General features: G+C 36.7%; 1 protein-coding gene across 4 annotated transcripts; it reads right to left on the reverse strand.

Annotated features, from left to right (window-relative positions):
- Nucleotides 1-2,885: 2,885 nt before the first annotated feature.
- Nucleotides 2,886-51,794, reverse strand: SCEL (sciellin). Of its 4 annotated transcripts, XM_065675810.1 has the most exons (18): nt 51,664-51,794; nt 46,087-46,133; nt 44,993-45,066; nt 40,839-40,956; nt 40,135-40,197; nt 39,752-39,823; nt 34,351-34,419; nt 32,880-32,945; nt 31,574-31,639; nt 30,493-30,525; nt 28,729-28,800; nt 18,511-18,570; nt 16,940-16,996; nt 13,551-13,640; nt 10,017-10,091; nt 8,611-8,719; nt 5,599-5,701; nt 2,886-4,573 (listed from the first exon to the last, which is right to left on the reverse strand). In XM_065675810.1, exons 3-18 carry the CDS (start codon nt 45,033-45,035, stop codon nt 4,557-4,559), a joined length of 1,113 nt encoding a protein of 370 aa, XP_065531882.1. In that variant the 5' UTR covers nt 45,036-45,066; nt 46,087-46,133; nt 51,664-51,794; the 3' UTR covers nt 2,886-4,556. The 4 variants fall into 4 exon arrangements, with proteins under 4 accessions (XP_065531882.1, XP_065531884.1, XP_065531881.1 ...); XM_065675812.1 differs by lacking the exon at nt 46,087-46,133 and having other exon boundaries at nt 39,752-39,820; XM_065675809.1 differs by lacking the exon at nt 46,087-46,133.
- Nucleotides 51,795-72,089: the final 20,295 nt, after the last annotated feature.

Consider the following 72,089-nt stretch of genomic DNA (forward strand, 5'->3'; position numbering starts at 1 on the left):
CTTTTTCTGCTTCTTTTGGGTATTTTGACATGTGAACTGTATTTCCTCACCCACTCCCCTTCCCGCATTGGGAAAAATGGCTTAAATGCCAGAAAAAGCTTTGCCTTTTCTTTCCAGAAGTGATTGTTTCTTTTTTCCTTTTTTTTTTTTTTTAACATTGTTTTCCTGAGTAGGTAGTTTTAAAATGTTGGCTGCACATTGTTCTCACCACAATAGCTGTCTGAGCTTCCTAAACAGATGTCTGATGACTGCACAGCAATGCCAAGTCTCAGACAAGTGCTTTTGGCATGATCATGCTCATATATTGACTCTAACAGGACAAAACCAACCAATTTTAAGTCTTGGCAAAGGCTATGAGATTATAGCTGTCAATTTATAACTGACACAGTTATAAAAACTCAATGAAGAATAATATGTTTACAAGTAGCTTGCTTGGAAAGGGAGTGAAATCTGATTTTTTCTTGAGCCATTTACGCAGGTGCAGCAGTACCACCCAGAGGCCACTGCTGTGCTGGGTGCTGCACAAACAAGGAGTTTGTTCCTGTCCAAAAGAGCTCAGATACTGGAAAGGCAAATAAGATATTAAAGCTTAGAAGAGACCATATGAAGACATTTCTAGTAATCTTGGATGAAAACCCCAAAACTTCCACTCTCTCAGCATCCTACACCATCCAAATCTGAATGCAGACAACTCCTCTAATGTTGCTAGAAAGGAACACAACATTAACAGAGGTAAACAGAGGATCATTCAGACTGCTTTTAATTATGAATTAGGCCACCTAGATGAGATGGAGAAATTCCAAGATCTGGTCTCTGCTCCCAGGACTGTCTCTACGTTTTCTATTCAGCAGTCATTCCTGAGGGGTCACTAGGCACCTAGTGATTGTGTAGGCAATGCAGCTATCCTGCAGGCCATGGGCCATAGGGGTCCACCTTCCACCCATAGCAGGGAACATGGCAACAATGCCTGGTTTATTCCATACACTAGCCTGTTCCACTGTGTTACATGACTTGGTTAAAGTAGAGGTAAGATGGGAGATAAATCAAACTTGACCCTTCCACTTTCTGGGCCAGTGATCTGTTCAAAGAGGAGAACAGCACCTCCCTGACTTTAAAAAGCAGTAATTATCAGGAGATTTTTGTGGAGGTTGGATCTCGGCACTGTGTGCCAAACACGTTTTGAGAATATCTGCAGGCTGTTCTCCCTGAAATGCAAGGAATGTTTCTAAGTCCCGGTTTTACTGATGCAGGAGATTAGGGCTGCATTGCTTAGATCAGGCAAAACAGAAAACAGGACAGTAGGCCTTTGAAGTAAAAGAAGGAAAAATGCGTTTAAGACCTCAGTGTTTCTGCGTCTGTTAAACAGCCAAACAGAGCTATTTCGGTCAACAGTTTCAGACTTGGGCACTACCTAAGGATCAAAACTACCTGAGTATTAAGTGTCTTTATCCTTTGTCTTTATGGAATGAAGGATGTCTCTACTGTTATGCTGCTTGAAGAAAAATGAGGTGTTTTGGTGCAGCAGGTGGTAAAAAAGGAAGCTACATTTCTCCGTCGTAGTCTGACACCAACCTGACTGGAAGCTAAAATCACCTCGCAGTGTAACAGAGTAGCTACAGTGAGGAGCATGCAAGTATGATCAGAAAGCAAAACCAACCAGGAAAGTGGATACTTTTCATCCTAAACAACAGGATTATGTTAAAGTATCAAGGAAAGCAACTGGAGTAGCAGAGTTCTGAGTAAATAAACTGAACATACCAAACAATCCCAATGCAACACACATCTGCATAGCAAGGAGTGGGGAACAGAGCTGATCTCTGAATAAAAGCAAGTCCTCTTTGATGTTGACCAGCTCTTTACAAGCATAGCTAAGGGGGCTGTACAAAGTAACAGAGAGCGTGTCTTGTCAAACTCAGAGAGATGCTTGCTTTAAGAGGAGAAGGATGTATCAATAGCTTTGAAGTAATCTACATATTTAAATACATCAATATATATGACATGCATTATTTCACTCCTTTCCTCTTATTGCTTGATTCTGCCCCCTGTAGAGCTATGCCCCAGCTTTGTAAGATAAAGTATCCATTACACACTGAAAAAATGGGCCTGATGAATAAAAAAAACCCACATAATTTAGTACATCATCTCTCAATAGAGCTTTTCAGTCTAATTTAATGCATTATTGAAGATAACACGTTCATTAAAACAGCTGCCAGCAAACTGTTCATTTGGATTGTTTCATGGAAGCACTAGTCAAAGAGAAATAAAACACCACATGCTAATGATATGCAAAAAGGACAAAAAACAATTCAGTTTTGATACATTGGTATTGAGATGTTAATATGATTTTTTTTTTAATGACTACTGCCATGCTGGCTTTTATATGGTAAATATGAAGCATCACAAACCCGGTGTTTCTTTTCAGCAAACTTACAACATATAATAAAAAATAACAAAAAAACACATGGCAAAATTACCAGGGTTGTTCAGCAAGTATGAATTAACAAGCATGGAATTATTATTTATTGTTTCTTATTGCAGCTTCTCTCTCTGTGAGCATTTAAGTAGCAGATTTTTGGATACAGACTTTGCTCCTGGTCTCTAGTGGAATGAACTGAAATCTCTAATCCTCTCAAATGCTAGGAAGTCCTGGATTCTAATGAGCTGGCTCAAATGAACATCTAACATCTTCCACTGTAACAGCCTTAGCAATAAATGTTGGCCTCTGAACAGGACCGAATCTCTGACCCCAACATTAAAATTTCACCACTACTTTCCTCCACCTGTTTTGCAAGTCTCATTGTTTCCTGGTGAAGCACAGGGTAATAACAAGTATAGTTTAACTAGAATATGCCATCAGCAAGAGACACACACCAGAAAAAAAAAAATAAAATCTATAATAACAGGTTTATTAAAGCTACTGCCATCAATTAATAAGAAATTTTAATAAAATTAAGAAAACAAACTATCTACTGTTTCCTGGGTCCTTTACATATCAGTCTGAACATCCTTCAAGCCAGGCAAGACAGATTACATCATTATTCAGCTGCAGACCCAATTGTGTAAATTACACAGACATCCATACCTCCTGTCTCCACTACTGAATGTGCAGATGAGGAGAGAAATTTTGTCCGGGGCAGCCATTCAGCTGTCTAATATTAAACCATGGCTTTGGCACTTTTTGCCCTTCTAAGCTTTTGCTAAGGTCCAGCAGCCTCTGAGTGCTCCAGGTCTGTCATGGTCATATCCAGTAAGTCCTTTTAAGTTGAGATGTAGGTGGTGAAAGTCAGTTCTGAATAACCATGACCTGAAGCATCTCATGGCAGAGACTAGCAGTCAATACCTTTGTCTAGCAAATGGCTGAATTATTTATTATTTTAAACAAATAGGCAGGTAATTATTGAGTGCTGTGGAAACATTATAACAAAGTATGAGCTCTTCTTCCAGCTTCTATACCTTAATGAACATATGCTCTTCAAAAGGAAAAAACACAATGCTTTCACTGTAGTCTCAAAGGAAGGAGTTTATCTGGCCTAATGTAAATGTCTAGAAATTTGAGCTATTGACTCCAGGTTCTGTTGCAAACCATGGAAAGTAAAACATACATTCAGAGCATGGTTAACATCATGGTAAAGTAGATGTCTGCAATCTGACCAATTGAATCACTTCCTAAAAATGTCTAGTTCTCTATATGAGTATAAAGACAGAATAGAACAAGTAACTTCAATGTCTGCAGTATAGATGTTAAATTTAAGTAAGATGAATCCATCCAAGGTGTTTAGATATTCCACTTAATAAAGTAGGAAAGATAAATACAACATAGTGGCATGCAAAGTATGTATTTCGTGATTTCATGGCAGCTACTAAGTGTGTACTTCTTAAAAAAAATAAAAATAAAAGGGTATACAATAGTTACCAGAATTACAGACATGGGGTGGGATACTTCTAATTGAAACCCTCTAGCATTTTTTTTGTCTAGAATTCCTCTGCAGTAACAGAGATGCATTTTCCAAAGATGATTTGTTCCATCTTAAAGTTATCATTTAAGTTAGTTGGGAATAATCTTCCTCTGCAGACTGATGTCTCTCCTCAAACGCACAGAGTGAACCCACCTCACTCTGTATCAAAACAGTAGTTTAAACTGAATAGCTGACTTCTAAATGATTAATCTTTGATGAGATTAATCCTATTCATGCTATATAAAGGTAGCAGGTCTTTGAGGAGATATGTTTTCAGTTAAAAGAATACAGCCCCTTCAAAACATATGTGTAGGTATATCCTGCTGTTCAGAAAATTTCAATCAATTATCATTAGTTTTCATGTAGTTTCACAAATCTGATAAATACACTGAACAATATCTTGTTTTGCTTCCTGGAATGTATGTTAAAAGGCACCTAAATTCTTGAGCACTTAATTCCTTTGGGAACCATGCAGCGGGACTGCATTTAAAGTATTTGTTCGTAGCAGTAAAAAATAATCATCATTTTCCATAGTGGCTTGAATTAACAGAGCAATACACTTAACACTAGTGGAACTTCTTTATCACGCTGTATGTCAAATTAGTAAATCCACTTTTCTGCAAAAGAGAAAAGAAAGATTGATCAGAAATGCCAGCAAATCAGTATTCTCTAAGTGTCATACAAGGAAACTTTACATCAATTTATTTATTTTTTATTTACAAAATCTACTGATGTCCCATCTTGTTTGCCACAATAGGAGATGTCACTTTATAATGCTTAACATACAGACACTTGGTCTGTCTACAGTTTAATAACTGTCAAAATGCCTTATTAATTTTATAATTGGATTAATTGCAAAATTCACTCTTCCCATCAAATTTTGCAATGGCATAGTAACACAAAGTATTTTAACAAAACGAATTGCTTAATATAATTTTAGTTAGCATGATCATATCTCAGAAGTACATTGATGAACACCACCTTATCAGAACATTTCATCTACATTTCCATTTGTCCTTATTTGGTACAGAGGTACTGATTTTTAGTGTTATGAATTAATAAATACCATGAACAGAGAAGACTTAAAATCTAGCGATTTCTAGCATAATTCATAAAACAAAAGCTTCATTCTTCAGTGCTTTGCACATTTGTTTACTCACGATGCTCCTCACAAAAGTAAGAATGGTACTCCCAGTAGATTATTTTCATTATGATTTAATAGATTTTATATCTTCTCTTTGTTGTTCACAATGACTACATTAGGTGAAAATGCCTCTGAACCCTGGTTTATTTGTTTCACTAGAACAATCTGGTTCTCAGGTGGCCTTGCAATTTATTCTTGTCACTTCCTGGGTAAGATGCCATTGACTCACTGTAGGTGTCTCAATTGGCAGCAGAGTCAGGACTCTACAGATTTCAATGAAACCTTAAGAGATCTTCCTCACAAGTACCAAATAACTATTATGTCTAGAACCTGGAGTCGGATATCATCCTAACTCAGTCTTACTGAATGAAATACTTTGAAAAGGTTTAAGTGAACAGAAATGAGCAAAAGCAACAGCTGTGTGGTAATATTTGGTTATTTGAATGAATTTCTTTACACTCTTGTTCTATGTTCCGTATAATACATCTTGCATCTTACCTTTAACTTTGGAATAGCAAGGCTCACAATGCACAGTTTGTCTGTAAATCCAAATGCTGTCTCCTGCTCTCAGATCTTCCAGCGGTCTTTTACATACTTCACACTTTGACACACAAGTAAAAGTAACAAGAAAAATTAAAATTAATCCTTCTCTAATATTCGTTCCCTGCATGCTATCATTTAGGAAGTAAGCAACCACAGACCAGAATAAGGATTGTGAGTAATGCATTATCAGCTAATCTGAACTCTGAAGGAGCAGTTTTAATGAACAGTCAATTATACATCTGAATATCTCACCTTTAGACATCTAAAAATCAGAAACCTAAGTCTCAATTGGTTCCTTAGGTCCTCATTAAACTCACCAAACCATTCCTTCCTCCAGACATTTCCAAGTGTACTCTTTCTGTCTTAGTTTAGAGATTTATTCTAAAATAAGATGAATCACCCTTTTGAGATCCTTTTGTTTGTTCACTGAGTAAAGGAAGCATGATCAGACTTAATCCAACTCACAGTAGATCTTAGAGAACCTAAACCTTTGAAAATATTTTGTACTGTATCTATCTTAATCATTAACTATGTCCCCCATTATTGCAGAACCTGGACACTGCTTTCACAAATGTCTCACAAAGATAATTTTTGAGATAGAGAAGTATTGCCTATGTTTCACATATGAAAATAAACAGATATGCACAGAGGTTGACTTCCCAAGATCACAAGGAAAGCCACAGTGGACCAAGGAGCAAAGTAATTTGATCTATTAACAAGGATCTTAACACCATCAATTTTTTTGCGATCTAATAAAAGAATAACAAATTCAGGTTTCTTTGGATATTTTGTCCTCTGATAAGTGAAAACCAGAGTCTTCCCATAATTATCATGATGGCTGTCTATTCAGATAAATTTGGACTAAAAATCTTTATTAAAATTAAAAATTAAAAGCCTTGCCCAGAACATCCTTTAGCAGCTAAACACGTAAAGAAACTGCATGATGTCAACACCATGGACTTAAAGACAGTGGGATTAGATCAAGGATCCAGACAATATGCAATTGCCTTAGATTACACGTGCTCACTAGGGCTAGTATGAAATTTCAACTGAGCACTCTGCATTGATTAGCATAACATGTGAGAGTACTAAGCAACTTGGGGTTTTATATTTTACCATATTGCTTTTTTTTCTATATCTTTTCTACACAAGCTGTTGGTATTAAGGTACTATTAAAATAGTTTGCTACCTTCACTAGTTTTATGTTTCCTTGTATAAATCAGCAAAAGCATGGTAGTGTTTTCAAAGCTTTGATGACTAAGATTAGCTAGCATTTTTATACAGAAAACCCCCTACAATCTGCACTATTTACTCATTGAACTTCAAGGCCAGGTTGGACAGAGTCTTGAGCAACCTCTTCTAGTGGGAGATGTCTCTGGCCAAGGCAGGGGCTTGGAACTAGATAATCTTAAGGTCCTTCCCTACCCTAACCATTCTATGATTCTATAATTACCTTTACAAGGAAACAAAGACCTCATGCTGCTGCCAGCTACATGGAAATCTCCAATGGATACAAGGTATTTGTAAAGAGCTAAATGAATATTAATGATAGGAAATTGCACTACTTAGTTAAATACATAACTACAAGCATGAACCACAGACTTACATTAGCTGTTTAATTTTTTTGCCAATGCTTTCATAAATATGTAGTTACACAAAACTTAAGCTGAATTTTGCTGACCAGAAATGTCCCCACTTGAGAATAGGTAGCAAAAAGGATATAATTTAAAAGTTAACATTAAATATTTAACAGATAATTTGGCCAATACCAGTGCAGGAGTGTTAGCACTCCTAACTGTGTGAAAAGCCTATTCCTCTTTATGTGCGTTGATCTAGCCAAGAAGAATAGAAGCAAACCAGAGCTTGTATTTATGTGCAGCAGGAGTATGGAGAAGGTATTACTTAGTGATTTACATGGAAGAAATTGCATTTCTGCTGCTCACAGAGCTTAGAAAGTCCATATGAGACAAAAAGCATAGGTAACTTCATACATGTTAAGTGTAGCCTTAGTGCTGTATTCTGCTTTGGGTTACTTTTCATGCAATAACTAGGTAGAAAAACTGCTGTCAGAAGCAGAAGTACATGCAAGCTGGACAGAAAAATGAGCTATGCTAATGTGTGATTTTGAGAGTATTGTTTGTTAGAACAATAAACTCTGTGGTGAGATGCAAGCAGAATTAAGACAAATGAAGCAGAAGGAAAATGGACTAGAGGGCTGGGCGCTGATAAGCATACCCTGAGAAAAGTTTAAGAGTGACTTTTAGGCTGAGACTTAAGCTTTGGAATGACAAGCAAAATTTTTTCTGTGCTTTCATTCTTACTGGAAACAGGAAAAAAATAAGAAACCAAACATAATTTGTTTGAAGAAGAAAGACGTATCCATTCTCACCAGTATTTTATCCTACAGCAGAAACTATCTGTAAGACCCAAATTTTAACCAAATCTTTGATCCCAGTGGGTAAAATGATTTTACCTCTGGTGTCAATACCTTTTACTGGTGCCTTTGAGTGTGGCTTCTGTACAAGCCATAGCTGTCCTTAATCAAGGACATCTACAAAGTTTCACAAAAAGAGAAATAGAATAAAATTTTACAATATGAAAAAAGTGTAAGTAGGATATAATTAATCGAATAGAAGCTTGTGCAGCTGAAGCCTTATAAATTTGTAGGACATTCAGAGTATATTACACTGCACCCTTTATCCTCCTTGTGATTGCAAGAAAGAAGGATAGACAGGGGGAGGGAAAGTAGAGGAAGAGGGGGAGAGAGATGAAAAGAAAGAGGAAGGGATTGTGTAGGGTAAGAGAGACTAGTATTTCCTACATTAATCTTCATCTCCAGGGTGCAAGACTTCCTCTTCTCCCAGGTGGAGGAGGCCTAAGGCCTAAATATTCTCCTATTATTTTTGTACTATAATGCAGGTATCACATTCGAATTATATTTCTTAGTAGCAGGTGAAATCCTCTTACCTTGAAGCAAGTTGAATGACAGCAAATTTGCAAGGCATCTAAGATCATTTTGGCATCTATGCCCAAGGGCTTCCTGCAGTATGTACATATATCTTTTCCAATTATACTCCTGTGTATATAATACAACATCAGCTGTCAGAAAAAAAACTATCATTGAAATCTCAAGGAGAAAATTGATAAACTTAGGGCACTAGGTGGGAAAGACATTTTCATACTGTACAATGGCCATAAATGGAAAAACATCATGTGTATGTTCCTTCCATTCTAGTTGACAGCTGTAATATACATGCTCCTGTGATGAGCAAATTGCTGAGCATAATAGTCAACTAGCAAAAATACCTTGCTAGAAAGAATGGTCTTTAGTGAACTGAACGATTTCAAACAATAAGGAGACTGTATTAAGCTGCTGAATGTCTGGGAGCATGTATACTAAATGGGGATGAAGTGGAGGCTAATGATTTTAACATTTTAATCACAAAAGAAAATAGGTAGTTGAATTTAAACTGCTGTCATTTGATCAGTCTGATAAAGAACTGTCTTCTATGTTGTGGAAGAGCCTGAAAACATAGGCAGAAATCCTGCCTTTGTTGCAGTTATAGTGAATGCATGCACAGAACAGCCTACTTGGTATTCATAACAATCATATTTTAAAACATTTTCTCACCTCTTTTTGCATTCTTATGTGGCATCATTATGTACTTTCCCTAGATACGACTTTTGGTGTTTCTAGTATCAACTGGTCTTGCTCCTTTTCACTCAATAGTAAACCACTGTACTAACATTTAATCATGCCCAGAGTCTTTTATACTTACTTTGGAAAAGAAGAAAGAAAAAGTCTTTATTTCCAAGTAGTGGGACTGTGCAGATTATCTGAACTGAAAATAGTGACCACATTTATTTTATTCTTTTTTTTTTTTTTTTTTTTTTGTTTCCATGAGCTAAGATATTACTGATGAGCAAATATCCCTCTTATATTTTGGAATATTTTAGCTGGTGTGAAAACAGTTTTTAACAGCATTGTCATGTGAAGCTGTTCCTCCACATCTGTACGTAAAGTTGGTCATTACAGACACTATCCCCAAAAAGGAAGGAAATTTTGCAGGATAAGAAGCTGCCCAGGGTAGAAACCTACAGAATCACAAAGCCAACTCTGTCACTTAATGCCATGGCTATTGTTTCTATAGATATTTTAAAATGTCAGCTGTGACAAGGCTAACATAACATTAGGCTGATGAACCCTGGTAATGATTTGATGGCACTACTCCACTGAAAGGAAGCTCCATATGAAAAGCTGTCTGACAAGCCTAATGGGGACTTCCACTGCTCTCTTTTGTCTGAATACTTGAATTCTTATGCAAAATGTCTGTGTGCTTTGGTATTCTACAATGTTATTAATGTGTACTTACCGATCAGAAGTAGAGTAAACAGTTTTGATAGTATTTCCAGTTATATTTTTGTCATAGGTACCATATGATGATTTGCTGTGAATCAGTGAAAGAGTAGCAATTACTAAACAGTACTTTTTATTTTTAAAGGTTTCACTACACTGATGATAATATGCAAATAAAACTAATGTCAAATGCTTGTAAAAAAAGAAAAAGAAAACAAATCATCATACTTGGTGATAAATTATCTTCTTCACAGCCATCAAGAAAAATATATAAAATTAAAACGAAGAAACAAACACAAATTAGAAATATAGTGTCCTTAGACCATGTTCTGTTGCTGAATGATTCTTCAACATTTCAAAATTAAATCCATAAGCCCACTGAGCAAAATCTACATGATAGGATTGGGTTTGCCTGTGCTGAGATCCCTAAATGAGACATTTCAGGAAAGGGTGACACACTGCTTTTCCCCCTTTCCCCCCCCTTCTTTCACTAGTCCCCAAAGAGCTGTCAAACAGCCAAACAAAAGTACAATACCTCCTTCGAAGCAGAGTGAGGGTCTTTATAACACAGGCTGTTCAATGTGAGATTTGTGCTCACTACAGTAACTGTATTGTTCCTTGTATCAGAGTAGGAAGGAATATAGCGAATTTAACGATCAGGGAAGCTAAATCTTCCTTTGTAACTGTCCCAGTTCTAGTTGATTAACTGTCAGGTTTGTTTGCATGGAAGGGATGGGCATGTGTGTGACTGCTGAAGAAGTCATCTTTCCATACATTTCCATTCACATTTCTGAACTGATTTAATTATCCTATTCCTTCAGAAATTCATATGGTATATTGTAATTATTACATGTTTCATATCACTCTTGAATAATGTTTAGCAAAGTTAGGAACCATTTTTTATAGTCATGTGCATTTGCAGAACATGTCTTTTTTTCAACGAAAGTATAACAGACTGATAACATGCATGTGTAATGTATTAAACTGCCCAGTGATACACTTTTCTACACACCTGTCTTTTGTAATGTGTATACGCCTTACTTGATTTTTATGCAATACCAGAAATGTTTTAAAATTGCACAATTACTGAGAAGCTTAAATGATAATTGTTTTATTTACCTTTCATAGAACATAACAATGTGCTTGCTACTTAACAGTTATGTAGCAAACCTGGTTTTGCTCACCACAGAGAAAGTACCTCCTCAAATGAACACCCAGTGCTCCATTCACCTTTCAGGCAAGATGAAAGTAATCTTAATAACTAGGAAAGCAAACTGCAGCTAAGTGATCACATTTTGAAGGAGTTTTTCTGGCTATTTTTGCCCTAATCAAGCTAGACACATGCACAACACACGTCACAAGGTAAAATATATTGGTGGTGCAAGTCCCTGAAGTTTCTTGCTGTAGTGAAAAGTGGCATAGGAGTATGACCTCTCTATTCCTGTAAAGCATGGGCCTGTCTGTGCTTTTTGGAATTAAGCTTTTATTTCCCCCCACCAGGTCTTCCATTTAACTCATTGTATTTAGCTGCAGAATCTAGTACGGAGTCAGGTTGACATTTCAAATCATCTAGTTAAATCAGGTTTGAGATCAGGGCAAAGTGAGTCCTGTGCATTGCACACTCACCATAATACAGCCAATTTACATGCAACTTGCCTGAAAATAACACTGTCGGTCTTTAGGAATTGAATAGAGAAGAATGCTTTCCTCAGGTGCCCTTGTGTAGACAAGTGTCCCTTGAATTTTAATAACTGGCTAAAGTGCTATGGCTGAAATACACAAAAACATATACATCCACATCTTAAAAAATAATTGTGCAGTGTAGTAAAAAAACCCCTATGAAACTACAGCAAAAAATATTTTCAAAGGATCAGTTTCTAGTCTTGCCAACCGAAAGTGTGAGGAAACACAGAACCTTTCAAATAAATGCATAATCTGACAACTTGACAAGACACTAAGTTAAAACTGAGCCACAATGCAGCCTAAGACTGCATATCTGATCAAGTACCTTCTTTCAGTTCGTATCACCCACTCCTTTACTTGCTATGGTGTGACTTGTTTATACAGCAAACTACTCAACAATAAATACTCTGTAGAACTTATTGCATAAACCCTGAAAGAATAACCTGCAGAGACCATTCATTTAGTAATCTTTCATGAATTAAATTATGATTAGAGCTTCAGGTACAGGGTATACATTTAGCCAGTGTGCTTTGTGCATTCTTGCGTTATTGTCCTCTGTTTTTATTTTCAAAGATAATCAGAATGTTACACTTCAAAAGCTGTATGTCTGCAAAATGCTAATTATTTTTTATGTGTGGAATATTGATTTAAAGTCTTAAAATTCAATGCTGTTTCTTTTTTTCTGCCGTATGGAGTTTTGTTTTTTTCTCAGCCAATATATGGGGTTGGCCTGAAAGACCATGCAAAAGTTACACAAATTTCAACCACACTCCAACCTCCTACAGCAAATGTAAGAAAATGAAAGAGCAAAGGCCCTGTGCTCAGTCACACCCACACCAAGGCTTAGGTGTGCATAAGCTTAAGGATTGGGACATTGGACATGGTTCCTATGAAGTACCAGACTGTGACTATTTTACTTGTTAGTAAGGCTCAGTAGAAGATTTCTCCTCTTTTCCAGGTCATCAGCCTTGATTCAGGCAGTTCACGACCACTATGCAGCAATACAATGCCTTACATATGGGACTATATCTTTAAATAGTCCTGTTTGTATTAACACTTAATTAATCCACATAGATGGGTGGGTTGGTACTGAAGGGCCGTTTTTCTAATTGAAGAAGGTCTTTTATTCAAAATTTTATATTTTTTTGTTGTCATAATTCTTTAAAATGCATATTGACTGCGAAGAAACATGTATTTCCTTTATTCCAATGATTTCCTGTTACCAACAGACCTTGTCTTTAGTTAGTTCTATACAATATCCCTACATCACATTTTTCACTCTGATTTGCAAAGCATATGCTTGTAGAGACAGAACCCACCCAGAACAAGAGTACTGCAAGAGAAATGGTTTTTAAAATAGCTTGTAACTGGTCAAAAAGTCAGAAGCCCACATTACAGTTTCAGTGATTGGAATGAGAGATGTTACATGGGTTCAGATTCATCCCATATACTTTTAGGAACTTAAAAGACACTTGAGTGTAATGTTTTCCTTGCAGCCTCTGAAAGAAAGAAGCTCCCTGAGAGTGTGGTGTATCCAACATGCAGGAAATGCCTTTCCTCTTTGATTGTATAAGAATTCTGGCTTAACTTCTCTCCTAAGTTTCATGCCTCAGCTACATCTCTAGAGCTATGAAGGCTATGGTCTTATGCTCTCCAGTCTGTGTGCTAGAGCTATGCTCTGTGGGACACCATGCATGGGATCTTGGAAGCAGAATTTGGAAGGGGGACAGCATCTTTCCAGAGACCAGGGTAAAGTTTCTAAACATCCCTGAAATTTCTTGCATAGATGGGTTCTCTTATTTATTTTTATTTTTTTCAAGAAATGCTACTTTAGGTGTTATGGTTCTCAATACATTGTCCACAGTACCTGGTCTTTCTTTCACTGTCACTGTAGTGGTTTTTTTCTGGGAGATTATTTAGAGCCCGTGGAGGATTTTCATATGCTTGCTCAGTTATCCTAAAAAAGAGAAACCATATAATAAGAAAACAAGCACCTTTTAAAAATCATATTCAGTTACACAAATTTCAGTTACACTTACAGCCATAAATGTAGAAACTTGGGCTAGAAACAGTAGGTAAAAGAAATTTATCTTTTTCTTATGGTTGTTAAATTGTTGCTTATAGAATGATAGAATAGTTAGGGTTGGAAAGGACCATAAGATCATCTAGTTCCAACCCCCCTGCCATAGGCAGGGACACCTCACACTAAACCATGCCACCCAAGGCTTCATCCAACCTGGCCTTGAACACCGCCAGGGATGGAGCATTCACAACCTCCCTGGGCAACCCATTCCAGTGTCTCACCACCCTAACAGGAAAGAATTTCCTCTTTAGATCCAATCTAAACTTCCCCTGTTTAAGTTTGAACCTGTTACCCCTTGTCCTGTCACTACAGTTCCTGATGAAGAGTCCCTCCCCAGCATCCCTATGAAAAATAATGGAATCAATGACCTATAATTTTAAGTCCTCTAGTTAATGCTGGTAGATATATTCATATCAGAAACTTCACCTAACTTTAGTTGAACTCCGGTTTCCTTAAAGTGCTTACTGAGGTTGTCAACTATGCAGTAATATCTGAGTAGTTGATAGCAGTGTGCATTTTCTTGGCAGTATTCTGTAATGTTTTATTATTGGTTTTTCAATATCTTAGTTCCAAATTTATATATATATATATATATATATATAAAATACTGTTATGTTTTTATCAGAAATGACCAGCTAAACAGGTATGTAGAGTCATTTTCAAAAGTAGGATTACGATTCAAGTAAATGAAATGTTGCCTCCTGCAGTTTTCCCTGCCACAAACATGACATGCAACCAAACATAACAATAAATCTTGTCAGACAAATTACAGGATTTAAGGAGTAAGTGCTAATAATGTTTTTGATGATTTTACAAAGCAGCTCAGACAAAGGCTGCTCTTGTTTGGTTCTGCCAAAAGTTATATTCTGAAACAACTTGATGATTATCAGCCTTAACTCTGGATGTTTGGGCTGCAGCTTGATTTATTTCAGTGAACTTGCCAAGGTCTGAAGCTTTGCTAAATGAACTTGCTCAGTGCTGATCACTGTTTTATATGCACAGCATGCTGCATGAAGCAGCACCCTCTGTTGTGCCTGACTCCTAATCTGTCAGACCCCCTTTCTGAACTAAAAGAGAAACTCATTCACCAGAGATATTCGGTATATGCTCCTCTGGTCAGGTTGTCAAGTGGGACTGCTAGAATAAATAGTAAATTTTATATTAAAAATAACAAAACTGCTAAGTAAGTTCTTCCTTTTCATTTAGATATACAACTAAATGGAGACTCAAAAAGACACCATCAGAATGGTACCTAAGAATATAATAACTACACTTTAACTGACCAAAATGGATCTTTCTGCAAATAATGAAACTTAGTAGCAGTGAAACTTTCAGTCTGTGAATGTGTTTACTTATATTTCTTTGAGATGCTAGTATCTGAATTCACAAAACACCAAGATAAGCACAAATACACCTATGAAGATCTTGTCACCAGGCGTTTTCATTCACTGCAGGAGATTATAGGTTTGAGTCATTGCTTATTATCAAAACTCATGCAGCTATACTGTTATATTTGGTTAATCAGGCATATTTTAGAAATAATAGAGATATCTTACTCAAGTTATGCAAATTCTGCTTGCTCACTTTAGGAATTCTCATTTTCTGGTACCACACAAACCAGCTACAACTCTTGATATGGACTCTTTAGATTTTAGGAAGAACTGTGAATCGAGTCTCACTGCTTTGTACTTTGATCATTAGCAGACTTCACTTCAGTGTGATCACCAAGGGCCTCACCTCTGTGAAAGCGAGGAAGACCTCTGAATTAATCAAATTATTTGATTCAAGCCAAACATATTAAATGGGTTATTTATGCTGAAGAAGAGAAAGACTGTATGCAAAAGAAAAATTTCTGACTACACTATGTGTTGCAATTGTTTAATATCGTGTTTAGGTAATCATGAAGCAAGAGTCTGTATTTAGTTATATATTAAATGTTAATAATACTATTTCATTATTTATTAATACCTAATAATATTTAAATGTTTAAATATTTGATTTTTTATAAATTAATTCTGTTTCCTAGCCTGTATTTAATGAGGAATTTTTAAAAGTTAAAATTCTATGATTTAAATCAAGTAAAAATAAAAAATTTGACTTCTCTAATGATTTTTACAGAACAGAAAAATATATAAAATTATGACTATACTGCAATATTTTCCAGTTTATCTCAAGCGTGACACTATTCCAAGCTACTAAAAAATGCTCAGTTCATTGTACTATTGTAGGATAATTCAGGTTGGAATTCAGAGATGTCGAGAGGTATCTAGTCCAAACTCCTGCTTGAAGCAGGGGCAGCTCTGAGATCAGACCAGGCTGCTCAGGGCTTTTTCTATTTGGGTTTAGAAAACCTCCAAGGACAGAGATGGCCTACTGTCTAAGACAGCTTCTCCAAGCAACCTGCTCCACTGCTTCACAATCCTTCGTATACCCAGCCTTTCTTGTTTCAATTTATGATTGCTGCATTGCATTGTATTGCCAGGTGTGGGGCCTGCCTACATCTCCTGAACTGACTATGGCTCCATTGTTTTAACTTGATAGCATCATTTCATTCAGTACAAGAACCAGCACTATGAGCTATGGAGATAGCTGCCAAACTGTGTTCTTTGGTTTGTCATTATACCCAGCCCAGATTCCTCTCACAAGTGCTGTTATCTAGGGTTGTATACGATCTCTATTTTCATGTATTAATATATGTCACCCACACAATATATTAATATAATTTTACGTTAGTATTTTATAGTAAATGATCTGTAATTAAAAATAATATTATCCATTGAAGAATTTTTTAAATGAAAAAAATGGCAACATTGGTTCTCACATGCAAATGAATAATGATACTAAGGAACAGATTAATTTCTTATTTATTTATGATAATGATATTCCTCTTCTATGTTTAAAAAAGACAATTTTTGGTTTAACAGAACATTTCACATTAATTTAAAGAACTTCAGTTTAAAGAACTTTTTTCTTCCACACTGAGTTATTCATATTTACTATCCTGTATTTAATGAAGAATTTCTTAAAGTTAAAATTCTATGGTTTAAATCGAATAAAAATATTATTTTTGGCTCCTGTAATTATTTTTACAGAACAGAACCTATTAATTCTAATTTTCAGCCAACCACCAATATTTTATAAATACATTAAGGGAAACATTATGACATCCTTGCCTCTTATTTTTCTGACCATCAGTATTTATTTCAGTAAAATCCTTAAGGTCTTTTCCTCTGAAAAAACAAACAAAAACAACTGTTAGAATATTGCCCCTCTGTGAGAAGAGGTAAAGAGTGATAAAAGAAAGAAATATATTTAGGCACACATTTAAAAGGAAAAAAGTAAATTATTAGTTAAGTTTGTGTTTAAAACCTGCAAACAGTTATGTTATCGACCATAATGAGAAAATATGTTTACAATTTTCCACCACCAAATTAAAGTTCTGTACAATTAAATAAAAAATATCATCTAGAACACCCAAGAAAATAAAAAGGCTTTGTTTAATTATATCAATGGTGTAGTCTAAGATTTTTCTTTGCCAGTGAAGATAGTGAAGGATAAACATGAACTTTCAAAGAATTTAGGATTAAATTACAGGCTCCAAGCAGCCTAATCCTTGTTCACATCATTAATTTGCAAAAAAAAAAATCTATGTTTTTGTTTAAAGAAATGTCTGCTTCTTAAGATGTCACTAAAATCATGTCCAAATGTCCACATATTTTTGCTTCTGGAATGACAAGAAATTACCTCTGTGTGTAGTCATAGTTAACAATTAAAGCATTCATTATGTTTGTGCTTATAATAAAAATGTAATTGTCCAAGGACTCACAAAGTTTACATATAAGGAAACATTATTTTAATTTCATAAACACAAAGTACTGGCTAGTTTTTCTTCAGGTTTTTTACTATTATTGATAATATTAATATTGTCATCATTGTCATCATTATTAAATGGTTCAGTGAATTAGAGAATGGAATGACCTATGAAAAGCACTCTAGCTTTGTATGTATATATGTAAAAACCTCTGATATTTTTTAGGTAGAAGTAGGGAGCAAAAGCAAAAGGCTAAGTTTGCTCTGTGGTAACTTGGTCACTTCAATCCATAATAGGCGTATTAATCTGAAAACTTTGGATGTCTCCTATAGTTCAGTAGTGTCTCAAAGTCTTGGAGTCTATCCTAATGAATTCTCTGTGAATTACAATTTGCAAGTTATCTGTAGAATTTCGGTGTAAGGTGTGAAAAAGATTACATAGCTCTTACTAGCACAGTACCCTGGCAGCTCCTCCTCTTCTGTGTGCTTAAGAGCTGCTTACAAGACCACAAGAAGTTTAATTTGAAACACACTGAACTGATGTGCTGTTCAGAAATATAAATTCAAGCTGTTTTTTATGGATCACTGCCCTTGCTGACTGAAATGTTTTGTTACACCCTGTTGCAGCAACACTTACCACCCATGAGCTCTACAATATTCAGCTTAACGCCCCTTCTCTAACTGTATTAAGTTTTTTTTATCAAGGAAGCATATCAGGCATGTATGGAAGCTTGCCATACTTACTATGTGCTCAGCTGATAGTACACATGATAATTAATCTGCATTTTTATATTCATCATTCTGTATAAGAAATGCTATTTATTAATCTATAAACATTTTACAGATTTGCAACATTACCTTTCCTGACATTCTCATAGTTACAAACTACTCACTGCCTTAGAAAAGCAGGGCCTGAGAAGCTTTGAAGACTTACTCCTTGTCACTTGTGAAAGAACTTGGTTTCACTTTGAGTTGCTTATCAAGATTTTGGTTCCTTTGGAGACAGAACAAAACCAGATCAAATCACAATTAGTATAGACAGTGGGCAATTAGCCAAATTAAATACTCACTTAAAAAGAAATTGTAATTGTCACATTCTTTATGAAAAACAAAATTAAACAGATAAAAATTTCAAAGCATACATCATTTAGTAATTCAAGGACATTCATAGACATAGCCACATGCCCCCCATATGCACGTTAGCACAGGCTTCCTGGAAAAATAAAACCAAATCATGTTTTGGAAACAACAAGTTATACCTCATACCTGTGTTAGAAAGGATAATTCCCACTGAACATGCATCATGGACAACTTCAAAGAGTTCCTGACCTCTAACATGCCACAACAAAAATCTTTACCAGTCAAGTATTCCTGGTATGTACATGAACAAAAAAGTAATCATGGATTAACTCTTTTTGGCTAAATCGGTTAAAAAGTCCATTAGCAAATAGCTGATTATTCTTGTATCCTCCATTCTTTTATGTTCTTAGAGGTATTTAAAATATGAATCACCAGTCTTCTATAAAGCCTATAGAAGCTCTGCAGTTGCAGCTACCTCAATTATGCTTTTTTATGGGCTATGCAACCCTCACATATATATTGGCTGCAATGTGGCATATTCACCCAAAACATAGAAAGCAGGAGACTTGGGACTACAGTTTATTCTGGCTGCAGTCATGGGATTCTAGGCAGTTTACTCAGCAGGGTTATCAGTAGCCTTTCCACTTACTTCTAGTGACTTTCACAGCGTGAAGCAACAGAAAGGCTGTGACAGTAGCAAAGCTGTGCCCTGCAGGCCAGCACACTCCTATGTCTGATTTTCAAAGGAATATAAGCATTTGGAGAACCAAATTCCACTACAAGTTTTTATGATACTCAGCTCAGTAAAACACATACATTTGAAATTTTTACTTACAGCATAGATATAAAATATTATATTCACTTTTTTACAATTTTCAATTTAATATTTTTAATAATTTCTGGGAGTTCTTTCAGAATCAGATGAATTAGTCAAAGACACCTTCCTATAAAAAAAAAAATCAAATATGATGCAGATAAAATATGTTCCTACCACAAGGTCCAAATATTAGAACTTCTGGTAATCTTTGTAGGAAATATTAAACTATCTTCGTGTATCTATATCAGATGCTACATAATTGAATTAATGTTACCATAAAAATTTATTGTAGAAGACTAGGAAGTTATATCACTTATATTCTTGTTATAGGTGACATTTTCTGTCAACAGGAAAGGAAGAAATGCCCTGAAGATCAGCAGGAAATGTTCTGGTTTTAAAACACAATTTTTTTAGGTTTTCACATGTATTTTAACACTCTTCCCAAGTAACTTCAGATTTGTTTTACCTTCAATTGCTCCGTTCATTTTGCACAGTTTTCAAACAAACAAAGAGGAGTTATCTATAAAGTAGTTCAACCTTGACCTACCGCCTATTTGAAAATCATAAAAAAAATAAATATAAAAAAATACAAACTTCCAATAATTTCAGAATCATTCCTTCAGAAATGTGCTTACTGGCCCATATTAATCCTTGGTGCAACTTGAGAGGTAGAGGAGTTAGTTCCCTTCTGTAGACTTTAAATCATGATGACTTTGCAGCCAACAGCATTTTTTTACTTCCTCGTACATTATTTTCAGTGCTTTGAGTATCCCAGTGCATTGACTGGCTTGCAAGGAACATTTTATTCGCTGTCCAAAGGGATAGTAACAAAAGTAATAAAAGTCTAGGCTGTATGTGCACTTCTTGACAACTACCAGCCTGATTTATAGAACACCAACACTGAAGAGTCCTAATAGGTGAACATAAACAGTTGCAGATGCATATTACAGCACAAAAATGCATGCTGACTGACCTGTTCAGCTACGCTTTATGGTTCCTATGGAACAAAATTCTGTAAGATATAACTCTTGGAAAATACTCATTTATTGCACTGGTCACACTTCTGTAATTTTTACCATTATGAAACATCTGCTAGATATGACTGCAGCAATTAATTAAAGTTGACATCTTACAAGTTCTTTGCCTTGAGGTGGTTGGCTAGTGCAAAGGAGAGGTCATGGGATGTACAACTTCAAGTTACTGGTCCAAGCATAGCTCAGGTTATTAGCAACTAAGTTAAAGTTTGAGAGCTGTTATTTACAGAAGGATAAAATGTAAAGCAGGGCAAGCTGCAGGATACAGTGGATAAGTAGGAATTTATTTGATTAGGTTCAGGGCATACTTTTACTGTTTCTTTTTATCTATCCTTGTTAGCTAGGCTACATTTACTTTAGCAATAGCACACAGCAGGCACCAGCATTGCTATCACCACATATCCCCATCTCAGATTTCTCAAATTAGAAAGGATGTGCAATACAGAGCCTAAAGAGAATTTCAATTTAGGTTTTACTTGAGAGTTGTTAGCATGCTGAAAAACAGCAATACAATTTATACCTTTCCTAATACTTCTAAAAGGGGTATAAAATATTAAAGTGGGGAAGAGACCAACACATATGTTCATACATTGAAGAAGCTCTGTGATTATCAGAATGTCAGATGCAGTGAAAGGCTGTTGTGGAAAAGTCTTTCCAGTCTCAGGTATAACTGTCATTTGGAAAAATAAACTGTTTCAGTGTCCAAGGCTGGCTGAATTGAATTCCTATTTCTCAATTTTGTCAGCATGCCTTCAAAATATAGATGATGATGGAAAACAGCCGGATAAAACTTCTACATAAAGCAGTTTAGACAAACTTGGGGAAATACCTTTCAAATGTGGGAGGTGACTTGCAAGAGGGGCTGACATTTTTCATAGGTCATTCCAAAGGATGCCACCTCCAAGCACAGTATTTTCAGAGACAGTCATTACATCACTGTGTATATTCTGCCTAGGGTGAGTGTTTTTCTAAATGGATGAAAATAAGTAAGGTCAGACAGCCTGCCAGGAGGAGAGTATATAGTTTGCTTATAAATTCAGTAAAATGAAATATTTTAATACAGCCACAAGATGTAACTGGAATTTTTCAGGAACACCTAACTCAGGATGACAAATATATATGTTTATATTCTATACAAAAATATTGCAATGGCAGTACAGAGGATTTTGTATCATATTTTGCACAAAAGGATCAAGTATTGAAAAAATAATTATTATAAAATAAAAGCATTAAGACTTAGATTAAGATCCAAGTGTACTTGTTATCATCACTGAAGTGTGGAAGACAATTTTATTGATTCATTTACTTTTCCCTTTGTACGTAACTATCTCAAGAAAAAAGTCTATTAAGATATTGTTGCAGAAAAATGCTTAAAATAGCACTAGCGATCTACAAGAAAGGCCCACTCTGGAAAGCAGAAAATCCTATGTGCGCCTGGGTCACTGTGGGCCTCATGCTATAAACTTGTGCTTAACTTCATGCTTAACCATGAATTTTGCTGCTGCTGTCTGCTATTTTTCCTCCAGCTGCTTCTGTAAAATAGGATTAGAAATTGGACAATTTATGAAGAGAATCCAGCAGAATAAAGGGCTAGCAAAGAATATAAGTAAAGCAGGTTTAAAAAAAGCTGTCAAGGCAGGCTGCATGCAAAATTTATGGCTTAGTTTAACCAGACACTTCTATACTGCCATATCTTGGACCCCCTGTGCCTCTCAGATGCAAACAAAAAGGGAAATTATTTAGGGTTTCTGTGACAAGCTCTCCAGAAATTATCTAAATTCCAAAAGCTTCCTATGTCTGACCCTGCGTCAATATCAGCAAATATTCTTCAATTTACAGAACCATTGTCTTTTGTATTATCACATTTTATTAATTTTAGGTATTTAACGTCTTCCTTGATTTAATGTACAAAAGACCTGTGGGCATGTTGAATAAGTAATCTTTAAAGGTATAAAAACGAATGTCTGATGTAATCACAAAGTATGGCTTTTTATTTTTTCTCCTTGTATGCTCTGTACTAAAAACTTAGAGAAATTGAGTTGTCTACATTTTGCTTTCAATCTGTGTTTGATTTCTAACTCAGTTCACTTGAGATGAAGATCAGTACTTTTCAGTCCTTCTGCTCTATGAAATATGTTTGTGAATCTCACTTATTTAGATGGGTAATAAGTCTGTAGTTCTGGTTTAACTGGTGACAAGTCAGATCACTATCAAAAAGGAAAACATAAATGAATCCCACCATGCAGACATTCAAGTCTACATGCTTGTAGCTTTTGTTTTGTTTTTTCTTTTTTTTTTTTTTAATAGTTTTTGTTTTTAGTCTTAAAAACATTCAGATGGGATAGAAACAGGAAACATGTGAACCATGTCCATCCCTCCTTAAGAACTTTATTAGTTGTTTGATGAAAGCAATGAAAAGCTTTCTAATGTATTCGTGAAATCTGAAGAGAATAAGGAAAACAATCAACAAAAATAGTTTTTAAAAATTTTGACCACATTTTTCTGACTGTCCTTAATGCTGAGGCCAAGTTGAAAGTGATCCTGGACATATGTAGGAAAGAAAGAGAGAAATGAAATTATAAACAGTCCCCAGCCATGCTCTTGAGCTGCCAGTATCAGGCAGCTCAAAGAGGTATCCCTCTTTGCTGATACACAAACCAGTTGAATAATAGCCAAGCACAAATATTGTAGGTGTTGTTCTGTGGACCAGAAAAATGAAGGACCACACGAATTTGCTTTAATGTCTTTAATCAGTGGGACACTTAATGTCAAATTCTAGGGTACTCAGTGAGGTTTTAAATCTACTCACTCTCTCATCATCAGCATCATAATACGGGGGCAGATCTATTAGAGTCATGCATGGTATTTTTAATAGATCTCCATCTGTTTTCTGATTAAAAGCCCTGAGCAGGATTATAAAACTATTGAAGTGACTCCCTGTTTCTAATGGATGATACTATAAAATATATATAATGTTTCTAAATGTGATAGCAAACAAGTTGCATCTGTTGTCCTTTCTGCAGTGATCTCTCCCAGCTGAGCTCCTACAAAGCATTCTGATCAACAGCATCTTCTTCTGACATGATGGGATATGCAAAGACCACACTAACCAAATCTGGCTAAAACCTTAAGGGCATTTCTGTCAAAACAGAAGAAGACAATAACAACTGAGTGCTAACTGGACCTTCTAAATCTGACCAACTAAAAGAGTTGGTCTAAATTGTATTAAGTGTGTCAGGCCTCTCACTGGATAAAGCTAAACATCATGGGCCCAGCTGAATTTCGATGTGCCATCAATGGCTGCTTTACTGTGCCTATGTCAGACTTTTCATGTGCAACTGAAAATGAATAAAGAAGCTCTTTGGGAAAAACGTGGCATTCATTCTGAAGCAGGGTACATTTCCTTCCACACCGCTATGCTCACTAATCAGTGCCAGGAGCCCTCATTCAGACCTTTCATCAATAACAGCCAAGGATAAGAGAACAGAAAAGGTCTGCAGTCAACTGTAAAAGCCAATTTATACTGTGCCAAAAGTAGTGCAATGCTAAGCCCACAGGATTTTGGAGTTAAATGCAGAGTAAGAAGCTGTTGATCAGAGTGCTTAAAAGGATGTGGACTGGGAAAGATCAACGAAAAAAGGATAACAACTAACTCAGTTTTGCATGGAGAATATGTATGACCCTGTAAACACTGTATTAACTTTTCAGTCAGGAATAATGGGCATAGATCTCTTCACATGAGCTCTGCACCAGCGAATCAATTATATCAACATGCAGAAAAGCTGTAAACCAACATTCCACTGACTGCTGAATCTGTCAGAATTGGGAGGCAGAAAGTCCCTGGCACTAGGAAGTGCCTTCCTCAGAAATGCAAAAATGTGTCATCAAAAATGATTGTATAAATTTGTACTATCAGAAACAATTTAGAAAGTGCAAAGCCACTTTACCATAAACAAAAAAATTGTTATTGTAGCCAGAGCAAGACATGGCTGTAGTTACAACTACTGAATTATGGGTATGCCTACATGAGGTCTGGTTTAGTATCCTTGTTTCCAACATTTTTTGAGCAACGCAAGTGCTCTCCAGAACATTTTAGAGGTCTCCTGAAGGTCTCACTAAAAAAATGAAAACAAATGAGAAAGTCATCACAATGGAAAAGTCACACAGGAATACTTGGTGTGGGAGTCATGCCTTCTAATTCTGGTCATCTAAACTTTAGTCCAATGTAAGGTAATTCTCTAGGATGTTTCTAGTAGCTGTTTGGGATTGCCTGTCTTGCTCCATAAACCAGATTTATCTTTTACATATAATGGGAACAAGTAATTAGCCAGTGCCTCAAAAGGTACCTACAAGTTCTCTCAATTTTGTGCTTTTCGCAGCTCTAGAACAATGAGTTTTATTAACAAATGTTCATTTAGGAGACCTGACATGATGGGTTTAATTCCATTGGTTTGGAAAATTCTAAGTCAATACCAATTTACTTTTATTTTTTAAATAATTTGAAAAAACTCTGTATCCTATTTTGCTGCTCTTTGTCAAATGCTGACAGACACAGAAAAATGCGTCATAGAATCATAGAATGGTTAGGGTTGGAAAGCACCTTAAGATCACCTAGTTCCAACCCCCCTGCCATGGGCAGGGACACCTCACACTAAACCATCCCACACAAGGCTTCGTCCAACCTGACTTTGAACACTGCCAGGGATGAAGCATTCACAACCTCCCTGGGCAACCCATTCCAGTGCCTCACCACCCTCACAGTAAAGAACTTCTTCCTTATATCCAATCTAAACTTCCCCTGTTTCAGTTTTAACCCATTACCCCTTGTCCCTGTTACAAGAAATAGTTTAAGCAAAGGTAAGTAATGTGTCTTTCTTTCATGATCTTTTATAATGAAAACTGTCAAACCATCTTGGCTCAAATAGGAATATTATTAAAAAGGAGCATAATACAAATATATTTACAGCATTGTCTAAATTTTCTACTATCTGATAAGAGCAATTATAGTAAACTACCTCTACAGCATAGGAAAATCCTGTACATTCAGTGCCCTGTACTTTATAGAATATAAAATGCTAAAGAGCTAAGAATACAGTGTCTGCTCAAAAATGTCACAGAAATATTGCAGTTCCTTGTTTCTGCTCCCTAGAAATTGTGTCTCTCACACACATACATACAAATGCATAGCTGAAACATTTTCTTCTACCTAACCCTGCTGTCAATGACATACCAAAACGACATACTTATGTAAAAGTTTCGACAGTATGCCATGTGCCCCTACAAAGTGATAGTCATTCAGTGGGAGCAGACAATCTCACTACAGATGCTTTAAGAGCTGAGCTGGGATCTTTTTCTACATTCATATATAGACCCTGTCACTATCAGTTCAAAAGCTTCTCAAGCAGCCCCATCACAAATTCTGAGATATCTATGCAAAATAAAAGATCGATTCATTACTTCCATAATTTATGAACTCTTGGAAATATTTTTTTGATTATGCTGCCTCTTTTGATGGCAATACCTTTCTACTGCATTGGTAAATGTGGCCCACTGTGCCAAGTATTGTTACTTTCTGTACAGATCATAGGCAAGGAAGCAGTGTAGTTGAATATGAGTGAACCCCATATAAAAGCATTTATAGAAATACGTATTTTTGCATCCTAACTGCAATTGTTAATGAAACATTGATTAAAGCTGTGTTAAACACTCTCAGGATGATTGAAGTGGTTTAACAAGATTGCCCACAGAACATAGTTCTTTAAAATATTCAGGCTTTTAATCACCTGCAGTTAATGGTTGCTACAATTCTGTAATGGGATATCACAGAGTGAGAATCCTGTATTTCAACTGAAATGGAAATAAAACACAAAAAGAACTTGATAAGCAATGAATATAAGACCTATTGAGTAAATCAGAAACATGTCTCTGTATGTATCCAGTGCAGTTTTCATATGCTGCAGCGTTTGTAAGATACCAAGTGACCTGATCTGGGGACAACCTGTGACAAATACACAATTATTGAACAGAGGCTATCTTTACTTTTTCTGCATCCTGCCTGCTTATGCTGTCTAGGGTACCTATGGATGCCCTCACTAATCATGAGATGTCTATTCCATTCTGTTAATCATGTCCAAAAGGTGGAGATCCATATGTCCATGCCTTCAGATATGCTATATATTATTATATACTCAATGTTTTATTATGGATGGTAAGTCTAACTGGTTTACTTGAGAACAATCTAAAAATAGCTTTTCACATTGACAGAATCAGTGTTATGTCTTGCGTGAAACGGTACACAATAAAGCTTACAATTTTAGCCAAAAGAGATCGTATCTGACATACTTTTTGGGATTCCAAAGGATGTTCATTGCATTGCTGACAAGCTTGATAGAAAAACAATCGCCACTTTCCACTTATTTTCCATGGAAATTAGTTCATTATTCCTTTAACATCCCTAACAGAATCCTGAGCGAAAGGCAAATCATCAATTGAGTATGACTTTAAAAAAAATGACCTGAAAAATCTTTCCATTCTAAGTAAAAATATAGGAAATTAAAGGATGTAAGAGGAAATGTTATTCTAATAAATGTCAGTGTTACTAGAAATGCTTGTTGTATAACTGTTTTCTTCCCCTGTGTAACACAACCCTTTTTGCCCAAAGTGTAGTATTTATATGACATTTTTAATAGAAAAAAGGCTCTTCTGCTGACAGCTGCTTAATGCATTTTTGGTTAGTGTAAATTTAACAAAAATCTGTAGTTTTATGAAGCTAACACAGCAGCAGCAGATGGACGACAGCTGAAGCACCAGCCAAATGTAAAGGAATTATAGCAGGAGTAGAGAGGGCTGAATTTTGCCTGCTTAAGATCACAGGCTACTTATAGTTTATATACTGACACAAATAGCTCTAGCAGCACAATGTTGCCATAGAAACTTGTAGACCAGTAAAATATTCCTTCAGCTTTCCACCAATGGAGGGACAGGAATACAAAGCTTGATATGGTAATGAGAGCCACCAGGGATGATGAATATGAACTAATTGGGGGTGCGGGTTAAGTAAGACCTTAACAAGCCTGTAGGAGTGAAGAATGGTTGTGACATCCCTAGTTAATACGCTGGCATACTTAATTCTCCAAGATCTCCCACATTTGTTGACAGGAAAATATTTCACTGAAACATTTCTTTTTTTTTTCCTAGGGATTACACTGTCAGACATATTTTGCATGTTTTTATTAATGTTTTGTACTGTTTTTACATACTGGGGTCTTTGGGGGAGAGGGGTACAATACAAATAACACAGACTGTGGCTTCAGACCTCACAAAACTGTACTTTATGAATCAAATTAAGCAGAATTAGTTCATTTAAGCTGATCTTAGTGTTTGCACCATTTAATAATACCAGTTAAAAACTGCAAAATGAGGTGCTGTAATTCTCAGTCCATGTCTAGAAATCTACTTCTAGTTCACTCACTTACTAATTGCATATGCAGGCATTTTGTTCCCGTCAAGGACACAGTCAAATTTTTCTCATGGTTGTTGCTGATTGTTTTGAAAAATATAACATCTCCATCGATACAGAAACTTACAATTTGCTGGAATTTCAGTTAAAAAAAAACCAACCAAACAACAAAAGCCAACAAACCAAACCAAACCCTTTTATGTCTTTTCTAGCAATAGTTTTCATGGCATTCTGTAGCCTTTACATGATACATTAGTACCTATGCCATCTAACTCATATCACAAGCCCATCTGTTTAAACATACTAATTTTGTCACACTAACTGTTATATGTTGGGGTTTTACTATTTAAAATGTTAAAACAATTCACAAGTTGGGTTTCTTTGGGTTTTTTTATATCTACATAGTAGTGTGTAGATATTACCTCTCCCACAATTTATTGAAGACCAAAGAAAATACACTATATAATAGATACTACTGCAATTCATCTTTTTCTAAACAGTTGCAGCAACTATCTGTATGCTGCTCTTTATGATGCAGGCTAGACAGACTGAAAGAATAAAAAATGACACATCTGCGGTAACTTAGCAAGTCAATAAGATGGAACTCAAAGTTAGTGCTTCTAGGACTAGATAAATGCTGCATTTATCACACGCTATGTCCAAATGAGCCATCAGATATGGAAATCAAACTGACTGGGTACTTAATATCACATTTTTCAATGTTTATCAAAATATTGTTTTGATAATATTTGCTTGTGTTACCTTGCTGTAGCTTGATCATTCACCTCAGTCTTGGATTTCTGAGGGGTCACCTGTTCTGATGAAAAAGCATACCTACAATAGGAATGGTGGAAACATATTTAAGGCAGAAGAAGGTATTTGGAAACATATTATAGCATTTAAGTGACTCATCATTGTAGATATTCTATCTATCTCTTATATTTGTAACCACAATGACTTTTGATTTTCTTTGAGAAACATTTGTTTGTTTTTTTCCTTAAATATAAGAAAGTTGGGCCTGTTCAGCCTGGAGAAGAGAAGGCTACATGGAGGCAGCCTTCCAGTATCTGAAGGGGGCCTACAAGGATGCTGGGGAGGGACTCTTACATCAGGGACTGTAGTGATAGGACAACAGAGAATGGGTTCAAACTGAAACAGGCGAAGTTCAGGTTAGATATAAGGAAGAAGTTCTTTACTGTGAGGGTGATGAGGCACTGGAACACGTTGCCCAAAGAAGTGGTAAATGCCCCATCCCTGGCAGTGCTCAAGGCCAGGTTGGTCAGAGCCTTGGGTGATATGGTTTAGGGTGAGGTATCTTTGCCCATGGCAGGGGGGTTGGAACTAGATGGTCTTAAGGGGGTTGGAACTAGGTGATCTTAAGGTCCTTTCCAACTCAAACTATTCTATGAATCTATGATTCTATAACATATAAATCTCTATAACATATACATAAGGAATGATATATGTACATAAAGAAAATATATACATATATAAAGAGCTAAGTAATGTTTCAGTACAGTTGATTGCTTTATTCACTGAGCACTTTGAAAAATTAGTATTCCAAGATTAGCTGTTTTGCTAGTATGGATGCAATGAAGTGGAGTTTCTTTACTGTTTCATAATTATTTTGCTAATAAAGGAAATTTAAAATACTTTTCTACTAAATAGATTTTACTTATTCAGTAAAGACTAACAATTTACTTATTTAGCAGAGTATTTTTTTTTTTTAGAAACTAAATAACTAACCAATTTCATTTTCCTACTTTAACTCTGTGTAATCAGTCAGATCAGTCACTACAGGAATACTAGAATTATAAGAAATTGCAAGAATTTTAAGAAGGTGGCCAATAGAACTGGAGAGTTACACTCTGCTTTAGAGATTTTTTTTACTTGGATGGCAACTAAAACATGAGAAATTGTGTAGCTGCCTTAAGTAGAAGTAATGAAATTACAGGTTGGTTAAGTGATCTTTTCCTAATTTAGATAATCTGAAATGCATATTTAATTAATAAATTAATAAATCTATTTTCTAAAATTAGAGCAATCTTTGCAGACACTCAAGTAAGTTTAGAGTACTTTATGTCAATTCATCTTATGTCAATGGGTTCTATTACAAGTCTGCATGTGCAGAGATTTTTAATCTACCACCTTCTTTTTCTTCACATTCCTCACACTCTCTTTTTTACTCTCTCCTTAGAGCGCAGTTCAGTATAAAGGGACATTTGCATTAGTAACATATATAACTGTGGAACTAAATTTGTGAAGCAGTTTTTAATTATTAATGCAGTTACAGTTGATTTTTCAATTTGAATAGATATCCAGTGTTCTAAGCTATGTGAAAATAATTACATTTCTGCAAGGAAGGAAGTCTTAATACACTTCTGTGGTACTAACTATAGAGGAACCCCCCCAGGTAAATCATTCAGTCTTTGTATTATAAATAAATGTAAAATGATAATTCAGGTTTGTGCATGTGAGTGTGTTGCATTTATAAATCTATTAAGAAGCAAAGTAAGCAAGACATACGTTGTTGGAGCCTCTGAATTTTCTGAAGTGGTCCTAGAGAAAGAAAAGTGTAAACAGTTCAGAAACCAAGTAGCAAAATGCTAGTATTGAAACACTTATTTGCAAGATTTTAGATTAATTAACAGCAATTAATTTTACTTTTTTGTCCTTCAAGGTGGCATTTTTCTTTGTTTCTTAATGTGGAACATAACACTTTCAACTCAAGTAGCATAATACTCAATAATATTCTCTGTACGCTATTAAGACAATCATTCTTCTATTAACATTCTCCAGTCATTCACTCTGGTCAATGGTGGGTTTCTTTCAGCACACAATTCACAACCAAAAAACTCAGTTACAGTGAGCTGCTTATATTTTTAGCTTCAGTTGTGATTTCTTTTAAGTGTTCTGTAAAGTGTGTTTAATCAGCTTGGAAATGAGGCAAAGCACTTTAAAAGTTTACGTCATGCTTCACTATAGAAGGCTGGGTATCAGAATCAGAAGAGGTAAGTAAATATAAATGCTGACCAACCCTCTCTCCCCCAACCCCATGATTGTTGAACTCCCTTCCTGAGGATGGCAGAACAATCAGCCATTCTCATATTTCAAGAACAGACACAGCTGTATGCTACACCTGTCTTTAAGACTGATAGTGACCTTTAAAAGCTGGTTATTAGCATCTATGCATCTTTGTTTCCTGAATCTCACTGGTGAGTAAAAGTCTAACAATTATTAGTTGTAGTAATATTCACAGTTTGAAACAGCTTTCAAAGCACTTTACAAAGGTAAGCAAAGAAATCTTCTAATGCTCATCTCTGTTTAACCAACAGTGCTTGGTCTCATCATTGCTAGACGACCCAGGAAGGGCCATGAAATCTTCAGAATGAACATGCCCGTATTTCAGTCTTCTCTGAATTGAGAGTAGAGGGGTAACTGGCACTTCATATACTCAGCCCTCAGTCAGTGCTAGACATCAACCTGATAAGCGCCCATGCCATCCTACTTATCAAACTCAGTCCCTCAATAATTGCCCTGTTGGCTCACTCCCCAAAATCAGCTTTAGCCAAGAATTAGGAAATAAGTAGCAACCATGAACACTTACCTTTTGGTTTCCACCGTTTCTGTTGTGGTTTTACTACTTGAAACTGGAGGAGGCATCCAAGATTGCCTGTCAGTGTTAAGAAATATTTTTTTTAGCATTAATTTAATGCTATGTCAAAAGTGATGTAGAAATACCTGGAACTTTTCTTAAATTATTAGTATTTTGAAATACTGAATGCAGATACTTCTTAGACCACTTTATGGTTTGTTTTGTTGTGTTTTTTTTTTTTCTGGGTTTTTTTTTTTTTTTTATTATTTTTGTTTTTTTCCCCAGACAACTGAGTGGAATTGGAACTAATATAGTAATTTTAATTATTTTTCTGGAAAAAAATGTGTTCTCTGACTTTAGGTTATCTTACCTGCAATTTGGTACAAATAAAAGGATCATTCATGTGAAGGACAAACAGATAGGATGCACAAAGGGAAGAGCGTCATGTACCAACCCAAGAAACACATTAAGGCTGGTATTAGAGGTCACATAAACATTACAAGCACTTTCACTTTTTTTTTTCTAAAATCAAAACTATTAATCCAGCAACGGTTTGTGAGGGAAAAGCCATTGCACCATAAACACTGCAATTCAGTGATGGCTTTTCACATCTTCAAAGAGCCTTAAGAGAACTATGGGGCTGAAAACACCATAAATTTCCACCGAACAAGCAAAGCTGTCAATATGATAATGATGATATTTTAATTTCTGCTTCCAGAATTCCACCAATCACTATTTTTATACATCAAGTATGGAAAAGAAAAATCACAAAAAGACAGAATTTTTGCCTGCGAAGGACACATAAACATATAGCCATTGTCAGCAATACATTTTAAATCAAGAAAGTAGTTCTTTCTCTATTCTAACCCCTGTTTTTATTCTTGCCCAAAGAAATCCAGATTTTTAAAGCTCGTTGTTCATCGTACAGAAAACCATGTGATTCATATGTACTCAAACAGCACAGGTTTAAGTCTGGCATCAGAGATTTTGCAGTTACAGTGAGCTAGAATGCTTTAAATTTAGACACTGAAAAGGCATATGGTAGCTGAGTTAGGGGCTGCAGCAAAGTGACAGCATCTCTTGTGCTATGGTCCACCAGGCTCACAAAACTGGCTCTACAGAGGTTAACTTTCAACACAGTACTCCCATGGAAAAAGCCAGAGCATGTAAAAGTTTAATTCTAGAAGCTTGCTGAGGAGTTAGAGCATGCTAGAGGAGAAAGCTGGTAATGCTCTTTTTATGTAATTGTGACATGCTACTGAGGTTTCACAGAGTGCTAAATATTCTCTGGCAACCAAGCAATGGTGGTATCAAATACCTTTTTTTCTTGATTGGAGAAGTCACAGCAGGGTTTGTGGGTGCTGCATTAGAAGTCCAAGATTGTCTGTTAAGGAAATATACTTAATTCTTAAATAATTGTATCATTGTGAATGAAAACAAAAGTCAAAACGTTATTGCAATTCTTAATGTAAGGAGAGTAACAGAAGAACAGAGCTTTACAAACTATTTTATTGCTCTTTGGCAGGAAAAAAAGAATATGTACTACTTAAGTCTCACTGAAGTCCCACTTCAGAGTTCATGGTAGATCTATTAAAAAATCATCTCTAGACAAAATAAGATAAAATCCAATTTATATAATGTTTCATGTGTCATCATCACCATGATTTACAACATAATGGTGTAAAATCGTAATTTAAAAGAGTGATCTCACTTGAACTTTAAATGCCAGGGATACTCATTTGCTCTTCAGAGTAATATCTCAGCACTTCACAAGATGACATTTAATTGCTATGCTCAGCCATCACTGGCATCTATATTCATTGTAATTTATTATTGATGGAACAGTACTGACAGTGATATATTTGTCCCTTTACATTTATAAATATAGTGGCTGAGCAACTCTGGCTTCCATTTTTTAAATAACAATTTCAATCAGGTAAGAACTGTAAATCCTTAAGAAAGTAAATCTTTAGTGCTGTGTAGTCAGATATAGAAAGTGCTCATCTCTGCATCACGGCTTTTTTGAATAACATGTAAAAAAAAATTTGCGCCAGGTTATTTTAAATTAAAAATTGGTTTTGCCTTGTTTTAAACAAAAGACTGACTTTCTGACAAAAGAAAAGCCTTCCAGTGGAAAAATCAGTTACCCTGTCTATCAAAAAAGCATTTCTTCTGTTTTGGTACTCAGGTTTCTATCGGCAATGTTCAGTGGTTTTTTTAACTGGAAACATTAATTGCAATTCTTTTGTGCAGTCTTTCCTCAGCAATACCTGTTATGTTTAGTAGAATTCATGCAGAGAAATGTAGAGCTCAAGAACATGCCCACACTGAACTGTTTTCAAATCCTCTTACTCATTCTGGTTTTGTACCTAAAACACTGTGTTTCTTAAATAATTGCTTTTCTGAATGAATGTGTAATCTGAGGTAGTCTCTTTCTTAATCTATGTGGAGAAATAAGCATTTTAAAGGTAAATTCTTCTTCTCCTAAAGAAAATATCTGGAAGACATCAGATGAATTGTCCTCCAAAAGACCCTTTCTCTCCTCACTGGCTATAAAAAGGGTCTATGGTAACCTAGACATAGAAGTCAGCATTTCAGATGTCAGACGCTGGAATTAAGCCTACTATTTGGCCATAAAGCATACAAATAATGTCTCTATATATTATTGGCATGTCCACATAATCAAAAGTTATGATATTTTATAATACCTATGTGATAATGCATGATAAATGATCCATAATTATTTATGATACATAATACATAGGTGATTAAGTTTCCAAAAATCATACCTGTTGCTTTCCTTATTATTCAGAGTTGGTGACTTATTTATTTTATCAGCGTCACTTTTGTCTGGAATTCTGTCAGAAACAGAGAAATTATTTATAATACACACTCTAGGTATGAAAAAAACCCCAACCAAATACCCACTTCCAGTAATGTTAAATGATGGAGATTTTTTTTTGCCCTCTGCACAGATTAAAAATTCCTCAGTATCAAAAAAACCACTAGAACAGTATCAGAATTAATATAAATTTAGTTCATTAATATCTGAAGAGTTTAAGTAGCTCACTAAAAAAACTTTTAAAAGGTTATGTTCAAACACTAATTGATATACTATATCAAGCCTCCTTGTTATTAACAGTTTATTGCAACTCCTTTGAATTAGACCAGAATACGAAGAACAAAGAGCAATGTTTCGTCAAGCAGCATAAACTATTCCCTTCCCGTCTCCCTCAGCATCCCTAGAGAGATTCAACAGTCTCATTTTCTTTACAGCTTTTAGAGATCAATGTTCTTTGGCAATACTCTTGTGTAAAATCCCCAACAAAGCATGGTAGTGACCCACAGCAATAACATCTAGCAAGAAGTAAGATTATTTGTGCTTGAATTGATTTCATTAAGCCATGAAATTTACTCTTAGAAACTACCACATGATTTTTCAAGCACTTTATGGATTCTACAGCTGTTGTGTTTGAGTCCCAAATTTTCACAGAAAGCACCATGCAGCTACCATAGGTGAAACAGCTTAAGCACTTGTTTTATTTCAACTTTGTTCTCTTCTATAGAATGCCCTTTAATAAGAACACTGGGAATCTTTAAACTCAAATATAAAGTGATGTACATTGAAATAGATTGTTATGTTAAGTATGTGGTTAAAACTACTGATTTATATACAGAAATTTAAATAAATAAGTTTAGAATTTATTTACATATAGAAATTACTTAATTTTAGTTATCTCCATCTATAAACTGAAGCTATAGATACAAAATAATTAATCCCAGAACATTTTGCATCCTGCCCTCAGCCAAGTATCACAGAATACTGTTGTATTTAATGGAAAGCCTTCAACGGAGCTCTGGGACGCAATCTGTACCAGCTTATGCTCTGTGCCTTTTTCAAATCTAATTTTAATTGGACAAATAACTATCACGTCACGGGCAGCTTGTGTCTGTGGCCAGCAGTTACAGTTACTCGAAAGACCACTAGAGGTCCCACTAAACTTGCTACAGCATCGCTGCCGATGCAAACGGGAGTGCTAGTTCTAATTCACGGCTGACCAATGAACCACCATTTCTTTCACGCTTCATTTTGTATTTTCAGAATTTCGGCGCAGTGCTTTAAGCAGTTCTGTATTTGCTCATTTTAAAGACCTGAAGGGTCCAATCTGGCTTCCTACTCCAGTGCTGCTTAATTGTAATAGAGGCTTTGAAATAAGTGAAAGAAGATATGTAAGTATAATGTTAACTTCTTTTCAGCTTCTGATAAGCAGTGGTTGAAGAATATCCTCTGCTTGCGCCCAGAATGCTGTTTCCAGACACCTTTGGATCACTGATCCATTCACTCATCTAACGTTTTCCTGAACCAGTTTCAATTTCTGGTGTCCACAAGATCCTGTGGTGTTGACTCCTACAATTAATCTATGTGTTAAGGGAAAAACAAATGCCCTGCTTTTTTCTTTTCTTGTTTTTTTTTTAATTGTTACTTAAACATTTTATAGAGTATCTCCTCATTCTCACAGTGCAACAAACAGAAAATACCCCCTCCTTACTCGCTATGTCAGTCTTTTCCAAGTTAAGGAAACTTTGTCTCTTCAGACATTCCATATATGAAAGATATTCCATCCCAGTCATCATTTTTTTTTCACCTCCCTCTTAACTTTTTTTTCTGGTTCTGTTGTAGTTTCTTCACAAAAGTGAAAGGCTGCATGCAGTGTTCAAGATGTGCAAAACGGGCTCATACCAAGACTGAACAGTGGTTTCAAAGGGTTAGATTATTAATAAAGAAGAGAATGAAAGCGTCTCATTTGCTTCAGTCCCATCTCTTCAGATTTAATTGCTGTAAGTGCAGTTAGGATTTATTCTTCCTGGAAGCTATTCTGGACTCAGTAATACTTGGAAAAATAGTAATGAAATTTTCATTTTCATTATATTATTTTAATATTTCTCCCATCTTTTGTCAAATGCTTAGTTGTTAATAATATGAGAGAAATAAAAGGATAAATGAAATTGTTCCTCCCATCCAGAAGGCTACTTGTGATTATCTGTAAAATGCAGTTGTTGCCTGAGTTATGATGTGTAGATCTGCCTGCCAGTACAAGCACGTGTACCTGCTGTCATCAAGCTATGGCGTTCTGCTAGTAACTTAACAGCTCTTGGTATTTTCTTGTGCTTGCAGCCAATGGTGCAATTGCATGTGGTCATCTGCAATATCTCTCCCAGGTCCTTAATACTGAAAGTGATGCTTAAATTTTGTAGATATTGGGTTAAGCAAAATTAATATCAAACAATGCTATTTTTGAACATCGATATGGCAGTCTCCAGGACTCAGAAAACTGTACTTAATATAGCTCCTAGATATGTTTTCACTGTCACATTTACACACACAATGAACTCAAAATTACTCCTATACTCCGTATATTACTTTTTTTTTAGTTAGCATTTCAATGACCATTTTGTCATTTTGAAAACTAGCTATTGAAGAGACATTGATCCAGATAGAGATCCAGACTCTTTAAATCCTTGTCTTTTGGAATATTACAGTCATGGCCAAAAGAGATGCAGAGCAGAATTGTGAAAAGATATTCCATTATCTACCTCGCAAACAGGTAACTCCTAAAGGCCTTCTCCTAAAGTACAGAAGACTAACATTTTTATAGCATCTTAGCTAGACAAAATAATTTTCCACATAGACAGCATGACTTACTATAATTCTATAAACAGCTCTGAGAGATCTCCAATACCAGGGTAATTTTTCTCAAGAACTGTCTACTAAAAGCAGTCCTTCAGACTTTATCCTGCCTCCCAGGAACATGCTGTTTTTTCAACTCTGCTTTTTAGTTTTGCACAGGAAATAAAAAAAAGAAATTAAAAAAAAAAACAAAAAAAACCTGCTTTTTCACACAGGCAACTAAACAACCAAGTCCTGCAAAGTTCATGCAAGCTTGTAACCATGTACCATGTACCATGTAACCATGTACCATGTACCATGTACCATGTACCATGTAACCATGTACCATGCAACCATGTACCATGTACCATGCAACCATGTACCATGGTTACGCTTGCCAGAAATAATTTTTAAGAAAATAAGGGAGTTGTGCCCAATGGAAAACATCCTTCATAGAGGAAGCAGAAGTATCAAATTGGACTGCAGGGTACAAAAAGGTGTTAAGAGGTAGTACATCACCACACCTTGTAATGCATTAGCTGCAAGTTTGAGGAGATGCATCCATTACAGAAATGCCTACTGGCAACAGGTGTGTAAAAATTAATCCTGGAATGGTTACATTTCACAGTTTTGAGAAGACCAGTAATGAGTAAGGAAAAATAAACTTCCTTATTGTGATCATTTCAGGTAAACCCATCATTATTCACTCAATTTATGAACATATTCTGCATTAGTTATCAGAGGTGTATATTCATACCTATAATCCTCTTTGTATTCTCTGTCATCTTTTGCACATTAAAAACCCTTTATGTTAGATATTTGTGTATATGAAAACATAAAGACAATCAGCTTACAACCTAAAATAATTCAGACATCTTACTATCTTGGCATAAAGCAGAAAGACATAGATAGGTGCAAAAGGACAATGTGACAGTGACACTGTAGAAACTGGAATTGTCCTATGACTTCCTAATTAGTAATCAGGGTTTCTATGTATGAAAATCAAGCCTTAAAAATTTATTTGAAGTCAATGAAAATAAGATAAGAGTGACATAGCTGGCATATTCTACTTGAATTTCCAAAAGCTTCATAGAAATTTGCTTTAGTGGCTCTTCAACAAAGCGATCTATGTGGTAATAGAGAAGGTCATTTCAAGGATAAGTAACAGCTTCAAAAGTAGGAAACAAAGGTTTAGGGTAAATGACATTTTTTCACAGTGGAAGGAGGGATCTGTTTAAGACTTGTGTTTTTCCATATGTTCATAAATTATCTAGAAAAGAAGGTGATGTTGCTTGCCAGTGACACTGACTCATGGTAGTCAAAACAAATGCAGACTGGCAAGGTTTTCAGAAGTCATCTGCTAACATGTCAGATTACTAAAATGGCAGATAACGTTCACTTTTCTTAGATGCAAAGTAATGCCTGCCAAGAAAAGCAGTTGATCTCTGAACCAGCTATTATCATTCAAGAAAGAGGCCTTGGAATTATATAGATAATGTTATAAAAATTAAAGATAATTCTCAGCGTCACTCAAAAGAGCAAATTCAATATTATGAAGTATGAGGGAAGGAACAGCAAATGGACCAGAAGCCATTGTACATATACAAGGTGTGCGCCCATCTTAAATACCTGCATGGAGATTTGGACCCCCAGATCAAAAACACTAATGTGGAAATAACAAGATACAAAGAAGGCCAGTAGGTAAATTGAAGTTAGGACAGTTTGCTCCTGATGAGTGAACAAATACAGCAGGATTCAGCAGCCTATAGAAGAATCAACGGAGGGGTGATATCACACAGCTGCATAGCCTATTTTGCTCCAAGCTTCTATGGAGAAGGTAAATTTTACATAACAGTTTTTCATTGTTTCTTACAGCAGAAGTAAAGATCATCAAACAAAATAGCACAATGCTATGATCCAACTAAACAAGTGCACTTTTTCCACAGTGTGTACTAAAGTGCTGTTACTCATGGCCTCTGCATGTTGTGGATACTGGATGTTAATGTGGGCTGAATTTTGAAGATGCAATGCAGAAAGAATCTGCAAGCACAAGCATAGTCATGCCTTAACAGAGGTCAAGGCTGAAGAGGACATTCAAATTAAGCTCCTTTATGTTAAGCATATTATTCTGATATTTGTACTGATCATCGTATGAAGTGGCAGTAAGGATTTGCAAAGAACTAGAGGTTTAGCTGTGTTGTGCTTAACTATCAGAGAAAGGACTGTGATACACAGTTTGAAAGCAGTGGTTTTCATCGGTGCAGAGATACTTTTATGAGGACAAGAATGCACAGAAATTGATAGAGAAGAAGAAGAGCTATATGTCAAAAGAACCTTTCCTCTAATCGCGTTTCTGTTTGTCTCATTGGTAATTCATGAAGAAAAATAATTTTCTTCTACTTAGGTGCTTAATAAATAGCAAAATTTTAAAACCCCACTGATTTCATTCATGCTTTCATTTTTAAGACCCCTGCACAGGTATGAGAATAACAAAATACAATATATACAGAAAAAATCCCTACCTGTCCAGGGTAGTATCAGACCTGTAACGTCCAAGTACAGCTTTCTGATCTTCCTTTTCATTTGTGGCACTGCTATAAAAAAGATTAGAAATGCCACTTTAGTTACTGTTTTTATTAAACAACTCGGCACCAAAAAAAAACAATAATGCAGGTCTCAAGATATCATACATTATTTCAGACCATCAGGTGTCAACACATCCAACCCTGCATGAATTGCAATGATCAACCTAACAGTTATTGACGCTGGAGTCAGATTTACAGGGGAAAGATGCATAGACTAAAATTGAACAAAGCAAGTTCTTGCTACAAACAGAATACAGTAAAAGGACACTCAGTTTTCTTTGACAATATCATTAGAAAGGTGTACAGATTCTCTACTGTACCTGTGTAGGCTATCTTGAGATTTGTATTGGTTAAGTACAGCCCTTCCATAGTTTTCATCAGCACTTCAAGCAAAAGAAAGACAGTAGTTAGTTAAAATTTTAATATTAAAATAGAAAATTGTTTCTTAGCAAAGCGTTTCTGTTCTCAATCATATGTCACAGCTTTCTACTACTACTATAATCGCATCAGTTACAGATCTCTGCATTAGATGACTCCAGACATTTTGGAGTAAGAATAATCTCTTCCTGCATGCTGTTCATGGGCCAGATAATGGAAGCCTGCTCTCATGGTGGAGTTTTTCTGTAATGGAAGTCCTAGTTTGTATTAGAGTGAATTTCAACTGATCCTGATTTAAGCTCCTTAAAAGAACTTGCCAAGATTTATAATCTTCCTGCTTGTAAAAGGAAAATGTTAGCTATCAGTCCTGCAACCTAGATATATGAAATGTGGGATTTTTCTTCTAGAGCAGAAGCCTTTCATTAAACGATCAACACTCAAAAGTCCCAATTAAAAACATAGTGAAAATCCAGCAAGCTACTTCCAAAAGGCAATCAGTACCTCATCAAGAAAAGCAAATACTAGTTATTTGATTAAATTAATGTAATTCCTGTTCATACCGTTCATGAAAAAGTAGACACTCCAAGAAAATGTACATGGCATACTGAACTAAATACAGAAGAAATATATTTCATATCTTTCTTACTTTTCCTCTTCAGGCCTCTTCTTTATCCAGCTGTTATCTTGCAAAAGGGTCCGTCGTTTGTTACTATCATGAGTAGCCTGTTGTCTGCTTTTAATTGCAACAGAGGGGCTCTTATTATCTGCAAATGCAGAGAAACATGTCTTGAAAAGGAACATACGGAATAACTTTGGAAACTTAATGTACTATTAGAAAGGCTGAAATATGTAAATGTTTATCAGTTTGACTCTTCAGCTGTCATTCCTGTTTAGTGCACACATTTTGCTTTGAAAGTTTGTGGTTTAGTCCCTTCAACCTTCAAGGGACTGCAGAAGCCCAATTTACAAAACTAAATTCAGCTTCCTCCTTAATATGAAACAGCTTCATATACTTTTAATGTAAACAAATATCACAAATCTGATAAATTGATTATGAAATATACAGAGAACAATAATTCCAGGAAAGTCAAACGAATGAATACTGTTTCCTGAGGCATTGTTTGTGGGTTTTGCATTTGCAGATGTGTGACAGGATGCAAATTTCAAAGCAAAGCTAACCTTGAGATGATCACATGGTCCTCCTCCTACATCCACAGCTCAGTGTGTGTATTTTCAGGTTTCTTAGAAGGGTCATGCTCCTTCTGAAGCTTTTTCCTCAGTGCCTGAATGAACAGTTCATTTTCTAACCAGCTACCTAGTTTTACTGAACTTTTAATAAAAGTAATACATTTAAGACCTATAACTTTATGACAAATTTAACTAAAATGGGTGTATGGTTTCAAGTCACTGGGAGGAACTCCCATATACACTTACACACTGTGTGAACATGGAAGCCTTATTTACTTTTCAAAGCAACCTAAAATATCTTTGTCCAACAATGCTGATATTTAGTAGGTTGAATAAGTATCAATACAATGTTAATTCGATTTGTGAGAATATAACTTCCTCACTGTATTAGAAAGTTAATGTTTATCTCAAATTCAGTGACTGTTGTCCAATATCCTCAGTTCGTTTTCTTACCACCAAAGTTTTGTATCATCAGGCTATTTGAAGTGAGGGAGAATATTGTTAGAATCATAGAATAGTTAGGGTTGGAAAGGACCTTATGATCATCAAGTTCCAACCCCCCTGCCACGGGCAGAGACACCTCACACTAAACCATGTCAACCAAGACTCCGTCCAGCCTGGCCTTGAACACCACCAGGGATGGAGCATTCACAACTTCCTTGGCCAACCTGTTCCAGTGCCTCACTACCCTCACAGTAAAGAACTTCTTCTTGCGATGTTTTCTCTTTAAAATGGAAGACTAGAAGTTGAGCCCCAATAGAAAATCCATCTTTGAATTGTGATATTTGCCCCAAACCTTCCCAGAGAAAAGAACTTGAAAAACTACACGTGCAAGACCCTTGTCAATAGCATCCAGTTAATCAACTAACTGACTGATGAAGAATACTGAGTTTCTTGGATTTTCCTTTAGAGACCTCCATGATTTTCTCCAAGAATTCCTCACTCCCTGAGCTTTCACACAAAAGGACTTTAACACCATCAGATTTTAGGAGATATCACTATCTGGTGTTCAGTAAGGACATTTGTCCATAAAGATTGTGTATAGAAAGACCACACAGAAAATACATTCAGTCAGTGTTAGATCATTTGTCATAGCTGTGTTTCTGCTGTAATTTACAAGAAAATGTAGTTCTTGCTTTTAATATAAGAACTTCAGCTGTAGTACTAACATGAAAAGATGACAAATAGCTACAATGAGTGGAAGACCAAAATATAATGAAGCACGAAAAAACCATTTTGACTGACAATGGCCAAGACTGATTTTTTTAAACACATTTTTCTCCTGAAAGCAAAACTCTGGAGTGCAAAGATAAAATTCAGTCTAAATATATATCTCACTGTAACCCAAACTGTGTCTGCTCTTATCTGTTGCAATTCACTGTAGATACATCTATAGTGACAATAAAAGGACAGTGAACAAACTAAAGGATTGCACTCCTCATTCACGTTTGTGCAGCTGCAAATGTTCTCTGGCTCTTCTTGTGTTAGACTGAGCTGCTAGAGAAGTGACAAACATTTACAAAGCATGGCTGTGGTAGCACTGATGTGTGTTTCTGTCTCTTGGCCCTGATGCCGATGTTTGGCTTTCTTTTATGAGCAGTATAGATGCAGCCCTTTGAGGCCATTAAGAAATGAAAGGCACATCATAGATGAGATTTGTAAGAATGTGCTGACAATCACGATAGATTAAGAACAAAAGGCCATGTATCCTTACTGCATGATTTCTGCATCAGCCTGTTCCCTGCCAATCGACCTAGCTTTTCTCTTAAAAATATTTATTAAAAACTGACTTTAAAGACTTGAAAAAATGAAGACATCCCAGCCTCACTTGTATAGCTTCAGAGGTTCATTAAAATATCTATCTACATAAGCAAACTGAAAAGAAGGACCTCCACTGATGTAAACGATAGCATTGTTTTCATAGTCACTGTCAAGTACTGAGATAGCTGTAATTGGCAAACAAGACTAACTTATGTGCATTTGCTCTACATATTTACTGTTTTGAATATAATGATAATACTAGCAATGTTGGGATATAACAGGAACTTGGCTGAACCTATATTGATAGAAAGAAAACCACCAACTTTTTAATGTTGGATTTTCATTCAAATCCTTGATTACTGAATGTTACAAACTGTACCTTCCTATTCTCATAAATATTTAGGTATTTTATATTTGGTACAATCATTTGCATTGAAAATAAAAAAAAAAAAAAAAAAGAAGTAAATTTTGGAAAGTAGGAAAAAATGTGAGTTCAAGTATATGCATTCCAGAGATAAAACTTCTCTATGGTGAGGACAGCTGATGGCAGCTAAAGGGGTGGAAATGATTCCAGCATTCCTTTCAAACTAATGGTTTTAGACAAAGATGCTTTCAACTGTCTGCAATACATTTTAATCTGTGCTCTACTGTCAGGCATAACCTCCTCTGAGTCTTGAAGAAAAATTCTTCAATGACACAAACACAATAGAAGCATTTCTATATAATCAAGAAGTACTCAGTATATATCCAACTATTACAATTAAACTTGCATGTACAATATTGGCTTTTTTCCAATAACATTTAAGGAAAACTATTATCTCTTACCCAAAAAATCACTTGGATTTCAGAGAAATTACAGCTTTCTTAATTGCTTAGTGCAATTAGGAAAATCTCCTAGAAAGGCCGTAGCCAAGGAATATGTATTGTGTTTTATTTTCAAGAAACATCAGAGGCAATTTGGTAATGCATGAGGCTTTGGGTTTGCTGAAGAGTACTAATTTTTGGTCTAATGAATTGCCTTCCAAGTTTCAATTAAAAAACTAAATATAGATCTGATACAACAGTTCAGGTCACATGAGCAGAGGCAGATGGAGCTTATCCCCTTCTTATCTTGACAATAAGAAGTTTATGTCCTTAGCATTGTAGAGCCAAGCTGCTTCCCACCATGGCTGCACGCATTTTGCGGTACTTAGGTTTGGCATGTCCCACCCAAACCATGTCCTTGTGTACCTCAAAACCCTTCAGTCTTTAGAAGTATTTTGCAGGTTCCAGGGAAATTGAAAATTTCATCGCATTTCCAATTTGTTTCTTGACATTTCTCTGCATAGAAAGCAAACTCCAGCCCTCCTCAAGTTTTGTCCCTCAAAAGGAATATACAAACCTAACTGACAATGATTAAATAACATTTCTCTCCCCTCCTCCTATTCTAATTTTCATTGATTTCTCCTCATTTTACCCAAGTGAGACAATGGGACGATGCCGAGACCATCTGTCCACTGCCTTCCAAGCTGCCATGCTCCTGTGGGATCTCCAAAGCAACCACAGGGCTCAGTGGAGGGAACCACTGTCTTGCACCACACTGCCTGGCTCTCCTTCTCCAGCACACTACACTGCCCAGCATGATGGTTTAGCCTAAATCTCTGCAATGAAACCTTACAAAGACCACTGCTAGCTTTGTGGCTGAAGCAGGTCCTGGTGTGAACCTGATAACCAGCCCATCACAGCCTAACAGTGCTGGTATGTCCTGTGAGGGAGCTGCACGATGGGCATGGCAATGCTTGGAAAGGAGAAAGGCCATGCCTCAATCTGTAAGTACCCTAAGAGCAGAAAATAAAGAAGACTCAGTATTACCGCTTTTGTTAGGAGCCTGTTTTCGTATGCTGAAAGCTGACATTTTGTTCAGTGGGGTGTCCTTCTGTGGGAATCTAAAAGAAAACATGAAAAAAACCAAAAATGAAAACAAAAAGAGTTGGCAGTGAGATTAGAAATGATCCCCAAAGACATTTTAAATTCATTTGCCATGCTGATCACCTCCTCGTGCAAGTTTAGTCTAACAGTAGAATGACTTAGCACCAGCTGCTGACCTCTTTGAACTGAAGCTCAGGCACAGAAGTGGCTTTTCTCTCCCTGGTGATGACTATGTGTATCCCTGCCCTGTGTTTCTGCATGTCACATTGCCTCTCCCTCCTTTTCCTTGTCAAGAGCTCCTTCTCTGAGAGCATGTGGGGTGGTAATAGCCTTTGGAGGGCAAGACAAAGTAATGAAGATTGGGGTGAGTTGATTAGCTTCATGGGAAGATGGTATCAGCTTGTGGCTCAGAGCAGTGCCTCAAGCTAACATGGGCTCACCCAGCCCCGCTGACAGGTCTCACAGCTTCCATGGCCTGCAGCTAATGTGGAGGTCCAGGACAGAGGTGGTTCTACACTGCAGCAGTTTTCCAGTCATTGACTTCTTCCTTTATCTCAAATCAGGTCAAAAACTGAGCCTCCAAGACTGGTTGATTTAAAAAAATAAAAAAATAAAAAAATAAAACAAATATTTGGGGGTTTAGCCGCTCAAAAGATTTCATGTTATGCTTTGAAACTGGATTTTCAACATCAGCTTTCCTAGAGAAAGCATCAAGCAGAACGTAAGACATTTCAATGACAAAAAATTCTCCCTTAAGTCAAAAATAAAAGCAAACCCAATCCTAACATTGAAGAATGTGGACAAACTGACCCTCTTAGCAAGTGAATTCCTTTTAAAAAGCAGCATTTTCCAAGAAAACAAGGTTAAGCTGGGAAGCTCCCAACCACCTCCACTGGTCAGGCTGCTTAAAATTTACAGAAGCACTGGAAAACATTTTGTGATGCAAGCAGTCATCAAAAGTCAGAAACATTCCCGGTTCTCTCAACGACATAGTTGTCCTGCTTGTTTTGCAGACGTAGAGTGTATTGCTCACTCACCTAAAATAGAGTGGATTGAGAGCCTGGAGCCTGCGGCTGTTTCTTTACTGATGGAAGGTGAAAAAGATTAATTTTGGCAAAAGCTTAGCAAAAATACCAAAAGTAGCACTGTCAATAAACCATAGAAAACTGTGGTTAACACACAATGAATTACACTTGGAACAGATTTGTCTTTTTTATGTTTTTACTGCCAGACAATTCCTAAAAAAGCTTACCATTACCAAGCAAAGAAAGTAGGAAACCAATATCTGGATGTAAACAAATACAGATCTTTTTAGGAAGTAAAGATATAAATACAAAAATAATGCTGAAGTCCAAAAGTCTGCATATATCATACCCAGTCGTGAAATTCCAGATGTTTGTGAGAGTTCAAAATTCTGGCATGTTGATTGGAAGGCTCTGACCACACTCCTTTCTTTTAAACTGTTTGTATCAAGCATGCATTGGCAGTGTGCGTAGAAAACATGTGACTGCTGGATCCTGTTTCCACTGAATAAAAGTATGCTCAGGGCTATGATGAGCCTTCTTTATTTTGCAATAGGTCATAAAACGTCTTACAAAGTGACTGGTATAAGGTTTTGAGCAGATATGCTCTGCATTTCCTAGAAACCTTTTAGGTAGGTTATCCAAGCAATCAGCTTTAAACACTAAACAATCTTGCTATAAATTTTCCTGAAGTGTCACAAGATGATAGAGAGGACTCTGATTTATATATGTTTTCAGCTTAGCAACAGCTGGACGTCTGATACTGGTTCTTATTTCAGTCAGTCCCATGACAATATGAAGCTTGACATTTCAGCACGTTTCACAGGCAGTGAGTGTTGTGACTTTTTCCTCTAGAGAAGAAGGAATTATTTTCTAATAAAAACTTTTAAAGCCATTTCCCAAGGGAAGTGAATAATAAAACTTAGAAAATGGAGCCACCTTTTGTGGAAATTAAACCTAATGTCATCATTCTAAGGCTTAGAATATCTTGTCAAAAATACACATTTTGCAATCTAAATATTTCTCACTGATAATGAGAAGAAACTGCTATGTAGACTTCATCTTATACTATAGCCTTCCTTTCCACAGATTCATGATGGAAACAATTTCTCACAGAACTGGCGAGGAAGTACCATATACCTTTGTTAAAATTAAACAAGGGAGCCTCAGACATTTGTTCTGAAATAGAAACTACCACCAAAGTAAGAAGTCCATACATTTTGAGGCTGACTTTATAATCGACACAATAACTACAAATGTATTAATGACACAATTCCTGCTTGTATCCATGCATGTCAAAAGAAAGTCCAGCAAGCACATTTCTTTTATCCTCCATCATTTAATTAAAATTGTGTCTTGTCTCCTGTCCTGTATTAATTTTTAAAAATGTTTTTAGGGCAAAACAATATTTCTGCTGCACGTATGTACAGCATCGGGCATTAACTACTACTTAGTCTGGCAGTTTGAAAGTAATATGCATAAATGAATATAAGAAACAGGCACACTCCCTTCTACAGTCAGCATTGAAAATGTGCCAGCTATTCTGAAATTTTAGTCCTACATAATACTGCCATATTGTCCTCAAGGTTTACTTCTTGCTTCATGACTTTCAAGTTGTATATCAAAGATTAAGCCATTCAAATTTAAAACATAAATTAAAAATATTTTCCTACTTTAATCTCTAGCACAGACAATCAAGAATCATCAGAGTAAGATTCAAATTTCAGGATCTTGAACTGAAAAGAATCTTGCATAAAGAGGAAGAATACAATTCATCAAAGCATTTTTTTTTCCCCTCGGTCTTCACTGTTGTGGATTAAGTGTGTGTATCTGTGTATGTAGAAAGGGGAACGGACAGAAGATGTGAGGATCACATGAGTTTAAAAACTTAGGGCTCATAAAGATCTGGAACCACCACATTATTCAAACAGGTCAATGAACTGCTTATCTTTAGCCCACGGTTCAAAAGAGATTTCAAAAAAAAAAGAAAAAGGTTGTTTTGAACTTTGTAAATGAAATTGCAAGACAGAGAAGTTACAGGCTTCTATAGTACCCTATAGTAGTAAATTATGTTCCGGCATTCTTAATAAGAGCTCAACCACTGAAGCAAAACAACCCAGCTGGAATGCAAAACAAAAACAAACAGGAATGCAGCTCCAGCATAATTTGAATTTAAAAACAACGTCGGGAAGCTTTAAAAGAAAATTAACACTGCCCCAGCCAGTCCAATGAGCAGTTCCCCAAAAGTTTCAAGACATGCCAGCCCCGGATTCAGACCCTCTCCCATTTTTGGGGAAATCCAAATTCAGTCCCAAAGAAATCCAGAAAAAACTTCAGACATGACTTCAGGGAAGGTCAAGTGCCCCTCCAAGCTGGTAGCTAGTTATTCAGAAAGCAGCACAGGTCTCCAGTTCTGGTTTTATCACAAATAACCATATTCACATTTCTGTATCTCCTTTCCACATCTTGCAATGACTGACCAGCAGAAGACCTCAGGCCTGTCTTAAATTCTCAAAGCTACACCTACTAGTTTTCAGCTAGTACAGGGGTCCTCCTGCCTTCCTTCTTCTGTTCTTGGCTGTAGCTTTCTACATAATTAGGTTTCACATGTATGCATTGCTGTATTTAAAAAAATACATAAGAATAATACAAACATTTCCTGTAAGAATCATGTTCTCCACATCAGACTGAACTAGTTACAACCAAAAAAGTCTTTGTTCTTTGATTTCTAGCTGACAGTGATTAAAACCTTATTTATAAATATTTAGTTGATATGTATTTTGCTTCTAATAATATTTCTTTCCACAGCTTGGAGGTACTACATACTATCACCCTGTATATAAAGTAACTCAACATGTGAGTAGTGAGGGAGTGTCAAGGGAGGTGAATCTTCTCCTAAAAGTCAAAACATTTGTTTTTATACTGAAGCTTTTAATCTAAAGCATTGCCAAATGTGAATGCCTAAAATATCAAACTTCCTTATTAATGAACTGAGTGACACAAGAAGTTGTAGACGAATGACTAATTTTAAGCAAAATAGTCTCAGAATTTTCCTGTCTTCCAGCTGCTCATGCTGCATTGGATGGTAGAGATGATACTGACTTTGGCATGCCCACATTAATCGCCAGCAGGTGTCTTATACATGGCTCTACACAGCCACAGATTGCTGACTGATTTTCAAAAATATCTAATATCTACCATATGAGAAAGAAACTTTATTTATCCCAAATATGAAACCTTCCACCAAAACGCAATATTTTTAAGGGCTGTTCTGCTCAGAAGTAAGCTAAACATTCAGTGTCTTGGGAGTAATCAGAGCTTAAAATTTTAAAATTATCCCATTGGAAATCTAATAAAATATTAGGAAATCAATTTCCCACATCCTATGTGGTTTAACCCATTTGCTTGCTTTTACTGTGGTCCAGGGGAAATTTTGGATAGAATAACTATTGGTAAACAAATAAAACAAAGGCTTACTTCACCTTTACTGTTTGTTGGTGGGTTTGGGTTTATTTTTCCCCCATTGTAATGGTTAATATTAAACCTATACTTCCTGGCTTGTTTTAACTTATATGAGATGGATGTGGAGAATAGGGCATTTAAAAAAACCCAATGCATTTGATCTTACTTAATCACAGTTATGAAGTACACTATAGTATTTCCTTGCCTTTAGTTAACAACTTTCATGTCAAGTCAGCAAATTTTGTTATTTTCTTCATCATTTTTCTTGAATATAGTAAGATGTGTGAGTAAGAAAATTATTGAAGTCATTCTGACTTGATACAGGGTAAAGATCTCCAGGCCTTAGAGAAAAGGCACTGGGGAGACACAGCATTACAGTTGCCCTTCTAGATAGGCACCCATAAGTCTGTGAGTGAAATCTTCCTCGTTTGGAAGTCAATATCAAATTTGCTGTTCTCTACATCCATCATTTCTCCCCCCAGATATCAAAGTGCTGCGACTGGGCTACCTATACTTTAGCTCAAATAAGAATTCCCATTTCTAAATGTGGCTGTACCTCTTGACTGCAGATAAAACCTGTTTTCCAAATCACCATCACAGTTAGAGCCAGCCAAGGCTGTATATCCTTCATACTTTCCAATTTACTATTTCAGTCAAGCATATGATCTCCTCAATAACCTTTAAGTCCCACTTTGTCAGGTGCAGATCTGTATGTACAAAATTGTCATACAGTATCCAGTGGTGTCACCAGTATCCAGTGGTGTCACTCAAGACTGTAGGCTAGGACATGAAATAGAAAGAACTGTGTTGCTAACTCAGCATAGTACCAAGTGTGTACTCAGAGCTTAGAAAAACCCCACTTGAGTATAATTTATATGCTTCAAAATTATCAGCAACATTATTCTCTTTTTTTTAGTTATTAGTCTTTTTGTCCTTTTGCTGAAAACTACAGGTAAAAATAACTACAGGTAAAAATAACTACATTTATTCTATAGACATTAAAGAACAACAAAAATGTTTTCCTGGAATGATTTTTTTTTTCCCCAGGAGTTGCATGTCTGGGCAGTAGCCATATAATACATTTGCAAACTTCTGGAAATAATATATTGTGTTTAAATAAGTACTTTACAGTTTTAGGCCACAGAGTTAATAACAGCTCTCACAGAAATAATGTGTATGTGAGTGAAAGAGAAAACAGGCAAGGTTAGAACAGGCAAGGTAGGACTAGAGAACACATGAATGTGTGGCAGAGATCATCTATTTGTAGCTGAAAGAGCTCTCAAAACTGGTTTTTCAGGACGTGGGTGGAGGAGATTCTGTTTTGAAAGAAATTAAGCTTTGGTACTGTCATTAAATGTAAAATCAGCTGCTAAGTCAAAACCTACATTTGTACATGTTTTCAAATTAGTAATATATGATCAGTTTAAATTGATTCTTTTTCTTTTTTTTTTTTTTTTTTTATGGATTGGGGGGGTGATAATTTTAATAGAGTTTTTGGTTGGGTTTTTTTTTCCAACTCTTTCAGTTTTCTAGGTTTTTAGTAAAGAACCCTTCCTGCTTATAAATGAGTTCATGTAGAGGTATTTTATTGTATCACAGCAGAATGGGTACTTTTGCTGTCTCTTTTGCCAAGGTGGAAATTAAAACAAACTGTTGCAAATTTTTTTTCTGAAATTATACACGTGAAGCAAATTCAAGTAAATGAGGTTTTAATGTTTTTTAATTTTAGATAAGAGTTTGAAAGAAAGAATAAAGAAATAACAAAACTAAGGAGAGTGCAAAAAATACATTAAAACAGCCATTCGTAAAAATGTGGTCTGAACAGTGAGCTTGTCAGCAGGGAAATAGCATTAGAATAAAATATAATTACCAATATAATGTAAATAATGAAGTAATTAAGATAATATGGGCAAGAGAAGATGTCAGAAAGGTCCAAGGAATTTGAAATGAACCTAAAATGAAATCCTTTAAGTGCTGAATTTTCATGGTCAAGTTCTCCACTCCACACTTCTTGAAAATAAGATTCTTTGAAACAGGATCATAAACTGGACACTAAGAAATCACAGCACACCTGAAGATGTAGGACTTCCCATACATGGAATATAAACCCAGAAAAGGAAATGTCCTTACCTAGAAGTTAGTGTCCTAGAGTGGCTCAGTATGGTAAGTCAACCTGTAGATACCTGAAAATGAGGTACAGTCGAGGCAGACAGAGAGCTGAACTGTCCTTCCCCATCCAGCTGTCTGAAAAGTCAAGAGATTTCTCCTTCAGAGGCTGAGTCACTTAAGGAGGAGGTAGGAGGTGTGGAAAAGGGTGGCACCTTGTAGAAATACCAGATCAATTAAAAGTACAGGTGAGTGGTTACACTTCTGTGCTTGCTGTACTTTTCAAGTGCAGTAGGGCTGGGTTTCACAAGATGAAATGCTTTCAGACCTTGAAACAAAAACCAAGCAATTACTATTTGGAAAAATATGCTGCAGTCATTTGGATTCCCCACAGAAACGTACATTGCAGAGTTACGGGGCTGACTCTCAGCTAAAGGGTTTCAAGTATTTTATGCAGGTGAACATGAAGAAACACCATATTTCATCAAAGGAAAATCCTGCAGAAGTGTTACACACACTGGAATCCAATATGCATTAAGCATTTGCACTGTTTGAGTATGTGGGCAGAGGCAAAAGATCTGGGGAGGGAAACTCTCCCACAAGAGATCTTGTTTTAAGTCTCTCTTATCTGTGCCCATCTGCATTCTCCTTCAGCACAGGCAGTAACAAACAGAAAAGGGAGAAGAGACTGCCTTCCCTTTTCTTCCTTTAAAATGTCTGCAATACATTTCTCTGTAGGCTAACAAGTGCCTTACTACTAAACACAACAGCAGGGAGTCAATAACTTCCTTATAGGAATGCTGTATACAACCCTATGGTTCTGTTTAAGATACAGAGTCTGTTGAATGTATTTTGTACAAGCCCTCACTTATTTTGTATCTGGAGAGCTTTTGTAATTAAATATGTGAGATGCCGTTAGGCAAGATGCTGGGTAACCTTTAGTCCTATTGTCTTTTGTCACAGTTACGAATTTCTTTCAACACAAAAAAAGAAAACTGACACAAGTTACTTAGTTTCTCTTTAGCCATGTTTCTAGCCCTTACTTTTGTTGATGGTTACATCTTCATAGGCTTGGTACTTAATAGCATGAAGTTGTCTAAACATTGGTTATATCTGATGAAATAGAGCTGATGAAGCAGAGCAGCAGGCAAGACAATACTGAGTATAAACTACTAACTACCACACGCTTCAGAATTAATGAATACAAGCAAGCAAACATTTCTGAACTTCATACATCTCACTTCTGTGTTTCTGAATGTGAAAAATACCTGTAGCAGTCCTGGAATGTTCAGGTACACTGTTTTATATGTTTATCTTTTTATGATCAAGAAGAAAATGTTGTGAATGCATCTCTTTACAGACATACTACAACTTTACAAGTGTGACACACATGCCTCACAAAGGAAACAGATGTCTTTCCTCATGAGAAATCCACAGTGGGAATTAGTTTAATTTACTTGCTTAGCCTATATCAGAATTTGAATTATGTCTCCCTTATTCCCCAGTCAAAGCACATACAGTATTCTGGACACAGATATTTTAGCAGTGTCAAAAAAGCAATGCAAAAAGTAGAAGTGAGTATGTGCCTCTGTATTGACAACCAGTGATTTCTAATCAAAGGAAGTAATTTACCTAATCACCACGCTGGGCCATGCTTTACTATTGATTTATCAGAGCTGAAGGAATTTTTTTTTAGTTCAACCAGTAACAACAGTAACTCATTTCATATTACCTATAACCATAATGCCTATATAATCTGCTTATTGAGAGTTGGCTACATACTCTGCTTCTGCTTGCCATTCTCTCAAGAACAAAGAGGAACTTCTCTGTAAAATATACAAACACAAATGGCCACATCCTCAGCTGATATAACGGGATATAGCTCCTACAAAATCATTCTGACAATTCGATTTACATTAGCAGAGTGCATGGTTTGATATGATTTATGAGAGAAAACAAGAAATGTCTTAGAATTCCTCCTTACAATAACTTCTCTTTTAGATTCATTAATAACAAGCGGTAGGGACACATTACTGATTAGTAATCAGAGGTCACTATCTCTTGCTACTTAGAACTCCAGCATATTTTGGAGGCCGTCGCTAACAAGCTCATTTTAAATAGCGTAGGCTTATTGGTCATCCAAAGAATTCTTAAAATGCCTCCTAAGAAACTGCAAGTAGGGGATGCTGAATTTTAAAATAGAGCACTGGCAGAAAAGAGAACATAACTAGTTCAGAAATGCCATCATTTTGAATAGCTTATTCAGTGTTATTGAATTTAATTTACATTTTTAAGTACAAAACATACTGCAAAATATTACGCTACTGCCACATCCTCATTGAGCTTTTATGTAGATTCACAACAGATAGATGGGAATGAGCAATGACCCAACAGACAACGTTTTGGACAAATATCATTCTGTGGCTCCTCCGAGAAAAGGAGGAATACATTAGTGAATGCATTTTTTTTCATATACTCAGTCCTCCAAAAGAGAAGTCCTTTAATACTTTAGACTTTCCAACTATGATTAATAAACTATTGTTTTCTAGGTTATAAAATGCTATTATTATAACTGTCTTCCCAAAAGATTTAAAGATATTCTAGCAAGTGCTGTTTAAGTTTTTTAGATTCAAGATACAGGTAAAATAGCTATATTTATCCTATTAAGTTAAATATCCCAAAGCCCAGTCCCAAATGACAAGTGACAGCATGGTTTCTATCGATATCACTAAACTTACTTTCCAAAAAGAACCACGTGGCCTCATCAAAGGTCCTATTGGAAACAGTCAGGCTTTCTAATAGGAGAGATCCACGCGCAAGGTGTTTTTCAGAGATAACTAATTGGCAGGAACAAAACTGTGTCAAGCACTGTGCATGACAGTGGGATGGACAAACAGAGGCTACTGCTCAAGCCCAGGCCCTACCCCTACTTAGTTAACTAGTATGGTCTTACTCATTGGATCTGATTTTTCCAAAGTGAATTGTGTTCAACATAACTCATGGCAAAAAATGACTAAATGACTAAAACTAAACACTCTAAAACATACAGATAGGTGTTGGCAGTGGATGATGGCCAGCTGCCAGACAGCATTTAGCAGGCAGACACAGCTCCATTATCTGGGAGGTGGGTTGCACATCTGTGCCATCCACACATTTTTCTTGATTAAGCCTGGTCTGAGATCACCTGTATAAGTAGGCAGCAGTTCTATCAGGTTAAGTTAAAAGGAGAAGGGTCATTTAAGGAAAAAAGAACCCAGTGCAGCCAATATAATACTAATTAACATAGAAAAGGAAGTGGTGCTCAAGCATAGGGCGACACCTTCCTTTTGAAGGTGACTAACACAGGACTGCTCCTCCCTTAATTCTCAGTCCAGCCCTACATAAAATAAGGGGATGCTTGGACTTGTGCTACCTCTATGTACAGAGGTACTTTTCACCCCTGGTGAAAACAATTATCCAAGGGAACGTCTTGCCTATGTGTACACCCTTACTAAGAGGTACATATGACTCAGAACCAGACTAGAAATGGTTGTGCGAACCCTCAGCAACATTTGTCACTGCAACAGAGAAGAGAGGATGAAATAAGGAGTATGATTATTTTTTTTCCTATGGGCAGGTTACTCCTATAGGATTTCTGTAACTTTCCCTTGAAGATTCTGGTCCTGCTCCTAGACAGACACCTCAAAATAAAAACAAACTACAGATGGAAACTCCCTTTCTCCATGGCATCCTAGTCCATATTAAGGTGTGTGTTTAAAGATATATAAGAAGTGTCCTTGGCAGCCTTGCGAAGGGCAACTACTGGCAGTGCCAAGTACCTGAGAGCCATTTCTAACAATTTTATTCCTCCCTTGGTGCTCAAAAAGTCAGAATTCCTCTGCTTAATCCACATGCAAGGCTCATCTCCAAGCATGTCTAACCCTTTCAAAGGACAGGATGAAAAAACAACTGCCTACCAATTGGAAAAGTCATTTAACCTATGTCTAACCTAAAGTTCAAATAATTTCTCATTTTGACAGCAGCCCATCTTTACCAGCAGACTACTTTAACCACCAAGTTATATTTTTCATGGGAGGGGACACAATTGCTACAGCTTTTGTAATCTCTAAAGTTTAAATATTCAGTGAAGACAGAATAGTGCCACAGCCCTTTTACTATAATATACAAATATTGGTCTCATCGCTGTCTAAATTAATATTTAGGTATGACATATGGAATTCTTCTTATATTGTATTTTTCAGAATTTTATAACTTGAGTAATTAAAATATATATATAGAAAAGTAATTTTGTAATATCAGGTAGCAACAGCTGTTGTGCAGATGAATAACAAGTTAAAGCCACTCTCAGGTTAAAGCCACTCTCAAGTTAAAGCCACTCTCAAGTTAAAGCCACTCTCAAAAGATTATGTTACTGTTAAAGTGAGTACAACATTTCAGTAAGTCTGATATGACATACCAGAATGCCAGAGGGATTATGTTGTGTTTTACAGATTAACTTTTACCAGCCCAGTTTACGTTTCCTATTGCTGTTGCAGGTTGCCATTCCTGGGGAAGACCTTTCAGCTGCTTAAAGTAAGGTATGCAACCTGTTGTTTAACCGCACCTGCCTGAATACAGGAAGGAGCGCTGACAGGGCTTTTTCATATGCATTTTTTAAATGTGACAGTGCAGACGTATTTTGCAGCCCATTGTTCTCCCAAAAGGTGTGGCAAAGTTCATAAACTAAAGAAGGAAATAAAAAATGCTATAAGTAGCATGTAAAATGTCTAAATCTCTTCACTGCTTCTAGTTGTCACAGAAAATGGCTGAGCAGTGGCTTTTGTTTCCTTTCTAAAATTCTTGGCAGAGAAAATGCTAATCATAGCAAGTGCCAGCATTTTTCATGGAGATCCACAGCCTCCAATGTCAGAGGGCCTGATTTGCCTACAATCTGAATACCTCTCTACTCTGCAAATGAATGAAATATCTTGCCGAAGCCTCTGAAAGCCTGGTCCATAGTATGCTAAACGTGTGTATCTTGATCTTGAACCACTACTGTTATTACCTTACACAAAGAACACAAAGAGCTACTGATAAAATCAGTTATCTATAGAAAATTGTGCTAAAAATACAGCTAGATCAGGTGACATCTATGTGGTACCAGCTGAATGGCTGTAACCAGCTTTATAGTTTATGTTATTGATAAATAGCTTATTTGTTAATGAGTTATCTATTATCTGTTAATTATCTGAATTACTTTTCTCTCTATTTTAACTACTCAAAAGAACTTTCATATGGGTGGCTAAAGAAACGAAAATCATATTCTGACCAATAGTAGTGGGAGTGTGAGAATTATGATTAGATGTGCTTTATTTCATCAAAGAGTAAGAAAGATTATAATATCCCCATCACCTAAAAATCCCCACTGGGAGATTTCTGGAACAGAACCAAGTGTTGATCTCAGGGAAAGCCATCCTGTTAGAAGATGTTAGAGGAACAGAAGGTAAGGGGAGGAATCTTCTTCCTGCTCCCTATCTTAAATATTCTGATAGGAACTAATTGGTCATGGGCACAGTAAATACATAGGAGACACACCACACGCACACACCCAAAGCTGTTCTTTCTATGGTGCAGATAAGACGATGTATCAGATCTGCCACATAAAATGATACTCATGTGAGGTACTTCAAATTACACCTATCTGATAGACCGCAATTCTCCCCTTGTCCTGGTATTGTGCTGGGATTATCTGCTAGGGCTAAGTAGGCTTTTCTCTACAATGAAGATCCCTTTCTCTAGTATTTGATCAAATTAGTTGACTGAAAACTTGATTGCCATTTAAAAAACTATATGAAAATTTTGTAGCAATCACAAAAAAAAAAAACCCAAACCAAAAGAAAACCACCCCCCAAACAGTGCACCAATATCCCACTTACTTAGTGAAATCTTCATTTGACAGGTGTGTTCCACACTTGTGTTGCTGGCGCACCTAACTGCTATGCATGTCAGCCAAATGTAACAGATTGTGATCCTGTTCTCTATCCACATCAAAGCTAAATATGACCTTGGAAGAAAGGTAGGTTTTTTCCCATTCCTGGAAGATGCTGGCTCTGGTACAGTTAGAACAGAACAGTTTCCTGCAGAAGAATTGTCAGAAAATGCATTCCAAAATCAGTAACTGCAGAAATAAGACAAAGGCAAGAAAATGGGAATCAGAAAGGATGGAGTTGGATTTAATAAAGGTTCAGAGAAGTACAAAAATAATATCAAAGACGCGAATTACTTCTCCACACCAGGAAAAAAGTATCACCTTAGACCCTTTTAATGTGGTGAAGGGATATCTGAAAGGAGGTATAAGTAGTCTAAAAAAATCACAAGCAGCATGAAAAGGGTGTATTTCAGTTCTCCCCTAAAGCAAGAGCTATTTGGCATCAAAATTAAACTAGTAGGGAGAAAAAGGAAAATAGAAAAAGGAAAACAAAAGCGATGCTTCTTCCTACAGTATCTATGTAACCTGTCCTTGCTGCAATGAAGGTGTTTGCAATACCTTGTGAGAAGCAACAGTTTATTTGCACACATGTATCTGTGTGTGTGTATGTAGGTGTGTACATACATAGAGACTTATGTGTGCGTCCATACCTAAAACAGTTCAATGGGACACAAGACAAGTTTGTAGAAGAGAAATCCATAGATGGTTACTAAGTAAACAAATTATACTTGGCTAAGACCCTACCATGCAAACTGATAGAATCTGTAAGGACTCTTAGGGAAAGTAATTTATATGCTTTCCCTGTTCTTCCACTCTTTCCTGAGCATCTACTTTTGGTCATGTTTGGAGACAGAATATTGGGCTAAATAGTCTTTTGGGATGAACAAGGACAACTACTCTTATGTTATGCCCCCATTGTCAATATTTGTATAAGGCACATAGCTAAAATAGCATCAAAATTAGTTCCTAATTCTGTTGATGTGAACAATTAGCAACACAATCAGGTGATTCAGCATTGTTATTTCAGTTTCTTCAGACGGAATTTCTTCTCTAGTTACATGAGAAATGTGGAGAGTAGGTATATACTTAAATATAGAGAACCCTGTATTTTGTCAGCACGTTTAAGACCCTTTCCTTACTCATAAATACCTTTGCAGTCAAATAGTATTGCTCATCTGTTCAAACAGCATAAAATAGAAGGCAGATTTATGATATGTGTTGAAATGTAGGTCATCTGCAGGAGTAAAATAGAAAATGGATCATAGAAGTGTCATCTTCCCTCCATGTTCCCCTCCCAGCTTCTCTAGAGAAGAATTCAGCTGTCTCATTGTCCTTGCTTATCAACAGAAGTAGAAAGGTTAGCAGCATTTCCAAGTATACTCCAAAGAACAAATTTCAGGTAGAGATTTCAATCAATCACAAACAAAACTATGCAAAAAAAGACCAAAACAAAACACACACACACACACACACCCCAAACCCCCTAAATTGAGACTCCTGCAAGTAGGACTTCATGGCCTGAGGAACTGAAGAAATAACTGAGCTCTCTTGTCTTTACAAAATACTTGTACTGTGGTATAAACTGGCCAATAGACTGTTACAATGGTGAGAAAGTTAGTGCATTTTAAGAATCAGCTCTCCTTCCCTTTTATTCTGTGTAAATTATACTCTCCTGAATAATTGTTTTCAAAACTGTGAGTACCTTGGAAAGAATGTTGGCAGAAACAATCTTTTACATGAGTTTTAATGTTCGGTACCCAAAGAATTGAGCTGAAGGTTTTTTTCATTTGTTTTTGTTCCTGTGGTTATTAAGTGTAATGAAAACAAGGCTGGCCTTTAAAACCGGACAATTTCAAAATCATTTGGGTCATATTACAAAGGAAAGATCAGAACAGATTATAATTATCTGGATGTAATCATAAAGTCTCAAGTCAGTTCCTGACGTTCCAGATCCGGCCATGGTGCTGTAGGAGCATACTGTGAAGAACCCAATAATTTCAAGTGTGAGTTGCTCTGGATCCTTGTACAGGCTATTAGCCCAAGAAAATGAAATGTTAATTAATGCCCAAGTAAATAATCTGAATTCTACTCAATAAAAGGAGAAGCCAAACTGGTGACAGCTATTTTCAAATACTCGTTTCCTCAGAGCTGAGTGAGACTTTCCATCATAGGCCTATTTAACAAAAAAGCTAAGCTACATCAAAAGCTAGGCTCCTACCTCTACATTTGTCACTTAAGACACCCCTAATATAATCTCGCTCTAATGTAGATGACTAAAGTAGGTCAGAGCATTGGGCTCTACAGGTTACTATTTCTCCCCACTTTCTTGAAAGGGAGCCTAAGATGACAAGTCAGCTGTAGGCATCTACACCATAAACACCTAGACATGTTAGATGAATCCCATATAATGGCACGATTTCAAATAAAATTCCTGCTTTTGCAGAAAGCAATGACTTCTTGCCAAATTAAAAGGAAAAGGAAACAAGCATGCAGACTTTTTTTTCCCCTGTGTCTGGCTAGAACTCAAGTCACAAAGCTCATTCTACAGCCTCAGCAATACTGCACCTATACTACATAAAAATTTGTCTCATTCTCAAGCAAACTGCATGTCCTGTGATGCATGGTAGAAAACAGCTTCCCTACTGCACCATGGCCACTTACACAAAAAGTGTGACAAGGAAACTATAATCTGGCCATGTGGGAGTCTGACCCACAGAGAAATTGCAAGCTGAGATGAGAGAGAGAAATCGAAAGATCATTGTGCTTTCCGGGGAGTCACGTCCCTTTCATTCACAGGTACAAAGGAAATATTCCTTCTGTTTTTAGAAGAAATATGCCAGATATTTCTGGATTTGAATCTTCTAGCTATAGCAACAGTAAGACTTGAATTTTGGGGCTTAGCTACTTTACTTGTAGGTAACTGTATTTATGCTACTCAAACCCATGAGCTGCAGACAAACCAGTATAAATGAACCTCTCAGCAGAATGTCCATAGCATTGTGCCTAAATGACAGTGTTTGAATCTTCTTAATTTTCATTTTGACATATGCAGTTCCTCAGAATATTTGAAACTTTTGAACTCATACTGCTAAACTCAGGTTGAAGCAGAAAGCTCCAAGTTAGCGAGCTATGTTGTAGCTAAATTGGTTGGGTGTGTGAAAACAGCCATCACACACTGGAGAATAAATTGCTGGGTTTGGTTTTTCTTGATTTGCAAGTTGCTATAAGAGGTGCATGTTTCCCAGGGAGTGGTGAAAAGTAGGGGTGTGTTAAACAGGTTTAAGAACATTTTAAAGAGACACTGTCAGGTTTGAGACGTAATAGATTTTGTGTACCTCCCCCTTCCTTCCAAATAACATTTTTTGTTTCTGTGGTTACAAACAGCTGAGCTGCACCGTACCACCCTATTTGAGCGATTCTGCAAAATCCAGTGTAGCAGTTGCATGTCACGCTGGTCGCTCTCTCTGTCTTTTTTCTCTTTTTGCCATCAGTCAGGAAATGAAATTGCCAGAATTGTTCTTTGCTCCCCTTGGAGAGCAGATTCACATGCCATCAAGTTCAGACAATAAAATCTTGCAGTTTTCTTTAAATATAGATGTGGTCAGAACAAGCAACACTTAGATAAAACTATTTCTCCACTCACAGGGGTGCAGAAGTTATTTGCTAATGTTGCTGGGGCCACTACTAAAGTAGTCTACTAAAGGTCTGAAATAACCCAGCCCAAAGTCTGGTTGTAAATTCCCAGGACACTTAGCAAAAGTCACATAATTTTGAACATGAATTTTCATACTTCTCATAAGTTTTACATGGAGAACGGATATAATTTAAATCTTTTATACACATAGCATTGGCTTTGAGCCTTGGAGAACTACCTGGCATTTTCTCCTTCTGGGTATCTTACTCAAACTAAGGATAATTCTAACCGAAAATGAGAGCAATCTTTCTTAAACAGATTTCACAAGAGATGACTGGAATATCCACTTCAATCCCTTGCTTAGTGTAGCAGAATAGAATTAGCAGAGAACAATGTAAATACAAACATCAGCCTGCCATTATTGCAGATAACACTGAAGTCTTTGCTTGGAAGGATTCAGCCTCAGTATCAAGGAAATATTTTTAAATCACCTTTTTCCCCCAGCTTGTAAATATGCTAAATTTTGGATCTGCCCCATGGTATTATACTATAATGCTTACAGCGCTGTGTGACATTCTGCATAACAGAAACATTCAAGACCAAAAGATCCAGTATTTGGTTATTTGAGAAAATACATATTTTAAATTCCTCCTTCCTAAGGTAGTAAGAGAGCACCATGACATGCACAAAAATCATTTTTAAACAGACCCAAACTTGGTCCATGAAAAGAGCACAGCCAGGATGTGACTTGCAAGTGCCACTGTTTGGAAGAAGCAGAGCAGAGAGAGACTGAAGTTTGGAAGCAGGTGACAAAGAAACTGAAGAGGAGCTGAAATAAAAATGAGGCAGGAAGATGATGAAGACAAAATGGGGACAAGCAGAAAAGGATCTAAAATGTCATAGATCAGTCTGATCTCATATACTGACAATGCAAAGCCTACAAGAGCCATGCTCATGAAGGGTTTCAATAACTGTATCCTTATATATGAAGATTAATGTTTCCTACACTTTTTGAGCAGTGACAGAGTGTTTGTATAAAAAACAGAACAACTCTTTCCTCGGAAATTTTGCATTTTTAGAAAACCTGCAATCAAATGAAGAGAGACAGGATGAGCAGTGATGCCACATGAGAACTGTGTCATGGCATGTCAGTTACTCCTTCCACATGGCTTGTGATTTGGGCAGAATAACATCTGAATTATGCTCCAGAAGGACCAAATAAAAGCAAACAAATAGGCTGAGAAGGGATGGTTGCTTAGCTGCAAACAAGGAAACACGGAATTTGATGACAGTGCCACAAACAGGTAACCCTCAGAATTCATGCAGAAGTCCAAGTTCAGTTATATCCTCTTAATACAGTTTTTTGCAGGGTTTTCAGAGGTCAGTCAAAATGACCTCTACCCATTCAGGGACTACCCATTCAGGAAACACCACAGAGATTGTTACGCATCAGTCATTTATCTAACTGTACAGTGCAGTGATCCAGTAAATCAGTGTTGACAATAGGTTTTGCAGTGAACAGGAAGGGTGCGGTTTCATTATCAGCTTAAATCGATCTATTATGACATTCCCACCAAAAGAAACAGTTGTGCGTTCCCTGTCCTGCCTTTGACTGTGCTCTCCATGCTCTCCAACCGGTCCCTTAGATCAGCAAAGTACTGCACTAGCTTCCCTCTCACCTACAAATCACATCTAGCTCAAATCTCTATACATACACACATTATTAAAAACGTAACTGGGTAATGTGGGTAATTTTCCAGTTATTACCCGTTCATCTTTTCCTATGGAAATTTTTTTTCTGATTTCAGCATTCATTTTCATGTTAGTGATCTTTGGTATCTTTCGGGCACTACTGGGAAGGGTGAATCTTGAGGATGGGATTCGAGTGACAGGCAGCTTTATCACTTTAGGTATTAAGGAAGTCATCTGAACTCCAAAGTAGTCAATGACTCAAAAGAAAAAATGACATACTTTCTTGAGTTTCTCCACCACTACTCCTGAAGATAGACTGTACTGGTTTTGGCTGGGATAGTTTTCCTCGTAGTAGCTCATACAGTGCTGTGTTTTGGATCTGTGACAAAACAGTGCTGGTAACACAGGGATGTTTTAGCTGCTGCTGAACAATGTATCTTCACAGCATCAAAACTTTTCTCTTTCTCACCCCACCCCACCAGCGAGCAGGCTGAGGGTGCACAAGAAGCTGGGAGAAGACACATCGGAGATAACTGACACCAACTGACCAAAGGGATGTCCCATACCACGTGATATCATGCTCAGAAAAAGCTGGGGAAAAAGAAGAAAGGGTGGACATTTGGAGTTATGGCATTTGTCTTCCTTAGTAACCATTAGGCATGATGAAGCTCTGCTTTCCTGGAGATCACTGAAAACCTGCCTGCTGATAGGAAGTGGTGAATGAATTCCTTGTTTTGCTTTGCTTGTTCACATAAAATAAATCTTTGCTTTATTCTCTTTAAATCAACCCATGAGTTTTCTCACTTTCACCCCACTTTTACCCTTTGGATAAAGATGATGAATAGTATTTGCCTCAGTATTAAGCCCTGGGATACACCACTAGTGACTTCCTTAGATTAGATTCAACCATCTAAAGCACAGACCTTCCTTCTTACGATGTGTAACAATTTCTCTTCTCCCTAAGCAGTACGTACACTCTAAGTTCCTACTTCCCCACAGTGAAGACCAAGCCAGAATTAATACCTTTGAAAAACAGTCCAAGCTCTCTGTAATTATGTACATCTTCTCTTCATGGGACAGTGTTAACCTGTTTCCTTCCTCTTTTTATCCCATCCTTGCCACATCCCATCTCCGACAGCCATAGTAGGTAGAAAAGATTAAGTGCTTCCTTGAGCTCTTCACTTAATAACGAACAAGAAGGAAGGAGGTAATCAGCCATACATTGGCAACTCTATAATTATAAAGTCAATGAAATGTAAACTAACTCCACTTCTGCCTTCTAATTAATTTATTGTAATTACTAAAATGTACTGATTTATTTTCATTCTTTTGTTGCAACAGAGATGACTATTACAAAGTTTGAGAAAAAAAAGAAAAGTACAAGCCCAAAACCTGAAATTCATACACAGGAGGATGTTTAAATGTGAGTATAAATTTGTACTTGAAGCTAAGTAGTTGAACATAATAAACAGGCATATTATATTGCAATGCTTCCACTGCGGCAAATAGGATTTAGTCACTTGCAGTTTTGTGCAAGTAATAAAGGTGTTGCTCTGTGATGAACATCCAAGCTAATCTGAATACGCAGGCACAGGATCTCATCAGCAGTAGTAATATGAAAGGAAATTCCATAGCAGCTTTGACTTATTCAACAAAGTAAAGAATATGCATTCAGGCAAATATATGACCACACAGACATCATAGATAATGTACAGATGAGGGAAACTTTAACCACTGCTTTACATATTTTAATTCCACAGTAAACTTTGTGTTTGTAAAAAATAAATACCAGTTTACTGAGCTTAAATATGGTCACAGACAAAATTAATGCTCCAGATGACAAACTTTTTTTCTACAGTTGTCATCAGCAGTGTGCATACAGACAAAGGAGTCCCGGCTCTGGCCTCTGGGCTGTTCATGCAGAGCCTCTAAACACAAGCTAGCCACATGTCCCTTGTATTACTTTATCCTCCATTTGTCTTTAATGGAGTGGTTCTTAGTCAGTACTTCGAAGTAATGATGGTGGACACCCATCTGTTTCTGGTTCCAGATGGACAGAGCTCAGAATAAGGTGCCTGCAAGCCAGATGTTACACATCTTCTTCCCTCAGTACTTTTGTACTGACCACTCCTAGGTGACTGCACAAACACAAAGAGAATTTCAGGCGGCTCCATATCCAGGGGTCTCTGACCTCATGCATCACTTAAGGCAGGCAGAGGTAGCCTGACTCAGAACTTTGCATGCCCGTGGAAGTGGCAGACAGCTCACTGCATCCTCTGCTTATGTGTGACCTTCCCTGAACTGCTCTAATGTCGTTGAGACCTCCATAGGCTGCCCCCATAAATCCAGGGAGAAACTCAGGACTAAGGCAGAAGCAAGTTCTGAAATCCTCACAAAACAGCACCAAATGCAAGGGGTTAGATTATTCCCTTGTAACAGATATGAGGAACTATCTGCTTACCTCTATCAGTAGATAGGGATTGTCAGTACATGTGCTTAGATATGACCAGGTGTGAATATTTATGGGGTTTGGGCTGGGGTTTGCCATAGCTATTGCTGCCTCTACCTCCCAGCCCCATGCAGTGCCTCCAAGTCACAGCACCTAGTACATTTTGTTACCCCAAGGCTTCAAGGAAGGATCAGATTTGAAAGCTTCTGCTATATTTTGGAATCAGTCAGTACAACAGACAAAAAAATCTGTGAGGGTTTTGTCATTATTTCTGGCACCAGAAGATGAATCTTCAGAAGGCTGCTCAAGCTGTATGAACAGATTTCTTATCTTCATGCTAGAGGGAGAGCAGTGCCTTCACTTCTGACTACAGGTCCTTGAACCTTCTTCTGCACTCTGGTCTCTGTCAGAAACAAATTACTGCCCTGTGTGGTGTATAGGTCTCATCTACTGTGTCCATACCTCTATAATGCAAAACACTGAAAGTAGAAGTACCCTTCTTTCCACCAGCCTTCACAACAGCGTGATTGAAAATAGGACAGAGCCTTTGAAAAGTTACAAACATTGAAGTCAGGTTCCCCCTCACTTTTAACTCTAATAATTGATTTAATTGATTCAATTTTCCACACTCTCTCTCAAAACCCAAATATTTTCATCCAGACACTCATTAGCCCAAAGATCACAGGATAGGACAATGTACACAAGCCTGAAGATGTTGCATACTGCTAATTTCATTTAATCACAATCTATTAAGTATTTACATAAATACAATCCTACAAGGAAGTATGTTTTTATTTTGCCAAGGGCAGTTCCTTGAAGGATGATAGGGTAAGAAATACTAAACATATTATTACAAATAATTACTTAGAGGTGAACATACTAATTTTAATTATATTGGGTAATCTTGAGGCTTCCCAGACTTTTCTACCTGTGCTAGTTTATAGTTGCTTTTTGATACTGGCATTACTTGTTTTCTCCCATAACAGAGTTGTACCTTGCATTCCCTTGGAAGGACACTGTTTCAGACCCACTCTGCCTGAAGTAATATGAAAACTCAGATAGTCTTCATCTCATGGAGCAATTGCAGAGAATAAAACAGCCCTCACCTGTCTGATCCAAGACAAGACCCTACCATCTTCAGAGGTTGCCTTCTGGAGCGCAAAGCTACATCCATAACAATCCCTTCTCTAATTTGCATCTACTACCAGGTGATTTTAGGATTCAAACTAAAGCCAATCTATGCTTCAATGAAGGAAGCTCTCTTTCAGGAACAGGGCTCTTGGGTAACAACAGGTATCATAGTAAAATAGTGATGTTCATTCCCTGCTCCATGTATTCTCCATTTAAAGCACTATTCAATTAAGATTATTTCACAAATAAGGAGAATTTGCCCGTAAATAAATTTGTTTTTTCTATTCAAGTAAGAAAATTGCACAAAAGAAACTGGCTCAGACTTAAGCCATTCTGTAGCTCAGAGTTCGCAGCAATATTCACAGTGGAAAAAATAATCCAGTATTTTAGAAAAGTGGTTCTGCTAGAAAACTGCTGACTTATAGAGTCCTATGCACTTAGTCTTTTGAAAGGTTAAACAAATTGTTCCATACAACGAAATTTAAATCCAAAGCTGTAACTCAAAACCTGCAGCCCAACTCTTTTCTCTCCCTGGAATAATGTAAATTCCATAGGCAGGCAGTTGTATCTGCAGCTCTCTAGCCGTGTTCATCTATGCTCTGTGTAGGCACTTGACTGGTTTAGAGCAGCAAAACCAGGTGAGGAATATCCAGAAGTGATACTCCCCTGACAAATACCTGGAAAGAGTTTGGTGCAACACGTTTTCAGAGGCTGCCTAACCCAGCAGCCAGTGCTGAGCACTTCAAAAATCAGAGTTGCTGCAGACGCTTTATTATAAAATAAATGTGATCCCAGCTGATGCAGTAGCAAGGGATCTCTCTTCTTTTGTTCATAGGTCATGACATGCTGTTTCCTTTGTGATTTGTATCCAGGAAAAGAAGGTGGCCACAGCTGTGCTGCCTCCTATCTAATGAACCAGTTAGTACACTGTCTTGAGTGAAAGACACTGAAGTATCTTTGTCTGGGCATTAACTCATTTATGTTTTGCATGTGGTCAAAGAGAAAGCACAAGGGAAAAGCAGGAGCTGAAGACTTTTTTCCTAAAGAAAATGCCCAAACTATAAATTCTGAGAGCAGGAGGTTCTATCTCCCTACACATCAGATGCTCAGAGAATTAACCATCCTGTGTTTTTCACATGGTGCCTCTGGTACAACTAAGAGTCATTCAGCTATTTTGTGCTAGTTGTAAGAACAGGTAAATAAGCAGAATTGCTGCATCTAGATTTTGCTACAATAATGAATAAAAAGCATCTTATAGCTATCAGAGTTACTCCCATACTTGTGTTGTATGAAGTGCTGTTTGAGATAAGAAATACCAGTAATTTTTACTTTTTGGGAAGCATATGTAACATAAAATATGAGCAATTTATTTTGTCTTAGAACATGAGATTTAAAAATATCTCTTGTACTGTCCATATAGAATCATAGAATCATAGAACAGTTAGGGTTGGAAAGGACCTCAAGATCATCTAGTTCCAACCCCCCTGCCATGGGCAGGGACACCTCACACTAAACCATCTCACCCAAGGCTTCATCCAACCTGGCCTTGAACACTGCCAGGGATGGAGCATTCACAGCTTCCCTGGGCAACCGATTCCAGTGCCTCACCACCCTTAGAGTGAAAAACTTCTTCCTTATATCCAATCTAAGCTTCCCCTGTTTAAGTTTTAACCTATTACCCCTTGTCCTGTCACTACAGTCCCTAATGAAGAGTCCCTCCCCAGCATCCCTATAGGCCCCCTTCAGGTACTGGAAAGCTGCTATGAGGTCTCCAAGCAGCCTTCTCTTCTCCAGGCTGAACAGCCCCAACTCCCTCAGCCTGTCTTCATACGGGAGGTGCTACAGCCCCCTGATCATCCTCGTGGCCCTCCTCTGGACTTGTTCCAGCAGTTCCATGTCCTTTTTATGTTGAGGACACCAGAACTGCACACAATACTCCAGGTGAGGTCTCACAAGAGCAGAGTAGAGGGGCAGGATCACCTCCTTTGACCTGTTGGTCACACTCCTTTTGATGCAGCCCAAGATACGGCTGGCTGCCCATCAGCCTCCTGCTACATTTCACAAGGTAGATCCATGAGTTGTGTCTTCAGCCTCATGAAAAAAAAAAAAAAAATCTCATAGTTCAGCACTAAAATATCTCCTTTTTCCTTCCTGCAGCACAATGGAGTTTTTGACTCCTCCAGTTCTGTTAGTAAAGTTTTATATAGTGTGAGAAGTACTTTATAGGCTGATATACATGGGGAAAGACTCACCGGATGAGTTCACCTCAAAAACTTACAGGTTGTTTCGTTACCCCCTTTCAGACTTCACCTGGAGCACACAGTTGCCTGTGAGAGTAATGAATGCTTCTAAATGACCATGGTGTGGCTCTTTTTATTTTTATGAGTTAATTTCTCTTCAGTTAATAACAGAACTCATACAAAAATTACATCCACAAGAGGGATTCTAACGTTTAAACGAAATAACTGATCCTGTTGTTTCTGAACAGATCATGCAGCAAAGACCGTGTTAGACACTTGACAGCCTCTAATCTGGGAGCTAGTGGAAACACCTTTATATAAAAGGGTTAACTATTTCTTACTATACCCATTTGCTTAATTGTAATGCAGATTCCGTAAAATCTGAGCCCGATACTGATTTGCAGTTATTGATTCTAGAACGTACTTACAATTTAGTGCGATTTTCAATTTGAGCACTAGGTGGAAACAGAGCAAAGAAAATAAGATTTGTTACGAAATCTTCGACCCAACAAATGGAAGAGCTTTCTGCAAGGCACATCCCAGAAGAGAGAAATGGCAGCTTAAATCTGCTTCATTTTACTGGGGACATCTATCGTCATTTCTTGAATACAAGAATAAGAGAAAATATTCTCCTTAGTGTTCTTAAAGTTGATTTTTAAATTTTCTTTGCTTTCTGACTTGCTTTAAATGTTGCAATACATGTATTCAGAGTGCTCAGATATATTTCTATTGATTGTTATTCAAGCATTTCAGTGGAAATTTGTACCTGAATTAGCCATGTAGCAATTATTCCTCTATTGCTATTCCAGTTTTGAAACACTTTAGCCTGAACATATGTTCAGACTGAGCTGCTTTTGCCTGCTGCCATTTGCTTGTCATAGGTTGTAAATAAATAGTGAAAATATAAATGAATGCTTTCCGCTCATTTGCTGAATGCTTATGCAACAAGGAAAGTACAGCTAGAAAAGCCACCCTAATTTTACTTCTCTGTATAACCCAGTTCCTGGATATAAAAAGAATTTTATTACAATTCTATTATTTATTTATTTATTTATTTTTTAGCTCAAGAAAGAGAACTGCAGTGATATTTAGTTTTGGATGGTAGCCATCTTTTAGATATCATGTTGCTTGTGGAAAACTCCAGACAAATCCATATGCAGAATGCAACTGCAGCAATATCCCAATAGAAATAAGGAGGGATGATGCAGCACTACATTGGAAACCACAAAGCAGAACAGAGTTGCACAAGAGCAATGCTGGTCCAAGCATGCATGGTCAGGATGGGACATCCCAGCATTCTCATCTTACTTCCAAGAAATGATTAATCTTAGTGTAAGACCATTCATATGAAAAGATACAGTCACGACTTATACAGCCTCAAAAGAGGCTGACCTAGTCATCCCCCACCACTTTTGGTACTGTCCACAGAGCTTGAAAGGTCTGGGTTACGAAGCTGGGATAGTAGCACGGAACATCTCTAGTTTTATTTAGAGTTCATGATATGCTGTTTTGTTTCATGATTGGTACTCTACTTATATCAAGAATTAATACATAACAAGGTGATGGGTTTCCTGCAATATTTTCACTTCTTCCAGATTCTTCTTAATTTTTTAATTAAAACATTGGTGACCACCAATAACTTGTTTTATTTCATTCTGCATGTTTACCCAAGTTCTGCCTCTTTGACCACCTTTTAATGCAGTAAGAGGGCAGATACTAGATTCACAAGCCAGTTTTACAAACAGTTTGAAACAGATTTTAACTGCCTGAGGTGACTTAGTCAGATGGCTTGGATGCCAGAGCTAGTATTCATACTGGTGGAATGCGAGTCAAAATCTTAAATGAACTTGAAACCTGTTGAAGCCTGGGGAGTAACTAAGCCTATTGTTCCCGATCCAAGTAAATAGAACCTTCTATCTACTGGGCACATATATTCGATATGTTAGATTTAATGACTTAGAGTACATTTCGTAAACTCTGTAGGAACAAATGCTAAGCTAAACTCAAAGAGTAAATATCAAGTAGGTTCACAAGGCCTATTGTCTGTATTCCTGCAGAAACTGTGTGTGTGATGAGTGTAAGGAAGCTTAGATAGGGCAAGATACAAATGCAATTATAAAGTAAAACCTTCTGGTTTGGAAGGGGTTTTAGGATTCAGTTCCAGTTGCTGCCGATTTGAACCTACCAGTGGGATACTGTATGCTTCCTCAAAACTTTTTGAAAATTAAAAAAAAAAAAAAAAAAAAAAAAATCTGTAGAGTAAATAGTGTCTTAGTTCTTTGTCCCTCACAAGATGGTCTCAATTCTTATCATTAAGGTCATTTTTTAGCAGAGGAGGCATGTGTTAAATAGCATGGAAATCTTGCAATATAATAAACCAATGTCAATCATCTTTCACTTATGACTGAAAGGTAATGACCTCGTAAATAAAATATAGCAATTGCTAAATGCAGAATGGCAAGACAACTTTAAGAAACCAGGTTCTATTTTATGTTCAGTATTATTTCTCCTTGAAACAGTGTCAGAAGACACCAGCATGTCTTTGATTTGTCCTATTATTCCAACTCTTGTTAAGTATGTAGGAACTGGATTTTATAACCATTGGACTTTTTAGTACAGTCTAGATACACAACTGAATAGTGTCCTGATGCCAACTTAAAAAAGTTATGCATCAGTGCTGAAATGAGAAGAGAAAAGAACATTTCACGACATCAGAGCTGAGATTACAGATGGCAGAAGTTCAGGGGAAATGTTACTTATAAATTAATCAGAGGTTATATGGAAAAATCCTGGGGTAACAGTTGGACTTGATGATCTTAAAGGTCTTTTCCAATCTATTTGATTCTACGATTTTATGAAAACACTGAAAGTCAAACACAAAAGTTCTTTTGTTTTAAAAAATTTATTTCAAATTAGTTCCCATTTCCAAGTTCCACAGGTAAGCTTATTGCTATAATATGGACTTACCAATTTTGGCACTGAAGAGTATCTTGGGAGAGCTTTCCAGATGCAAAAACTTCCGCTGCTTATAAAGCTACTAAGGTATTGACCACTCAGTAGAGGACTCCTAATGTGCCTCTGGTTACTACTTCTTACTTAGCTAAAATCCCTCTTCTACCAAGATTCATATTTCAGGTGAGAGCAGACCGAAAGTTTGCCTCTGCTGTTCTCTATCTATCTTGCTGGCAGTTGCTGTCTGTGACTGAAAGTGTTATTAGGAGTGGTTTTGGCTTCGAATAGGATAGTTGTGAGTCAACAGTAGGATAAATCCAGACATGCCCAGCTTTCCTCCTGCTCTGTAAACAAAGTGATCTGATACAGAAATCTGACTTTAAT

The sequence above is a fragment of the Lathamus discolor genome, chromosome 4 (assembly GCF_037157495.1).
Source record: "Lathamus discolor isolate bLatDis1 chromosome 4, bLatDis1.hap1, whole genome shotgun sequence".
Lineage (NCBI taxonomy): Eukaryota > Metazoa > Chordata > Aves > Psittaciformes > Psittacidae > Lathamus > Lathamus discolor.

Coding starts and splice junctions, on each gene's coding strand:
- SCEL (XM_065675809.1), bottom strand. CDS start 45,035: ATGTCAGCTTTCAGCATACGAAAACAGGCTCCTAACAAAAGCG. Junction 40,198..40,838: donor AAGAGGCCTGAAGAGGAAAA/GTAAGAAAGATA, acceptor TTTTGCTTGAAG/TGCTGATGAAAACTATGGAA. Junction 31,640..32,879: donor TCTCCAATCAAGAAAAAAAG/GTATTTGATACC, acceptor TAACACTGACAG/GCAATCTTGGATGCCTCCTC.